Source organism: Glandiceps talaboti, chromosome 14 (genome assembly GCF_964340395.1).
Source record: "Glandiceps talaboti chromosome 14, keGlaTala1.1, whole genome shotgun sequence".
Taxonomy (NCBI): Eukaryota; Metazoa; Hemichordata; class Enteropneusta; family Spengelidae; genus Glandiceps; species Glandiceps talaboti.
Window position 1 is genome coordinate 11,892,844 of NC_135562.1, and position 61,699 is coordinate 11,954,542.

Below are 61,699 nucleotides of genomic sequence, written 5' to 3' on the forward strand. Positions count from 1 at the left end.
CATTTCAGCCTATAACAGCGTAGTCTGCACAGTGCGTTTGTCTCACATAACCGTCTTCATTTACAACTCATCGACAGTTACGGCGACCAACGAATATCTTGTCTTTGAGTCGAAGTAATTAATAAACAGAAAATATAAAATGAAATAAAACCAGACCTAGCTATCGTATGTTCTGAAGTCAGGTTATCAAAATCAAACATTTTGTTTCTTTTTGCCTTATAATACTATATACTTTGCTGAGCAAATATTGACGAATGCCGAGTTTCTGTACACAATACTAATATAATGATGTACATAAATGACTCAAAAATTGATTTATTTATAGCGAAACATCTGTTACCTTGTTCCTTTCTTTGCCAGAGTCTTGCACAGCGGTTCTAAGGCGATATTGTCTCAAGGCTATAGGGTGATTTTAAATCCATTTAATGTGATAGTTTGCACGTAAATTGATGAGATATTGCATTTGATAAGATTCAAGGCTCTTAATTATAACGTTATATTTAGCACTTGCATTAACTTCATTTAATGTGCAATAATTCATGTAATTTCGGAATATTAAATTCTGTCTTTATCTTGTCCAAAAACCTCTGATCCACCGCCTGTCACCATATTTCCAATCTCCAAACCGCCATTACCACCCAGGTGGACACCAATGTTATACAGGTCTCATAATCCATTTTCAGGTGACCAGAAAATGATTCATGAGGTTTTTTTTCACGAATCTGACGACAACACATGTTATGAGCTAGATAATGCCCCCTTCTCTTTCAAGGATTTATAGAAAGAGTACTCACTCAACGAATGTTGTCTTTACTTCAGAGGTATCGAATATTGATTTCTTAAATGTTGCCATGGAGATAACCTTAATATGATTTTTCTTAACACAACTGCCAGTATATCAAAACCTGTGTATTTTATAGTAACGTGAAGTAGTGTTATGGTCTATTTATTTATTACCTCCATTAAAAGTAACGATCCCCAGTGAGAAATAAGGGTAACAGATGCAGCTCACTTTTAGCCCTTAACTAATAAGAGAAAGGTAATAATATACATTTGGCGGAAACCGTCAAAACAACGAAGCCTGTGTGTCTGTTTCTAGTTGCAGTCTGTTGAAATGATTTATTAGACAAAATATAACAAGAAACTGTGAGCTTGCTATCTTAAGTGTAGAATATGCAAGTTGCTATTGGTTTCTGCATGTTGTATCAAACAGAGACGGTGATGCGTAACCTGAAACGGTTGTACCATTCTTTTCAGAACGACAAACTTGTTGAATGTTTAATTAGGCCAAATACAAAATAATGTGTTTCCGCTAACCCGACCTACCCTACTTATATATTTTTTTTACAAGCAAAAGGTAAATTGTGACAATTCGTACTTCTATTTCCCTTTATGTGTTCATGCCAAAGTATTTTTTTAAATAACATTTCAAAAGAAACGATATCATTTCAGCCTGTAACAGCATAGTCTGTACACTGTGTTTGTCTACATTGTAAATCACATATAATTGTCTTCATTTACCATTTTTACAACTCATCAATTGTTACGGCGACCAACGAATATCCTGTCTTTTGGTTGTACATGTAGTAATTAATAAACAGAAAATGTAAACTGAAATAAAACTAGGCCTAACTATACTATTTTCAGAAGTCACGTTATCGAAAACGAACATTTTGTTTATTTTTGCCTCATAACGCTATATACCTCGCTAAGCAAATATTGCCGAATGCTGGGAAAACTACCACCTGTCACGTTATTATTTTTTTAGAGAGTTTCTTTCTTTGCCAAAGAATTGCATTGCGGTTCTAAGGCGATTGTGTCTTCCGACTAGAGGGTGATTTTAAAACAATTTAATATAATAGTTTGCACGTAAATTGATGAGATATTGCATTTGATAAGATTCAAGGCTCTTAATTATAACATTATATTTAGCACATACTTTAACTTCATGTAACGTGCAATAATTCAGGTAATTTCGGAATAATGCATACACCAAATGTGTATTTGTTTTTAACTGTAATGAAGGGATGGGGTGAGGTTGGGATAGTATTTTGCCATATTAAACAAAACAATTACTCAGAAGTTGATTATTTGACCAATAAGAGAACACCACATCTACTATATTTATGAATAGTTTAAATACGGTTATTTGAGCTAGCCTACATATTTACATTGATACTATGATATTTTATTACATTTCACCTGTAGGTTCCAGGTAGTCTCTCACATGTCTGCTATTGTTGGTTCTACCAGCCACACCTGAATGCATAGAGGAATGGCTACTGCTAGTTGTCAAAATGTGATACTAGGACTATTACTGTATTGGTTGGCGATGAGTGCTCTGGTTATTTCATTTGTTCTCCAATTTGACAATCTTCAAGAAGGTAATTAATTAATCTATTGAAGTAAATATAACTATAATTTGCAGGTATTTACGCACGCACGCCCCCATGCAAGCTAGTACGCATACATACATACATACATACATACATACATACATACATACATACATACATACATACATACATAAGTATGTATGTATGTACGTACGTACGTACGTACGTAGGTGTGTGTGTGTGTGTGTGTTTTATTTAGTGTTACTTTCTTTCTCTTAAAGGTCAATGTAAATGTAATGGCAATGGACGAATTGCGCAAAAATTTATGGCACAAAGTCCTTCTAGTGATGATGATTATAAACCATCATCTGTAGGAGTTAAAACCATGGTTGACGTAACCAGCAAGTATGACTTATCTGCTAGTACTCCTGTGAGAGTTTTTACCACGGATGACCTAAGAGTTGCTACCATGAACGACGTAAGCGGAGAATTGGATTCATCTCCCAGTACTCTATTGCCAGAGACAGATACTACAGATCGTTCAACCACAGTGGCTACGACAGTAGACCTAAGAGTTGCTACCATGGACGACGTTAGCGGAGAATTGGATTCATCACCCAGTACTCTATTGCCAGAGACAGATACTACAGATGGTTCAACCACATTGGATTCGGCAATACACACAACTATCGACCTACTTCACAACCATGTTGTGTTGGCAACACGTTTGAGTGAGACTACCACAAATATAGGTAAGGCATACCCCATCCCACCCAACCACTACCCCACCTTTTACACACATTTTCCTTCTTTTTGGCAATTTATTGAGTTAACTTGATGTATTTTATTTCACATTGTGAAAGTAGAAAAACAAAGTGGTAAATTCAAAGTAAATGTCTTTTTCTCATCCATATGGCCACTTTGATTTAGTGGTTAGTATACAATATGAGAAGGCGAAATGTAAAGCAAGTCAGATACTTGTCAAAGTTATTTTATAGTTATTCCAAAGTCATTTTATAGTTATTCTAAGTCATTGGTCACTTTAAAGTCATTTTATACTTATTCTAAAGTCACTTCATCCTTATTCTAAATCACTGTTCATTTTAAAGTCATTTGATAGTTATTCTTAAGTTTATAGTTATTCTTAAGTTTATAGTTATTCTAAGTCATTTTATAGCTATTCTAAAGTTATTTTATAGTAGGTATTCTGAGACATTTTAAAGATTTGTTATTAGTTTCAATTGACGACAGAGAGCGGAGGAAAATAATAGATGTTACTATAAGTTACGAGAAGGAGAATAATGCTACGATAGAGCAAGAGAGGCAGTTCAGCAATTCATCAATTCAGCAATTCATCAGTTCAGCAATTCATAAAGAAAAATGTTAGTGATGTCAATAATTTTGACACTTCTGTGTTTCCAATTACCTTACTCGACCATTCATAGGACCTGGATTACAGTGGCAGAGTTTCAGTGGACATTTCTATTACATCAACCAAGATAGCGGATATACGTATTCGGATGCAAAACTATTCTGTGAAGATGCACTGAGTCACCTCGTTATTATCAACGATGAGATAGAAAATGAATTCTTGAAAGGTAAGAGTCACAGAAAGAGGCAGACAAATGATACAGGAAGAAAGACGGGAAGAAGGACAGACAGGCAGACATATATAGGCAGTCAGGCACGCAGGTATGAAGACTGTCTGTCTGTCTGTCTGTCTGTCTGTCTGGCTGGCTGGCTGGCTGGCACTATGAGTCGCTAGACTAGTAGTGACAAAACCTGAATAATACAATTACACCTCCTCAACCATAATACATGATATATTGTGAACAATAATCATGGCAATTTGGAACGTTTTGAGTCATGTTTTAGCACCCCAGAATGAGTGACATAGACACAGGTTGATGACGTAGAACAACCATAGTTATAATTTATACATCTGTTCAAAGACAACATCTTGGCTTGTGTATGGAATAAATACTGTTATTCTTTCTTATCAATGAAAGGTTTCGCTGTGAATTCTGGGATACACCTGTGGATTGGACTGGACGACAGAGACTCGGAAGGAGATATGAAATGGGTAGATGGTTCACAGGTAATACAAATACATCTGTTTAGCAATGACTCGCACCGATCAACAACCGCGTCCACGTTTGTTTCTATCAAGGTAGCTAGTTATGAATTGTAGCGCTTTTCATGAACTAGACATACTTGAACACAGATTTATAAATTGTCAAAGAGGTAATTAAAGCTGTACCACGGCACATTGATGCTTGTATGATCAATACATCCATGAACAACCAGTCAATGTATTTGATTTCAATGCCAGTGATCAAATGAAGGTACCGAAAAGTTTACTTATTTTCTGATTGTGATTGGTAAATGGACAATATAAAAGTATTGACAGATAAAGAAAAAAGAATTTTAATTAGTGGTATACACACATATCCTATAAAGTCATAGCTTTTAGTTTTAATGATTAATTTGCATAGTTAATTATTTCGGTAACTAGGCTATATCTTATGAATGCATACTTCAAATTCAGTTTAATTGTATATACAATAAACATAACAAAACGCATATGTGTTATAAAGCTTGTTGATGTACCTTTAATGAGTAATTTTCATAATTAATTATCTTTAGTAATTAACTAATATCTAAAGAATGCACACTACAAATTCAGCAAACTTTGGTACATGCATCAACCATAGAAAGCACACATGTTCTATATATATGTTCAAAGTGTGTTGGCAAAGTATTTAGTTTTAATGAGTAATTTGCATAATTAATGGTTTTGGTAATTAAGCTATATCTTAATAAGAATGAATTCTAACAATGTGTGTATGAGCAAAAACATATGGTTTCCCTTACGGGTAGAGGGCATGCAGTTTAAATCTGGTATCGATTTGGTTTCAGTTGACGTATGAAAATTGGAGTGATGGGGAACCAAACAATTTTTCAGGTATTGAAGATTGTTGCCATTTGAGATATGAAGAAGGCAAATGGAATGATATACGGTGTTTAAAGACGTTTGGTTTTATCTGCGAAAAAGGTATGTTTCTACCAAACCATAAAGACTATAGAGTTTCAATTAGGTGGCATGATAATTTTACATCTCGTTCAATGATTTTGTTTTCATTTTTTTTACGAAATACACATCAAAATACAGGTACTGGTAACGCGCCCACGTGAAATGTTACATTTGTATGTCACTGTAAACACACATTGACAGTGTTGTTTTAGAATCTTCCTTGTTTCATCCCGACAGTGGTGTTAATTTGTGTTCAAGCTGAGATAAAATGTATCATTCTTTATGCTTGGACGCTTATAGTGTGTGATTGTGTGTGTGTGTGTGTGTGTGTGTGTGTGTGTGTGTGTGTGTGTGTGTGTGTGTGTATAGTTGGTATGAAACCTTCTTTAAGATGTAACAAACATTGTGCGGCCTATGCAAATCTATAGTCTGGTTTCGTAGTACCATTGATCAGAAAATAGTAGCAAAAGGGTTTTTATACCTGTTGATTTTATTATTGGATGAAGATAACAGCACAGAATCTGTCGAATTATCGAATCAGACATCCACGAGGTATGACAAGTCGGTACGACAAGTTTTTTGTCTCATTTATTTCAGTTGTCAGTTGCACCATTATGGAAGGAATGTCTTATACAGGAAGTGACATCAGTGCTCCTGATGGAAATGATTATTTTACAGCAAAGTCACAGTATTTGTGTTGTGCTTTATGTTCCGAAGAACCTCTCTGTGTAGCTTGGACATTTCATCTTTCTGACAACTATTACCAACGTTGCTACTTGAAGAGTATGATTGAGGAAGAGCAAACACGGCCAATCGGTTCTCAAGTTTGGTCAGGGCTTAAGGCTTCATAAACAGGTAGGAAAAACAGCAAAATAGATATGTAGTTTGAATTAAATAGAAATATATATATTTACAGAAAAAATATGATAATGGATACCAATTATTATATCATTATATTATCAAAATAATATTAATCTATAGCTAGTACCCATTAAGTATGAATATGTATGTACATTAATGTGTATTCCCAATGCAAACGTTTCAACTCATACTACCTGTTATTGGGCAAGCTATAGAAAATAAAATACCTTTCTTTATTCAAAATGTTTTTTTTATTGCTCTCACAGCTGTCGCTATCACTTGTACTGTATCACCTATGGAAAGCTTGAATTGCACATATGTACACTGGTAATATTATACTGGTTACAATGGATGCAAGCAATGCAACAGTAAAGCACTGAGTTGAGGTAGAAAGCACGAATTTCACTGAAAGTCAAGGTTCTTATACACTCTCCTAACGAAGTCTTGTGGAAGGCATGCTTCTGGGCCTTGCTTTCACCTGTATTGATTCCCAATAATGGCCTAGTGCTCATTATTCAGGGATAAGACGTTTGTTAATATAACAAACAAAACAACATATCAAAGCGGCACTTTTCGGCAACATCAATCAATATTACCCTAGGGCAGACAAATAAAATAGAACAAAGTTTCTGTTTTATCTGTCATGTATACTATATGATCCCAGATGTTACTACCGCTTATCTACAATACATATATTTATTAATTAAATGTAGAGTGTTTGCCTAGGTTGTACAGTGCTCATTATTCATTTTATTTTACCATTAAAAGGTGTGTTTAAGCATGGAATTATCGAGCCTTTAGGCTAAACATCAGGGTCTGGCTCATTAACTATTTATGTGGGAAAATAACTGCTACCCAAACATTATGATCGATGAATTATGAAATGTACTCACGAAAACTTCACAAGTTATTTCGATAAATGTAGTGAACAGTGCAGAAGAGAAAAAGACAGTTGAAAATGTATGTGAATGGGGAATGAAGGACTTGCTCTAGTTACTCAGTATATTGTCTTAGACTTCAGTTTGCCGAGCCTTTTACTGTTCTACGCTAATATAATGTTGAGTTATTATTCACTAAGCTGGTGGAGTTCGGTTTTAGAATGCTAGCAGGACAATTCTACCCACATTTGGTGATTCTACATCTTTCTCTAGACCTTCTGACCGTTTATCAAACCAATGTAATGGGGATTTCTTTATCGAGTACGCCCAATGCTTTTCAGGAGACCGTTGACAGATACTCAAGGCTTGTCATCATTACCAGAAGAGACATGGAGAATGCTAATAGCAGATTACTACATATGAACCCAGCGATCCTCTGACCCCATCACATAGCAACGGGAGAGGCGCCTAAATCAATCATTAGTTTTATAACAATATGTATCAATTGAGAATTTATCTATTCCTAACTTTATATCACATTATTAACTTTGGGCATAAGGTTTATTTAATATTATTTATTTCAATATACCAATCCATGACTGTTGATTTTTTTTCTATTTGTATATGTTGTCAATTTTCAATATCAAATCATCTGTTTTGAAGATAAGGCGACTTTTCTCAATGTGAACTCTGCCCTCATGCTAATGAGCTGATTTCAATATCTGAGTTAAAAGTTACACTCTGCTTTAAAACACAGCCTTTGCAGTGAAACATTGTTCACTTTTGGAAATAAAGACATTTTCTGCTATTAAATGATTGTCACAGAGTGATTTTATTACTTTATTTCATTTATGTTACACACGATAGTATGAAGTCAAAACGTGTTCAGTTTTATAGCATAGTTAACTTCTACCAAATACGTAGTTATATTCATAATTAAACACTTGGTAAGGAATGTCTGTATGTCTATGTGTCTGTCTGTATGTATGTATGTATGTATGTATGTATGTATGTATGTATGTATGTATGTATATGTGTGTGTATGTATGTATGTATGTATGTATGTATGTATGTATGTAGCCTTGGTAAGTAGGTATGTGCGTGCGTGGGTGCGCGTGCGTGTGTGTTTTTGTGCATGTCTGTGTCACCTTTTGTAAATAAAAAGCCTCCTTCCCATGAGTAAATAATTTTCCGCTTCGAGGGAAACTTTGAAAGTACAATCTCGTGGTTATTATGGAGTTATGTTGTCCATTTAATAAAGCCTACTCTGCAAAGCTGAAATATATAATTTTTGAAATTGTAATAAAATGTTTGAACAAATCACTATATATTTGGAATCTCTTGGTTTTTCATCATTATCAAAATTAGTTGAAAATAAGACATTTTCCACTTTTTTCGCGTAGAGCCAACCTTACTCTAGCTACTTCAATGTTTATAACATTTTATAGCTTTTCCGAAGACCCATATCCTTTTAACATGTTTAAGAAGTTTATCCAATATTTGTGGTGTACATTATAGACTTTACAAGTTCCATATTCACATCAACGGGTTACGTTAATATTATGAAGTAATGAGAAATGAAACTTAAATAACTACGCATCGTTGAGGGCGTGTATTCGGGTTATCTCTTTATTTTGTCACGTGGTAGTCATTTGCATGGTTGCCACCATCAACGACCATCTACAGCTGGGGATTGTTGTTGTTTGGCTGTAGTTGTGGTTGTGGTAGGGGTTCGTACATATATGGTACAAAACAGGCATCCCCCACTACCACATCTTCTTCGTTATCACTAGTACTGCATGTATTGTTTTTATTTTCAATTTCGATCTCTGAATATTCGAACATGGTTCCACTGCAATCGCTATCGCTTGTTGCATAATCGGACATATTTGAAGTTCGTTCCGGTTGTGATGTCATGAAATACATAAACAACTTCGGCAATTTCCGGAATTTTTCCAAAAAATCAATTTGTCGTTATTAATATGGTACTTTTGTCAAAAATGTCATACAAATCATTAATCACCTATAAAAACTTCGTCATTTGCAGGCAAAAGTTGGAAACTTTGGAAAGCTATTTACATACACTTTAACATATATTCTACATCACGGTAGTAGTACTTTTACTTCAACCAGTACTGTACTAATAATCAAGATATAAACATTAGTTTCCGAGTAAAACACTTTAAATCTTCCGCATTCAGAAGAATATTGTCACCATATACAATTAGTGTACCTTAAATAGAAAGTAGTGTTGATAAAAATCTTAATACCTTGCTATGTGTTATCATCTGACTCGACACAAATTTAGTAACGTTTCTACATATTAATTATTCAACGATGTGGATCATGTAAAGATGGCTGTGGAGTCACACGATGTTCTGGATTATCAAGTATAGCTACTACTGTACAGTGTTAATGTTATTTCCCGCTACTTTGCATATTTTACATCGTAACTGAATTCGATGGTGGAAATGTTTCAAGTTGTCCATACAGCGATGGAGATCGATTTTGCAGTACTGCCTTTTTGGTGGTATCTGCGCCGTCAAGTGATTCATGGACTGTTTGAGATTTCAAGTGGTGTTTTCCAAAATGACCCCCCCCCCCCACTTCAAGTGGTGTTTATCTAAATGACCCCCCCCCCACTAAATACACCCCCTCCACACCGATTCAATTAAGTCAGGTGTATACTGGTATGTGTTGAATTCACTGTTGTCTCTGAAATAAATAAGACACAAAATTGGTATTTAAATATACAATGTCGCAACTTTAATTGTTCGTGTACAATACAAGCTAGTATGCTCGGAGCGTGCAGACATGAAACATTTAAAAATAGCTGTGTAATTGATAAAATGTATGGTCTAGAAAAGTATACCTGTATGAATTCCTTGATTTGAAGTTCAATTAAATACTGCTGTATTAGTCATAGGCGTCCTCATATAAGTTCTGTTCATGAAAATCCTACTTCACCTAACGTATTATTACTGTTGAGGGATCCATACTATGCTGTAATGGACTTATGACAACAAATTATACCACAATATCTTCACGCATTCATGCTTTAGAAATACCTTCACATCATCAGAATAAAGGGAATTGACTGGTTGATTGTGATATCTATTTTGGGAAGTACCCCTTCCTTGTGGAGACTATGTAACTAACACGACAGGGAAAGAAGGACATTGATCACCTTGGCATTGAGGTAATGCTAACCAATGACCATCTTCGTTACATCTGACACTGTCTGCACCGCATCGTTGATTGACGGTTATTGTATTTCCTTCGAACTATACGCCCAGCCTTTGATTTGGATTGAAATATTCTGCTATTTGTTACGAATTACACTTTGCAACACTTTTTTAGACAGTTTCTGTGCACAATACTATTTGACTATGTACATAAATGACTCAAAATACGTACGTACGTATGTATGTATGTATGTATGTATGTATGTATGTATGTATGTATGTATGCATGCATGTATGTATATATGTGTGTATGTATGTATGTATGTATGTATGTATGTATGTATGTATGTATGTATGGATGGATGGATGGATGGATGTATGTATGTATGTATGTATGTATGTATGTATGTATGTATGTATGTATGCATGCATGCATGCATGCATGCATGTATGTATGTATGTATGCATGCATGCGTATGTATGTATGTATGTATGTATGTATGTATGTATGTATGTATGTATGTTATTCAGTGTTACTTTCTTTCTTTCTTTCTTTCTCTTAAAAGGTCAATGTAAGTGCAATGGTAATGGACGAACTGCGCAAACATTTATGACACAAAGTCGTCCGTCTAGTGATGATGATTATAAACCATCATCTGTAGTAGTTTTTACCACGGATGACCTAAGAGTTGCTACCATGGACGACGTAAGCAGAGAATTGCATTCATCACCCAGTACTCTATTGCCAGAGACAGATACTACAGATCGTTCAACCACAGTGGCTACGACAGTAGACTTAAGAGTTGCTACCATGGACGACGTAAGCGGAGAATTGGATTCATCACCCAGTACTCTATTGCCAGAGACAGATACTACAGATGGTTCAACCACATTGGATTCGGCAATACACACAACTATCGACCTACTTCACAACCATGTTGTGTTGTCAACACGTTTGAGTGAGATCGAGACTACCACAAATATAAGTAAGACATACAAACATATCTACCCTACCTCCCCCTCTCTCCAAGCCCTCTCTCTCCTTAATGTTTTTTTTAGATAACTTGGTGTATTTTATTTCATATCGTGTAAGTACAAAGAAAACATCAAAGTGGTAAATTCAAGTAAAATGCCATTTGTCATCCATATGGCCACGTTGAATCATTGACCATGAGTAGTATACAATAGGTAAAGGCGAAATGTAAAGCAAGTCAGACACTATTAACTTGTCAAAGTCATTTTATAGTCATTCTAAAGTCATTTTTATATTGATTCTAAGTCATTTCATAGTTATTCTAAAGTCATGTTATGGTTACTCTAAAGTCAATCTATAAACGTTACTCTAAGTCATTTTTATAGTTATTTAAAACTTATTTTAGTTATTTTACAAATATTTTATAGTCATGCTAAAGTCATTTTACAGTTATTCTAAGTCCTTTTAAGGAAATTCTATGAAGTCATTTGATAATCATTCTAAAGCCATTTGATAGTTATTCTAAAGTCATGTTAAAGTCGTTTTATATTTACTTGTGTCTGAATTGAAAATACTCTGCTATTCTACACTACTACTATATTCATTGAGACAATAATGGAATTGGGGTATTTTTAAATAGCTTTGCAACACTCATTTGACAATAGTCAGGATTCTTCAATTTACAGAAAATATTAAACTTATTAGAAATTGCCATGTATATATGTGTTGATTTAACCAGTGGAATAGTAACATTAAACTGGTGGAAAAGGCTCACTATCACGTGGAAGAATTCTTATATATTATTATATTATAGTATCCATTTACTAGTCTTCAAAGGAAACAAAGTTTACAGCGTATAACAGAATAAATAAAAACAACACACACACACACACACACACACACACACACACACACACACACACACACACACAAACTGTAAAAGGCAAGCAAAGACAAGCTACACAAATACACGTTAGCATCGATTTAAAGGCATAACTCCCTGATGCCTGGCACCCTATTTTGCATATGACTGACTGTATGTTTTGGAGGTGGAGAACTTGTGGTGACTCACTGGCAAGTAATCACCAAAATATAAACATTTCCTATCTGGGTTGTTCACATGCAAATGTCGCATATTTGAATAATCCTGAGTGACATACAATCTAAACAGCTGTTTGCAGGAGAATTTGTTTCATTTTGAAAGTTGTTTTCCTTCCGTAAGGAAGGACATGTAAGAGGGTTTGAAAAGTCTGTAAGTTTTGTGTGTGTGTGTGTGTCTGTATCACCATTTCCGAACAAACGGCTGCATCAATTCGAACAAAATGTTTCGTAGGGCAAGAACTGATTAGGTTTTGGTAATAATCCAATGAAATTTTTACTAGTTTGCTTCGATTGACGACAGCGAGCAGAGGGAAATAGCAGACGGTAGTGTATATAAAGAGATATTCAACAATGCTACGATAGAGTAAGAGAAACAATTCAACAGTTCAGCAATTCATAAAGAAAAATGTTAGTGATGTCAATAAGTTTGACACTTCTGTGTTTTCAATTACCTTACTCGACCATTCATAGGACCTGGATTACAGTGGCAGAGTTTCAGTGGACATTTCTATTACATCAACCAAGATAGCGGATATACGTATTATGATGCAAAACTATTCTGTGAAGATGCACTGAGTCACCTCGTTATTATCAACGATGAGATAGAAAATGAATTCTTGAAAGGTAAGAGTCACAGAAAGAGGCAGATAAATAATAATAATAATAATAATAATAATGTTGGTTTCTTATATAGCGCTTTCCCACTCCGTGCTCAAAGCTTTACAATTATTACCCCTGGCTCGGATCAGTCTTCCTCAACTCCCCGGGGAGCATACAATCCATTGCAGCCATTAAAGCGCATAGGATTAAAGCCTTCACATTGCAACCTACATCCTACCAGGTCCCCAGTTATACAGCTGGGTTGACTGGAGGCACAGTCGTGGTTCAAATCTTGCCCAAGGACTTTAGCCACTCAGAAACAAACAGCAGGCAGCGACGGGGCTCGAACCTGCAACCTGTAGATTCCAAGCCGGTCACGCTAGCCATTCACCCATCATGACTCCAAATGATACAGGAAGAAAGACAGGAAGAAGGACAGACAGGCAGACATATAGGCAGTCAGGCACGCAGGTATGAAGACTGTCTGTCTGCCTGTCTGTCTGTCTGTCTGGCTGGCTGGCTGGCACTACGAGTCACTAGACTAGAAGTGACAAACCCTAGGTCACGAGTATTTTCCGGCTGAATTAATTATAATATTGGGGAATAATACAATTACACCTCCTCAAGCATAATACATGATATATTGTGAGCAATAATCATGGCGATTTGGAACGTTTTGAGTCATGTTTTAGCACCCCAGAATGAGTCACATAGACACGGGTTGTTGTGACGTAGAACAACCATAGTATATAATTTATACATCTGTTCAAAGACAACATCTTGGCTTGTGTATGGAATAAATACTGTTATTCTTTCAGGAGATATGAAATGGGTAGATGGTTCACAGGTAATACAAATACATCTGTTTTAGCAATGACTCGCACCGATCAACAACCGCGCCCACGTTTGTTTCTATCAAGGTAGCTAGTTATGAATTGTAGCGCTTTTCATGAACTAGACATACTTGAACACAGATTTATAAATTGTCAAAGAGGTAATTAAAGCTGTACCACGGCACATTGATACTTGTATGATCAATACATCCATGAGCAACCAGTCAATGTATCTGATTTCAATGCCAGTGATCAAATGAAGGTACCGAAAAGTTTACTTATTTTCTGATTGTGATTGGTAAATGGACAATATAAAAGTATTGACAGATAAAGAAAAAACATTTCAATTGGTGGTATACTGAGATAGGAACTGATGCAGAGATCAAAGTCCATCTGATTAAAATCCTCGGCTATTCGTTCATTTCTTATATTACCTCGCTATTTTTGCTTGAATTGACCTTCGTGAGACATGTTTACGTTTTCATCTTGATGGCCGCCAAGAGATCAAGGTATAATTTTTTATCATTAAAATGATACATATAAATTTCCTATGAATACTATCATGAAGCCATACTACACAACTAATAGCCAACAGGATGCATCTATTTTAAGCTTTTCTTTTCTGTTTGTTAGAATTGTCAATAAAAGATAATAAGATACATTATTGTATCGAATTAATGGTAAAAAAAGGTTAATTTTTTTGTTAATTGTTTTCTAATTCTCAACAATCCTGTCACTCAGTCTACTATTATGGTATTTTACTGTTACTATTTACTGTTCATTTTATTTAGTACTTCAGAGCAAGTGGGTATATGGGGCAGATGTCATTTGCTTGTTCATGATTGGCTTTGCAGTTGTCTTCACACAAAAAAGACCGACAAAGAGGTATTTAAGTGATGCACGCGGTGAACAGACACAACTTTTCTGCTATTTTATGGTGATACTATTTCTAAACTAGTATTTGAAAGCAAGATCAGTCTAAACAGTTAAAAAGCATCTTGAGTATAGCAGATTTTGTTCATTATCTCTAATAATTATTAAGACATCGCGTAGTGTTTAAGATTATTTGATTCCTTGAAGAGACTGACAAATGTAACATTAGAATTTTCAGCACCTTGTATGTGCGGTACAACAACCAAATGATGTCAGTATTATTTTTCAAATATTGTGCAAAATAATCAAATTAATCTTATCAGCTTTATTTATGTAATATTTCAAAACAAAATAACGGCTAGATAAATGAAGATACATCCAAATTACGACATTCAATTTATCACACACACATTTCTATATAGTCTGTATTTAGTTTTAATGAGTAATTTGCATAATTAATGATTTTGGTAATTAGGCCACATCTTAATAAGAATGAATTCCAACAATGCATTATGTACGAGCAAAAAAACCATGGTTTCCCTTACGGGAGGCATTCGGTTTAAATCTGGTATCAATTCGGTTTCAGGTGACGTATGAAGATTAGAATGACGGGGAACCAAACAATGAATATTATAATGAAGATTGTTGCCATTTAAGATATTATGAAGGCAAATGGAATGATATCAGGTGTTCAATGATGTTCGGTTTTATTTGCGAACAAGGTAAGTTATTACCAAACAACAAAGACATTAGAGTTTCAATTAGGTGTCATGATGTTCTATTTACATCTCATATTTTTTGTTTTACAAAATACACATTAAAACATAGGTACAGGTAGCAGGCAAGCACATAAACGGTTTCATTTGATACATTATGAACACAACACAACGGCAGTTCTGTGTTAGGATTTTCCTTGTTCCATCCGTCAGTGATGTTAATTTGTGTTCCCGGTGAGATAAAATGTATCATTTGATGATTGGGCGCTCATATTGTCTGTATTTGTTCATGTAATTGCTAAGAAACACTGTGTAAAATGTAACAAACATTCAAATTCAAAATTCTAATTCAAAATCTACAGTCACTCTGGTTTGGTAGTACCATTGATCAGAAAATAGTAGTAATTTACGCAAGCAATTGTGTGTGTTTTAAATACCTACTTATGATATTATTGGATGAAGGTAGCAGCACTAATTAGAATATGTTGAATTATCGAATCAGATATCCACGAGGTATGACAAGTCACAATAAATATCTTCACTTTGTCCCATTATTTCAGCTTTCAGTTGCGACATTACAGAAGGATTGTCTTATATGGGAAGTGACATCAGTGCTCCAAATGGAAATGGTTACTTTATAGCAAAGTCACAGTATTTGTGCTGTGCTTTATGTTCCGATGAACCTCTCTGTGTAGCTTGGACATTTCATCTTTTTGACAACTATTACAAACGTTGCTACTGGAAGAGTATGATTGGGGAAGAGCAAACATGGCCAATCGCTTCTCAAGTTTGGTCAGGGCTTAAGGCTTCATAAACAGGTAGGAAAAACAGCAACATAGATATGTAGTTATAAAACTAAAAAGAAATCTTTATATTTTTAGAGAAAAAATACGATCATGAGTACAAACTGTTATATTGTTATGTTATTACAATCTATTGCTGGTACCCACTCAGCATAAATCTGTGTGTACATTCATGTGTTAGCATGCACACAATGCAAACGTTTCAATTCATACTATCTGTTATTGGTCAAGCTATAGAAAATATAGTGATTTTCTTTATTCCAAATGTTTCTTTTCATCTCTCTCACCTCTATCGCACAGATGTACACTGGTAATATTATCCTGGTTACAATGGCTCCAAGCAATGCAACAGTAAAGCAGTTGAAGTAGAAAACACGAATTTCGCTGAAAGTGAAAGTTCTTATAAACCTTCCTATCTAAGCCTTATTAAAGCCTCTGGCCCTTGCTTTATCTGTATTGATTCCCACAATGAAGTTTAATGAGATTGTACACAAACAATAATAACATCACAAAATTATATTTTATACTCTCTATAAATAATATATGTAATTTATATTTACTAAATGTTGATGTTTTTCTGATATCCAGTAGATGTTTGTTAACGAAACAACAGATCAAAGCAGCACTCTTCGGCAACATCAATCAATATTACCCTAGGGTAGACAACTAAAATAGAACAAAGTTTTCTTGTTTTATCTGCCATGTGTACTATATGATCCCAGATGTCAATGCCGCTTTAACTACTGTGTAATGAGGTCCTTTTCAATACCAATACTTATTTATTAAATGTAGTGTGTTAGCCTAGGTTCTACAATGCTCATTATTCATTTCATTTTTCCTTTAAAAGGGACGTTTAGGCATGGACTTATCGTGCTTTTAGGCTAAAACTCAAAGTCTGGCTTATGGACTATTTTAGTGTGAAAATAACTGCTACAGAAACATTCTACCCACATTTGGTGATTCCACATCTTTTTCTGGACCTGCCAAACTTTCATCAAACCAATGTAATGGGGATTTCTTTATCGAGTACGTCAAAGCAGACAATGCTTTTCAAGAGACCATTTGACAGATACTCAGGGCTTGTCACCATTACCAGAAGAGACGTGGAGAATGCTTATAGCTGATTACTACACACGAACCCAGCGATCCTCTGACCCCGTCAAATGGCAACAAAGGGGACAGTTGGCAAAGAAACCCTTAGTTTTATAATAATATGTATCCATTGAGAATTTATCTATTCCAAACTTTATATCACACTATTAACTTTGGGCCTAAGGTTTATTTAATTAATATTTTTTTCCTTTCAGTATACAAATCCATGACAGTTGAATTTTATCTCTTGTGCGTTGTCACTTTTCAATATTAAATCATCTGTTTTGTAGATAAGGCGACTTTTCCAAATGTGAACTCTGGCCTCATGCTAATGAGCTGATTTCAATATCTTGGGTGAACTAAAACTTTCAGTCTGTTTTTAAACATAGCCTTTGCAGTGAACCATTGTTCACTTTTGGAAATAAAAGACATTTTCTGCTATTAAATGAGTGTCACAGGGTGATTTTATTACTTTATTTCATTTATGTTACACACGATAGTATGAAGTCAAAACGTGTTCAGTTTTATAGCATAGTTAACGTCTACCAAAATGTTAGTTATATTCATAATTAAACAATTAAACATAAGGAATGTCTGTCTGTATGTATGTATGTATGTATGTATGTATGTATGTATGTATGTATGTATGTCTGTGTGTATGTATGTATGTATGTATGTATGTATGTATGTATGTATGTATGTAACCTTGGTAAGTAGGTATGTGCGTGCGTGGGTGCGCGTGCGTGCGCGCGCGCGCGCGCGCGTGTGTGTGTGTGTGTACGTGTGTTTGTGCACCATTTGTAAAAAAATAACCACCTTACTAGGAATAAATAATTTTCCGCTTCGAGGGAAACTTTGAAAGTACAATCTCGTGGTTATTATGGAGTTATGCTGTCCATTTAGTAAAGCCTACTCTGCCAAGTTGAAATATATAATTTTTGAAATTGTGATAAAATGTTTGAACAAATCACTATATATTTGGTTTTTCATGTTCAAAATCAAAATCCACTTTTTTCGCCGAGAGCCATCCTAACTCCAGCTACTTCAATGTCTATAACATTTTATAGCTTTTCCGAAGACCCATATCCTTTTAACATATTTAACAAGTTTATCCAATATTTGAGGTGTACATTATATACTTTACAAGTTCCATATTCACACCAATGGCTTATGTTAATATTACGAAGTAATGAGAAATGAAACTTAAATAACTACGCATCGTTGAGGGCGTGTATTCAGATTATCTCTTTATTTTATCACGTGATAGTCATTTGCATAGATAGAGAGCAATTGGATTGTCGCAATGTGATTAACATCACATCAAATGAGATATCCTGCAGCATGTGACAACATTGATTAGCTCTTACACAAGTTTAATGTTTATTATACGGTGGCTCTTAAGTGACAAGTCAAAAAAATATTTCGTCGTTGTTGCTGTAAATTTTGTATCTTTTGCTGAAATTTGTGTTTTGTCTTGTCAGTCAACCGAAGTATAATGTCAATTTTGTACACTCAGCTTTAATCGAAATTGGGGTATCAGTCACAAACTGTTTCACTTTAGCCTAAAATGGTCTGGTCTTTAACATATATTCTACATCACGGTAGTAGTACTTTTCCTTCAATCAGTACTAATAATCCAGATATAAGCATTAGTGAGTAAAACACTTTAAATCTTCCGCATTCTGAAGAATATCGTCACCGGAAATAATATACAATCGATAGCAGTGATAAAAATCTTAATACCTTGCTATGTGTTATCGTCTGACTCGACAAAAATTTGACTAAAATTTCTACATATTAATTATTCAAGGATGTGGATCACGTAAAGATGGCTCAAGCAAAGAAAATGTAACACCGTTGTTACTTTTTGTGTCTTCGTTCTTGCGTTCGTTGTTGTTGTTGTTGTTGTTGTTGTTGTTGTTGTTTTGTTTGTGTTTTTTTGTTTCCTAGATTATGAAATGTAGCAGTGTTTAATAGTATGATTGTTATCCAGCCAGGGGATATGATGTAGCAAAATGGATGTTAGTAAGTTACTTTTTGTGGACTCAGGTGATGTTCTGGATTACTTATAGCAAAAACTGCACAAATGTCAATGTTATTTCCCGACTTTTTCACTACTTTGCATATATTACATCGTAGACCGGTGCTGAATTCGATGGCTGACGTTTTTCAAGTTCTTCGTATGGCGATGGAGATCGTTTTTGCAGTGCTGCGTAAGATTCCACATTGGTGGTATCTGCTGCGTCCTGTGATTCATGGATTGTGTAATATTGCGGTGGTGCATCCATCCCATCATTCCACTGTTCTTCTTCCGTTGATGCTAACTTATTTGTTTCGTCATCTTTCGTTTGTTTTGTCTCAGACTTTAGATCTTCCTCTATAATATCAATATAATCTGGTTGTATTTCTATGTATGGTGGGTTTGCCGCGTATTCTCCGGATGTTATACCCTTTATATGGTTCATGGCTGTGTTGTCCACGTAATCGTAAGTATGCAAATCGTTGAATGCCGGATTATCACGACTATCCCTGGCAGAAACATGACTCATCTCGCTTGTTAGACGATTTCCAACGTGATGATCCTCGTTGGTCTTCCTCTTTTTCAGCTTCCTAAGAATGAAAGAAGTAACATTTCATCAAAAACAAACAAATCACATTGTACAAAACACGGTTCTAGAAAATACGATTAGTGTACGAATAACCAATTAATGTATTCAACAATACAAGTTGGAAAGAGTCTCAAGATCTCTGTAAAGTTTATGAAATACGTTGTACCACACAACAAATTCTATAACTTATTTCAGTGGTGCATTGACTAAAAGGACAGAATACACGTAGGTATATTCTCTCTCTCTCTCTCTCTCTCTCTCTCTCTCTCTCTCTCTCTCTCTCTCTCTCTCTCTCTCTCTCTCTCTCTCTCTCTCTCTCTCTCTCTCTCTCTCTCTCAGATTGTTTTGATAAATGTCTCACCTCATCCTGACATACAAAATAACAACCAGGATTGTTGCTACTGTGATAATAACAATAATAATGGTAACACTAATTGTGATAATTGTTCTGCTAGATCCTGAAATTAAAAAAAAAACAGTGGAAAAAGTTATATGATTAGTTTAAAATGAATTAGGTACTAGAAAGTTGAGGTAATATAATACAAATACAATTGATGATAACAGATATGATTACATATACTCATCTGTACTTATTTACTTATGTACATACATACCTATATACGTACGTACGTACGTACGTGCGTGCGTGCGTGCGCGCATACACACATAATACATACATACATACATACATACATACTTACATACATACATACATACATACATACATACATACATGCGTATGCATGCATGCATGCATGCATGCATGCATGCATACATACATACATACATACATACATACATACATACATACATACATACATACATACATTGTTAGTTGTAACAAAACTTCACTGTGTGCTTTTGTCGTTGTTCATGTGAGACTAACCTGTGGATACGGGTGCAGACTGGTATGTTAAATTCACTGTTGACTCTGAAAGAAATGAGACAAATAATTATGCAAATTAATTATTCACTAAATCGTTAAGCGAAATCAATTTGCATAATCAATTATTTTCGGTAATTAGGCTATATCTTAAGACTGCATACTTCAATTTCAATATAATTTACTTTAACAAACTTTATATGCCCTATAAAGTTGTTGATGTACCTTACAGTGTTAATAACTAATTTGCATGATGAATGATTTTCGGTAATTAAGAAATATCATAAGAATGCATACTTGAATTGCAATATCATTTAGTACATACGTTAAACCATAACGAAGTTTAAATCTGGTTTCTTTCTTTTTTTGGCCTAAGTTCTGAAAATCCTTCTTCGCCTAACGTATTATTACCGTTGAGGGCTCCATACTATGCTGTAATGGACTTAACTTTTGACAACAAATTACACTACAGGAGTTGTATCCGTTCTCACGTATACGTACTTACCTGTCGCAATACCCGCCCTCTGTGTCGTGGACGCCAGTGAAGTTGTCAAATCTAAAATGCAATAACGAATAAAAGAAATTAAACACAATTTTAACATGACTTCTGTGATATCTGTACGTTCTATCTATTCTTAATATCAGTTCTTTATCAATGATTTGCCTATAATATGAACTTGAAAATAATTCACTCTCTAGTCTGTCTTTGCGAGTTGTGCCCTTATAATGCCAAGAATTGTAATGATAATCTTATCTTTTCCTTTTGAATTTCAACGTTATTGGAGTGAATTTCTAGATTTGTGTATAGTGTCCTTGTTGAGGTATTTGTTGTTTTTAATAATAATAAATATTCTTTTTTGAGTTTTAAACAAAACAATTTGACCTCAAACATGGTTTACCGTGTACAAGATATAACTACAAACTTATGAACTGTGCCTAAGGGGTTACTCCCATGGAAAGGTATTGTATCTGTCACCGTCAAATGGGTCACTTTTTTCAAGAAAATCCCTAACGTTGGTCGACTTTATATCCGTTAACTTGGGAAATATCTTAACTCCTTCATGCTTTAGAAATATCTTCTTATCATCATAATAAAGGGAATATAGACTGGTTGATTGTGATATCTAAAAATGGGGTTATTTTTGTATTATACATTGATTGATCTCAGTAAACAGGTTCACAGGGTTGGAACTTCTGATAATATAGTAATATTCTTCGATGCACAACGAATTCAAGTTAATAATAATCTTTATTACACTGGATATCGTTCTTTAAGTATATAAATACTTATCTCCCAAGAAGTCCAGTGAGGGCCACCCCTCATGGGTTCAGTTATAATGCAGGGGGAAACCGGACTACCCGGGGAAAACCTGCGCTGTTCGGTAGAGTTAAACTGAACATGGATCTAATAAATCCATGAACTGAACTTACTTCTAATTTACTAATTGGTAAATTTAATCAAACCCTGAATGGGCTCGAACTTCAAACCCTGACCGCAGTGGTAAGAGGAAAGTGGTTTAACCACTCGGCCACCGACAACCCTATCACCTTGACATTGAGGTAATGCTGGCCAATGACCATCTTCGTTGAGTTTGGGAGTACCCCTTCCCTCGGGGACCATGTAACTAAGTTTCTTCTGTTCATGTCCTGGGGAAGGTAGCAGTCATGTTGCCAAAACGTAGACATGAATGAAAGTAACTTGGTTGTGTATCAAAGAACATTACAACTATTATTACAATGGTTGATGTTTTGAACTCAAGAGTCGCTAACACCCTTCTGAAAATTTGGGAAGTACCCCTTCCTTGTGGAGACTATGTAACTAACACAACAGGGAAAGAAAGACATTGATCACCTTGGCATTGAGGTAATGCTGACCAGTGACCATCTTCGTTACATCTGATACTGCCTGCACCGCATCGTTGATTGACGGTTATTGTATTTCCTTCGAAATATACTCCCAGCCTTTGATTCGGATTGAGATATTCCTCTACTTGAGATGCATTACACTTTGCAACACCTTGAATGGAATAGACACACAAATAAGAGTCAAACCACAATAAAGTAAACAAATGACATTTAAAAGGGTAAGGGTTACTGGGTGTAAACCTTAAAAGCTGCACTAGCTGTAACTAGGGTATACAGTATTAAGATTCTGTGTTACACAAATATGTTTAACCCTTTAATGACTTACTTTCTGTAACTCTATGTAATTACACCCTATATATAAGGTGTCACTTGGTTTCTGTAACGCTGTGTAATTACATCCTTCGGGTCGCCATCTAGTGGTGAACTTAGCAACAGTGCAGAGTTACAAAAACAACATTGTGTAGAGGACTTCTAACACGAGATTGGTGTGCTATCACAGAACTTAATTATTTCTAATCATTAAGAGTGAGGGCTGCAGTTGGGTAAAACCTAAACAATGTGTGTTTCAAACCTGACTTAATCGAATGGTATCTAAAAGAGTTTTTTAAAATGACCCCGTTACATCTAATACAGCTTTATGACGGAATTATTGTTAAATGGGTAAATGTCTCCATCGAGGACTGATATGTGATGACATTTAGAACCACTGATGCGGTGGAAAGTAGCTATATAAATGTAACGAAATGTCCGAGAGAGGATGTGTATATAATTCTGTTTATTATAACTCACCGGCATATTTGACCACAAACATGAACATATACGGAGAACGAACAATCCTCGACGGTCCGAGTGTTGCTGGCAATATCGCCGTAGTTGGACGAGGAGGAACTCTTGTCAAACTTACAGTGAGTTGGTTTGTGTCCCAATCTCTATGTCTGTTCTCCAACGTTTCGTCCACAACAAATATATTGCCATCATCGATATCTTTAATAATTTGAATTTCATCTTCTTGACGGAGGTCCAGTCTCAGGAATGATAATCTAACTCCTTTATTCGGATTTGTTGGAATCTTAATCTGCCATTTTCCATCAATATTCGACGGATAACTTCCTGGAAAGTATGGCGACACCACAAAACCTTCTCTCTCCCAATATAGTTGTCCCGTCGATGCACCCAGAGTGGCTGTTCGGGAAGAAATTATAGAGAAGGGAAGTTTGCCTGTACACGTGGGATTTTATATTACTTCCATGCATTGAATCTCAAGATATCAACTGTATTATTTCGTGTTTGACTGCCTTTTTTGGGGCTGTCATCGTAATTTCCTTGTACGAGACTATATGAGGCTGAATATGAGACTATCTGGTTATGAATCCAACTTTCTGTACGTCAATACCCTACTATACTTACTTTCATATACACTGGCGGCGTTGCCCTGTCCACCACAGATCGTTTGGTTCTCTCGATCACCTGGACAGAGGAGGTCACAGCGTTCTGTTGAAAGTTCTTCCAAATCTTGAAACAATCTTGGATAGCTTTTAGTGCTTTCCCAGCAGAAACATTGCCTTGCTTCATTAATAATTGCGTATCGGATGTGTCGGCAAAACTGGAGACAGTCTTGAATAGTTACGATACAATCCGCACTACACTGACTGTTTAAAGATCCCATTATTGCCGTTGGTAGACCGAAACAACCCACGTACCCTGGAACTATAGTGAAGAATTAAAGTCAGGCTTGATCATGTAGGCAATGTCAGGTAACACACACAGAGACACGCGCACACACGCACACACACACACACACACACACACACACACACACACACACACACACACACACACACTTTGCGTAAATTGTTTGCCATTTGGTTAATTTGCTAAAGTCACTGTTAAAATATACAGAGTGGAAGCAATGACATGGCAATTATTCACGCATACACACAATATGTATGTATGTATGTATGTATGTATGTATGTATGTATGTATAGATAGATAGATAGATAGATAGATAGATAGATAGATAGATAGATAGATAGATAGATAGATAGATAGATAGATAGATAGATAGATAGATAGATATTGAATACCATGATATGTTTCGCTATGTACTAGAGAAAATGGTATACGTTCTTGGTTACACGTTTTTCATAATAAAATGGAGGGACTGTGAGGTAGAAACTTTAAAGGGAATATTGTATCTTATCACCCTAACTGTTTACGAAATGTAGCAGTATTAAGAGTGTTCTGAAAGTGTCAATTAATCGGCTACATTAGTACGAAAAGAAATCACCCGAGTATAAATAACTAAATACATTCGGTTTAAATACCTCCAATTTAATGTTGACGTCTATACTAACTAGTAACCAAGTATTCTAATCGTCTAGAGATAAGGAAAAAAAACTTACAGTTACACCTGACTTTGACCTCTCCAGTTTGACAAGTATTGCTTGTGCGACTGAATGATTGGCAGCCAAGGAGATTCATTTCATCACCTTCACACTTAAAGTTTTTCTCAATAAACTGTTGCTGAGAAGGGCGTTCTTGTTGTTGTTGTTGTTGTTGTTGTTGCTGCTGCTGTTGCTGTTGTTGTTGTTGTTGTTGTTGTTGTTGTGATGTTGAAGATGAAGTCAAATAACTTTGCACAAACATGGCACCATTACTGTATCCTTGCAACATCGAAAAAAACCCAGAAAAATTCAGATTTAATTTGCTTGTAGTCTGAAGAGAGAAAACGGACAGACAGACAGACAGACAGACAGACAGACAGACAGACAGACACACACACACAGACTGATTGACAAACAGACAGACAGACAGACAGACAGACAGACAGACAGACAGACAGACAGACAGACAGACAGACAGACTGACTGACTGACTGACAAACAGACGGACGGACGGACGGACGGACGGACGGACGGACGGACAGACAGACAGACAGACAGACAGACAGACAGACAGACAGACAGACAGACAGACAGACAGACAGACAGACAGACAGACAGACAGACAGACAGACAGACAGACAGACAGACAGACAGACAGACAGAATGTAGGGACATCGTAATATTTGTTTATGAATTGAAATGAATGAAGTATTTTGTTGAATGTCTTGTCCATAACATTTCGATAACATAAATAAAACCTGTGTGACATAAGAATGACACAAACATATATCAAAAGAAATCGAAAATAATACCATCATTTATATAACTGTGTATAGGCCAATACAGGTACGTGTCTCTATCTATTGCTGTATGCATTCTTACCAAGTTCTCCGCAAACAACTTCAGCATTCGCCAGACTCCATTCATCGTTGCAAACGACATACCACTGGTCTTCGTTCAAAACTTCAAGCTTTCCAGTAAACGGATTTCCACCGTCGACCAATCGAACACTGCTTTCTAACAATCAACAAATAAAATGATAACATCATCGTAAACCACAGCCTCTTTTACGGCACCATCCAAGACTCACAGAGGACATATACGGGGGGGGGGGGTCAGCAGGAATAGGAGCTCTGTCTTGCGAGCATGAATGATAACTGAGATAGAAGAATTAGAACAAATTAAAACGAGGTTATAAAACCACTAAGGGACAATTAAACTGCAATTTGGATACACACATTTCTGCTAATTTAATTGACATGTAGTAAACTAAGGCTTTCTCATCTCTTCTCGCAGGCGAAACACCAAGGTCGACAAGCAGCAACGTCACTATAACTGGGAACCTACGACGTCGTTGCCATGCCGACCATAAGAGTAAACATTCGACAGTTTTAAAAGCACTTTGAAACCTTACCTTTTTAGGTCGTTTTGTCATTAGACATTTGATATTTTTCACCCTAATGCATGTGTACCTTTTTACTAGTTTTTTCCTTATATTTTGACATTTGAAAGATTTTTTCAAATATTGTATTTTTGTTATTTTTTATGTTTTGGTTTTTCAATCAGTTGTACAGCACATTGTGATTTTTTTTAAAGTAATGCACTTTAAAAGAATTAAAGAATAAGATTAAGAGTAAACATTCTAGTCACCGCTTCCAGACGATACACGTCATCATTTTCCAATAATTCTCCTTTTTGTTTCTCAGTATATTTTAAGCACGAAATACTCGCACATTGAGTCCAGGACCGGAACCGTGTTATAAACAAACACAAATAAACATACACGTTTATTCAATACATAGAGACATATAGTAACATCGTCTAGTTTAAAAGTCCGTGTATACAGAAGCCAGGTAGTCACTCATGTGGGAAAGAACATAATTTACAGCGGGTGAGGGGGCTGAGGAGAAAATGAGGGCGCGAAAAAAAATTGGATGTGAAGGGGAGGGGGAGGTCTAGAAAACTGATGGTCTGAAACTATGGGTCACGAAATATTTTGTTTATGATTTGAACTAAATTTAATCATAGGAGCCGTCGTTTATCAAGTACATTTGCAGAATTTCTTGCAGCTTCACCGCAAATTACCTCTTAAACACCCCATATTGAATTATCATGAGGCGGGTGACTACCAGCTATTGTGTTGGTGTGTGCCTTTGAAGGGTATTAACGACAATACTCAAGTATTCTATTGCTTTCAATAATTTGTATGGTTAGAAATTTTACTCCTCTAAATGGCCATGGCCTCCTACATGTCTTCAAAAAATTACCCACTGTGAGAGGGAGACACCTCCCACGCCCTCAGTAGCAATATGGTGATGCTGAAATGGAACTGGGTTTCACACGCCAACTATTAAGCTTACCAGTGTGCTTCCTTCGGTCTGGTGAGAATTTGGAAGTCATGTATAGGTACAAATCCATAACATTGTTTGCTAAGTACTTGTCAGCTCACTTTATTGTGACCATTTTCACAGAGTACAATGTGATGAATGTCACCTTTACAACATTTCAATACCAACGAACCCTCAATGATTTGTTTGAAACGGTAACGAGCACGCAGTCTAAAGAACCATACAGTAAGAGTATTGTCCGGTATGAATAATATTTTCAGTTAGACAATGTTTGACAGTCTAAATCTAGAAAATTATGATAAACGGGAGTTATGGGAAATTATGGTATCTAGAGAGTAGTCTAGAATGAATACAATGAATCTCAAAGTCACAGGCGAAAACTCAGTCCCTCGCCATGTTTCTAAATCTGGCCGAGGACACTGTAAGGACTTAGCCGTTCATTTGTTCTCGATTGTTCCACTGTCTGTAATTTGTTTTGGTAACAATACAACTCATGCATATATATGTAAACATGCTTTATATTAAGTTTAAAGCTAATTACTAAGTCGTTATTATTAAGATATACCAACCTGAATTCACCATGGCAACTGTGGAAAATAACAACGTTAATAGTACGTAGATTAGGGCACCGCCACTGAAATGAGTCGTCTGCGAAGGTTCCATGCCGATCTTTATGAACCTGTTCTCTTCAACTAAAATGGGAACTCACTTATTCTTGTTCTTGAAACTGAGGATTCGAATACCAGCGCAGAGCAACCACGAAGCTGCCTTTTCATATGTAAAATTGAACCATTCAAGAGTTCAATCACACTGCATACTACTACAGTTACATATGTACACACCGACTCCTCCGACACTCCCATATATTTCAAGTCTAAAAGGACAATCTTGCCATCGGCAAATGCAATTCACTGGTCGTACTCGCACTTTATGGGCGTGTGACCTTCCTTAGACTTACCTACACGTAGACTGCTTGTAGACCAATAAACTGTACTTGATTCTGATTGTATCCGGACTCTGAAACTGATGAGATATAACAATTCGAATCGAGCACCATATTCGAAATAGTCTACAAGCACTGAGATGACCTCAATTCAACGTGTGGTTAATATATTGTGTATCTAGATAACCTCGATGGTAGGGTCTGAGAGAAAAAATATCGTTGGTTCAGGTTACCCGACCCCACCTAGTTTTTCACTGCCGACTCTAAACTTTGTTTACGTATTCGAGAAAGAAATAGTACATTCGCGAAAATTGTTAAGTCTCGCAAGAAAAAGTGGAAGTGCAAACTGACATCAACTTAAAAAGACAATATAAAACTGTTCTTCCAATCTGTAATGGCTGTACATCTGATAGGAAGAAATAAGCAACACAGAGACCATTTGGAAAACAATGGAAAACCTGAACTACCGGTAGACACCCGCACATGAAAAATATATATGTATATTTAAAAAATCTACCATGCAACCCCACCTATTCTAAATTTGAGCGTAATCGGAACGACACAATGTTTTGGGTCTAAGCTTGTATTATATTGGCTTGTTTTTTTGTTTTGTTTTGTTTTTTTGTTTTTTTGGGGGGGAGGTGCGTTTTGGGGGATTTGTTTAAAAATCAGATCATAGTTGCGTTTTAATTTCGATTGGTATTTAATTTTATCGAAGTTGTCGTAAACAATCATTTTCAAAATGTTCAAATAGCTAGAGTATACGAAAAGTTACTGTACTAAAAATAGGAGGGCCCGAGATACGCACCTTTATGCCTGCCAATCATGTGGTTTGTGCAAGCTTAATTGGTATAAGTTCATATACACCATATTACAATAGCAAGCAAATGAGTATTGTAATAGACAATTATTCAGTACGTTATTTTGACAAAACAACCATACGAAAGTAACTGAAAATGGGCAAAATATATCGTGGCAACTTTCTAGTTTTGTTTTTGTTTTTTTGTTTTGTTTTGTTTTGTTTTGTTTTGTTTTTGTATATGTAGTGCAATTACGAACAATAGCCACTACTTCAGGAATAAATGACAGTAGGTAGTTACCTTTAGACAAAATAAACAGCATAATAAAAAATCAACAACTATGTGTGATTGATATATCCACCAGACCATGATACAGTGAAGAATTACATGTTTTCATTAATCTCACTAAATCATGGACGCCATTCTTTTAAACTTTAAACTTTCTCTCACTGGCAGTGTTTCCACCCATGCTCCCGATTTTGTAGTTCCGTTTGTACACAGTATAAGCAAGGACTCGATTTTGAATTTTACAAGATACAAGAAAAATTTATTATCTCTGTCCAGAGAAATTAATTAGTTGTGGTCGCAAAAGAATACAAAACTACAATAATACACATAACAGTAGTACACCTGACATAAACCACCTAATGTACAGAATACACATACAGTAATACACCTGGCATAAACTACCTAATGCATATGTACATAATATACATACAGTAATACACCTGACATAAACCACCTAATGTACATAATACACATACAGTAATACACCTGACATAAACCACCTAATGTACAGCAGAAATTAACATACGTACACAACGTTTTCCTCTCTTTTGTTTTTCCATTATTGTCCTTGATATTATCATGATAATCGTAATCGGGTTTCACTTCAACAGGAAAGTTTATAGCGAAACATAACGCACTTATGTCTGTACTTGATCATGAGCGAAAGTTCAAAATCAACTTAGGACTGTAGTTCGTGGAACCACTGTACCAATTACTGCCACGTTAGTCGGGTAGAGCGAACACACCATATTAAAAAAAACAACGAAAAATGTCTCTGTTACGGCCGCATACATTTGCAGAAACTTCACAGGTAACATAGCAGACATCAAAGCAGAACACAGGGAACAAATACCAATATCAAAACTGGTAACTATGCTGTATAATATACGAAGTTTCCAGTGAAATAAAACAGGACACTAGAAAAACCACGTCTGGTCGCCGCTAGTGCAGCGCCCTTAGTAACCAATTAATATCTGACCATTTTTGAAGTGAATGACTGATATTGTGAGAAAAATGTAAATGAACTTGAACCTACCTCTCATAGACACAAACATGTTTCATACAGAGGTGCAAACGAACTTCGCCGAAGACCATTCGGAAACCATTGGGGCGCCCTCTAAGGTAATTCTGAAAGTAGGTCACTTATCAGGTCATTTATGAAAGAAAGATGGCAGCGTCCATAAGACAACTTGTGTGTGCGAGACAATACTACAAAAACCTACCGTTTGTGGCATTTCTACAGGTTTCACCACTTAGAAGGCTACATGAACCTATCAAACCGATAACCTTGCCTGCAGAACATCTTAGATGTGGAAAATACAAACCATTGCAAGGTGTATTTAGACATAATGTTGGACAGGGTACCAAAGCCAGTAACTTTTACATTTCGACGGGACACGTCGGTCTGAGTGTGAGAACATTATATCATTGTACCTCTGACTTGAACTCTAGGAATGGCTTAATGGTACGCACAGGATTGCCTTGTATATTTCCTTACAGATATTACAGTGACGATGCAGAGAACAAACCACCAGCTCGAGTGAAACAAGTTTTCGTTGGATTACCAAACCCCTTTACACTTCTCAGAAATGGCGTGTTCTTTTTCCTTATTCGTTTTATATTTGATCCAGAATTCACACAAGCAAGTTTTATAGAGGGTGCAAAGAAGGTAGGATGTTCACATTAACGAATGAATGTGTGTTCATATTAATGAGTGACCGTGTTCACATCAACGAGTGACTGTGTTCACATTAACAAGTGACTGTGTGTTCACATTAACGAGTGACCGTGTTCACATTTATGAGTGGCTGTGTGTTCACATTAATAAGTGACTGTGTATGACATAGTCTAGTTCCTGACAACATGTTCCGATTAACATTATTGTTACCTTAACGTAGTGCACATGTAAATCGGATCATTGTCGTCAGGAACTAGATGTGAAGAGACCCATCGATGCCCTTCTACCTTGATACTCTTAGCCTGGATGTCTATGTGAAATCTCACTTAACCATGGCTGGTCAAAGTTCTTCAATCAGTACAAAAAGTGTTCATCTGTCAGTGATCACCAACTGTTATAGTGACGTAAACAGTACTGCCCCAATAAACACTAACTTTATGAGGGACTGTGTTGTTGGTTAGAATATTGATATTGATTAACCTTTTAAAGGTTAACAAAGACATGATGTTAATGACTGTGTGGGTGGCTGTAGATGAATTTTATATTGCATCTCGTGCATCTCAGGACTTGTAGAGTAACAACTTTGACTGTACTGTTAGTGGAAGTGTAAATGGTAATGATGCTATATAGGAACTAGACAGTGAGCGGTGGTGTAAATGGTGACAATATTGTATAGGAACTAGACTACAATACACTGACCAACCTAGTCCATCTTCCAGATGGAGTAAGTTGGGACTCGATTCTTGCAATGTCCTTTCCCTTCTCCGAATCGAGTCTCGTACTTCGTCGGCAAGCAGGACAATAACAAACCCAAAACTTACTTAGAACTGTATCTGTATCTGTAATCATTGGCATACAAACACCATTACTGGTGTCATGACTTTGATACCTGCCAGTGATTCATTCAGCCTTTACTCATTTCATGATTTTACTTCATTTGAAGGTTACACAAAAATTGAAAATATGAAATTAGGATTGTGCATGTTGTGTGGGTAGAGACCAGAAATACAGTAAGACCTCCAATCGGAAATTCAGACATACCTTTCCTCATCTTTGCACCATATAGGTGACCCCATAAATGTTTACTTTCGAACAATTTCTTAGATTTTACACACCTTTTCTGATCAGTGTATAACACATACATTGTGAGAGAAACTACATGTATACTTTAAATTGCTGTTTTTAATTGAAAGTGGCCGCATGGATGAGGAGTGGGTATTTATTTTGGATTTTTAATTTAGAAAATAATTTTATTATAGCTTCCAACTTGAGAAATCAATGTGATACAACATAGGCGGATTCTAGCAAACCAGAGCTGTTATTTCTTCTGCGGCACTGAGAAATAAAGCTCTGGTTTCTTAGGACTGTGCAAGCGTTATTTCACTGTCAGCTTAGTAATGACATAGTGACGATCCATACATTCTGTAGTCAAGCATGTTCACTGTAAGTGTGTATTTTTATGCTGATGGGCAACTACATGTACATGTATGTATAACTTAGTCTCATATCATTCCAAGTTTGTCTGTAGGATGACAAAATTAAATTTGGCGACAAGAACTCAGCTTATCCAAGTCAGGTTTTAATGTGGTGTACTATCATATAGCATTGTACATATCACGTGGTACTGTATGCATGAGGCAATCTGATTGGTTGTAGTGTTGATGTACAAAATGACAACAGGAATAACCAATTTGTGTGTGAATGGAACCACAGGCTTTTGGCGATGTGTCTTGGATGGTGCCGTAAAAGAGTCTGTGGTTTACGACGGTGCATATTCCAAATCCTTGCCTGTACCTCAATAAATTGCAACAGATTAATAAATGTGTAAAAATTTTGTCATTGTACGTACTATAACAAACTTTTTGCACATTTTTTTTCTTCACTTTTTGGAATGTATTGAGTTACATGTTGTACAAACAGACTTGGCATATGTTGTATCACATTGATTTTCAAGTAGGAAACCACGATAAAATTGTTTTACACAAATTGAAAATCTAAAATAAATACCAAATCCTCATCTATATAGCCTCTTCATACTGACATTATAGAATGTAGAACTAAAAAGTACTGAGGATAAATGTGTTCACTATTCATAAATGATTATTATTATTATTATTATTTTGTACACAGGCATTAGTTCTTGTATCAAATGAAATTTCCAATGGCAATATTGATGAGCTTGAGGGGCTTCTTACAGAAGAGGTAAGCTTTTCATTGGTTGTTGTAATATTGATAAGCTTAAGGAGCTTCTTACAGAAGTCGTAAGCTTTTCATTGGTTGTAATATTAATAAGCTTAAGGGGCTTCTTACAGAAGAGGTAAGCTTTTCATTGGTTGTTGTAATATTGATAAGCTTGAGGGGCTTCTTACAGAAGAGGTAAGCTTTTCATTGGTTGTTGTAATATTGATAAGCTTAAGGGGCTTCTTACAGAAGAGGTAAGCTTTTCATTGGTTTTTGTAATATTGATAAGCTTGAGGGGCTTCTTACAGAAGAGGTAAGCTTTTCATTGGTTGTTGTAATATTGATAAGCTTGAGGGGCTTCTTACAGAAGAGGTAAGCTTGTAGGTGTGTTCAAGATAACCTAACGTATTGAAAAGGCTAGCGAAATGACAAAGGGTGTATAATGAACGATTGAATAGGTTGTCCCACGAAATACCAAAATGGTGGTTTATTGGAATCCGGCAACCATCTTGCTTTTTCATACGACGAGTCATATCCAAGTATGCATGCCACCGTTAGCTTACATTATTTTAAAACTGGAACCATTTGCCAGTTTCACAGAAAACGCTACATAACGGAAGGTATCTAGAACTTGCCCTTTCATTAGTTGTAATAATATTGATAAACCTGAGGGGCTTCTTACAGAAGAGGTAAGCTTTTCATTTGTTGTAATAATAGTAATAGCTTTTTTTTTGGGGGGGGGGGAGTTGTACAAAAGGGATAAGCAATTCACTATTTGCTGTAATATTATCTACTATATTACCATTGAATTATTTTCAGGCTATGAATGAGGTGAAAGAAAGATACAAAAAATTAAGTGTACAGGAAAGACAAAGCATAGCATTGAAAGATGAAGACATTTTGTATTCATTTCCATACCAGCTTGGAGTCAACTATGATACTACAGGTGAGCTTACAACCTTCCACATTTATTATTGACTTTGACATTGAGAGCCAAAATACGGACACTGAATAGTTGTTTCTATAATATATACCACACAGGGCTTGGAATATTAACAACTATTTTCTTGCCCATTGGACAGCTTAAGATTGCAATATGCCATAATTTTGAAATGTGTATTTAATCATAGACAGAGGAGGGGAGACCTTCTCCCCTCCACTGTCTATGATTTAATCAGCAAGTCCATATTGATACTGCTAATTTTGACTAGTTGCTATTATTCTGTCATAACAGGTAGTCCATGGATCTACATTTTGATGAGATTCTGGTGTCATTCCTTGACGGCACCATCTGATATGCCCTCAGAAATTAAAGCTATCCGTGTTGGAAAAATGCCCGAAGAAGGAACGCAGAATTTTGGAACTGTCATAAGATGTACATATGAGTATGTATGACTTCTTAAAATCTTTTAAACTCAATATAGGACTCTTGAATCAGTACATCTAAGCAAGGGACGATCGCACAATGGCACACAATCTCAAGAAACAAAGTTCCTTCATTTAATGGGGGAGGGGGCTTCCTGGCATCAATGCGATTTGCTGAACATCATTTTCACACTTGAAACCAAATTTTGAAAACTTTCACTCCTTCAGTGATGACAGGTTCTGTATTTACTATTGAGATGTTGATATTTAAAGTTGATTACACTTTGTAAATTTTACTTTACATTGATATAGACGTACAGTGCTGGGTTTCTCTCCAATGCAACATCTATGGTTTCCGGTAGTATTTTACATGTAATGTTTTTACCATCATGTTTTAAATTGCATTGATTGATTGCAGTGATGTGACCACTTCAAATTTTCATCATGGTTCACATCATATATAAAGGTGTCAATGTCGCACTTGTGAGCACTCGTTTAGGGAAGGGGGCTTTGTTTTAAGTTCGTTTGTTGAGCTTGTACAACAATGTGTGATTGTCCCTAAGGGCAACCAATGTTAAAACCATGCTAGTAGGAAAGGCTGATTTATATCATATACATTGTACTGCTTTTGTTCAGGGCAGTAAAAATGTTCAAATCAACATTGTTCCCAGTGTTTTTACTGGGGTCCCCCCCCCCCCCCCAAAAAAAAAAAAAAAAAAAAAAAAAAATTATGGTACAAGACATGGGGAAACTATGCCAGCTAACAAGAATTCCCATTTATGTTAACATTGTTCCCAAACTGCAGCAAAAACACTATTACAAAACAATTGTCATCAATTTTACTGTGATGTAATTTTTTTATTTTGTGACATTGACGCTCTACCAATAATGACAGTGAAATCTCTCATTTGTTATCTCTGATGTTGTCAGGTCAAAGAGTGACCCCAAGGTAATAGCATGCATCCATTTCTGTGTAGATGTAATAAAGGAAAACTTTTGATTTCATATTTCTGCATAATTGCACCTAACGTAAGTGATGGAATTACACTTTTAATATTCTCTGTTTATGACCGACTTTATTTTCTACGTTAAGTTTTACAGAAATACAGATTTGGGTTGTGTATTTTGTAAAGTCAGTAACAATACTGCTTATATACATAACTAATTGGATGATTCGCTGATTTGTTTACAGATTTAAACGCAATTTTGCCATTGGGGTGAAACCAGACTGGACTATCAGTTTTGTTCAGCATGGCAGCGTTCTCTAAATCAACCTACACACCCCTTGTGTGATTAGTATTTGGTATGACCCAGATGCCATATATGGTATGATTGAGACCCACAAGAAGCCAATAGGATGACGAACATCAGAAATAAGAATGTTTCTAGTTAAGATCTTTCACAAAGGGTTCCCTTCAGAATAGCCTTTCAATTTCTGTGTCGTTATTTCCATTAAAGTGGCCATAATGTGAATGAGGATTGGGTATTTATTTTGGATTTTAAATTCATGAAATAATTTTATCATAGCTTCCTACAATGAAAAGTCAATGTGAAAGAACATATGCCAAGTCCTTGTTTGTGACTCAATAAATTGCTAAAGATTGATAAGTGAGTAAACTCTTTGTTATTGTATGTACAATAACAAACTTTTTACACATTTTTTAGCCTTTTGCAATGTATTGAGTTACAAACAGACTTAGTCAATGTTGTTTCACGTTGACTTTTCAAGTAGGAAGCTATGATAATATTGTTTTATGAATAAAAAATCCAAAATAAATACCCACTCCTCATTCATATGGCCACTTTAAGTGACAAATCTTAAATTCAGTAGATTTGATAAAATATTGTAGAAATCCTGGATTGTATTGACAGAATGTTTAGTTGTAATACTACATTTGTTGTGATATGGAACACATTTTTTATGTTCAAATATAATATAGTGCTTCCAACAAACATCTGTGTAAGATTTCTTGTCTGGGATGTCATGTGATTTTATGTTGTGTCTTACATGAAATAGATGTTACAGTGGTGACAAGGACAGCATGGCATTTGCTCTGTTGATGTAGACCAAACTACAATGCTGGCAATAAGTGTAGTGTTTGCATTGTTGATGTAGAAACATTTCAGCTGCACACACACACACACACACACACACACACACACACCTCACCATGCCTATAGCACTACTTAGCCTTTTTCAGTTCAGTTGTACTAAAAAAAGAGAGCACCAAAATCTACATGTGTGTTACGTCCTGAATTACGACATGAACTTTCCAGCATTATATTACAAAGAGTTTGGTACTATAGTTTATTTTCTGGTTACAAGATACATTGCATAAGTCAATGTCAACTCTGTTGTTACCATTTGGTCTGTTTTGTCGTTACTAGATTTGAAGTAATCATTAATAAATGATAGAAAAATATGTATCAGATTCATTTCATTTTAGCACAACTGAACTGGTTTAGTAATGTTATAGGTATGGTGATCACCATAAGTAAGTGTGTGTGTGTGTGTGTGTGTAAAAGACTTAAAGTCATAAACTAGACCGATTGCCATGGTATTTGGTGAGACCGTTATTTCGAGTTTTTAGCTGGAAATGTTTTCAAATGAAAATGGTCATACCACAGATTAGGTCAATATATGTGGGTTTTTTTTAAATCTTTAATTCGAAAACTACCATGCAGATTGGGCTGAACTTTAATGGGGTGGTGTGGTGGAGGGGGGATCGATGAACAAGCATTGACATTATTATCGCATCAGTTGATAGGCATAAACCTTGTAGCTCAAAAACATCCAACTGGATGGGGCAGAAATTTTGGTGGCAACACAACTGTCCTTAGCAATCGTGACCATGCCCTTGGCAACAGCCCAATGCCAACAGCCCAATGCGAGTATATATTGCAAAGATAACAACATTGTTGGGTGGGCAAGTGAATGAACATTCAAAAGTGCAAAAATGGCATAGGGTTGGTTATTAGCATTTACCAACTATCAGTAAGGAAGAGAACTAGTTTATGCATGATCGAATGTTTGTCCAGTGTGATAATCTCCCAGCAGATGAGAGATAAAGCAAACTGTTAATGTAAGTGATCTCTCGCCAATTATAAGATTAGGAGTGTTTTAATTTAGATAACAGGAGAAGAATGGACAAGGCGTCTTTATTTAGTCAAGAAAAGAGAGAATTACATACAGCCTCAGACATTTAGTGGTCTGAGATATAGCTGAGAGCAAAGTAACCAGGGAAAGAAAAAGAGATAGTTTTAAAATTCAATGAGTGATTTAATCGATATCACAGACAAAATAAGTTATATTACACCACAAAAATTGATCATTCAATCGATCAATCATTCAACCAAATAATAAACCAATCAATAAATCAACCGATTGATCGATCGATCAATCAATTACATACTCGCTTCCCCCTGTGATAAGACAGTGATAACGGTAGGAAGTAGACAGCCAGAGGAAATTATAGTTATGGTAATATTTAAAACTTTATTTGAAATGTAGAGAAAAACAGGAAAATAGTATTAGGAAATCATTAAAACACTGTTTATTGTTACTTGACCCTGTTAAAAAGCCTGCTAGGGTGCGAAAATAGTCAAAGATTTTGTACTAATTTACTTGTTGTAAATTTGTTGGATTTTTTGTTTGGTTATGAATGTGTCCTGTTTGATGAACAATTCAGAAGATTAGACAACAAAACTAGGGTTGTCACTGACTGCCCAATAATGTGTGATATGTGAGTAGTATACATTATGGGGACTCCATGACATTACTGTCTATCAGAATTTGAGAGAAATTCATGTCAGGTAATGAAAAAATAAAGATAATTAAGATTGTAATAATGGTATCTTTGATATTCGCAACACTGTTTTTTTCTTGTGTAAATAATTTTACCAAAATCACAAGAAACGGTGTACTTCACAAAAACGAAAAGACAGAAACAAAATAACATTAAGTATTTATTTAATACTTAAAAACAACCGTTGACAAGGTTGTGCTCACATCTAATTTTTAGTGACAAATACACCATCAGGAATGCTAAGGAGGTCATTATCTCCCATACTACATTACCTAGACAGAGCTCTTCGTTTCAACTATCGCACTGTCTGCAAAATCTGAAAAACTGTCCTCTGTGGTAACTGTGAAATAGTACAAGGCATGTATTTATCAATGAAAGTGTCGATGTCTTATTTAAATGACGTCAAGATAAATATTTACATATATTTACATAAGCTAAACACATTATATGTCAATTTACTGTTGTATGAAATGCACGGTATTCAATACCCACAATCAGTAGCTTTTCATAAGTATCTGCTTCTTCTAAAAAAGCTATCTGTAAACAGGATCAAACCTCTATTGCTTTATATTACAAAAATATTCTCCATATTGCTATATGTAAATTAATGTTTTGTCTTTTACTAGAATATATAAAATGGTATTAATGATAGAAATCACACACACACACACACACACACACAGCCATACATATGCCTAATTGCTGTGCAATATCAGAGCTTGAGTCATGAATTTCATTTCATTGCTGTGCAATATCAGAGCTTGAGTCATGAATTTCATTTCATGAAGTTAAGTACCGACAAAATACAAAGATCACAATGGATTTCTGTCCAGAAGTTTCTGTCTGTGACAGAAGTTTACGTGTGTTCTTGGTAAACCGTAAATCTGCATATGAGCAGTGAGAAAAGTTTCTGTATGTTCTCGGTTGTCTTTTTATATGACCAGAAAGAGGTATCTGTGTGTTCCTCTACTCAAAACATGATCAGAGAGAAGTCTCTGGAAGCATACCGACACTTGTGGCGGTGTTTTCCAATAACCTTACTTTCTGTGTGCGGTATATGTATTAGTATAGTTTTAGGCAGTTCTGTCCAGAAGACTGTGTGACCACGTTACAGTAGAGTACATATTCTTGGCATTTTTGTAAATCTCTTTGATTAAACCCGAACGCAGGTCAGTATTAGCATATGCTCTAAGTTTGAAATTTATACAAAATATGATTCCAAAGCAAGAATATGACGTTTTTAATTATGTAAATATTTTGTTTTAATATCAGGTGCAATGACGTCACAAGCTCCTTAAAAGGATTAACTTTGTTGTCTGTCAACAGAAACTAATCTTTTGGTCAATTTCAGTGTTCGTTTTAACTGTTTGAATATTTACATCAACGTAATACATTCGTGACTAATTTCCTGACCACTGGATATTTTTCATGAAATAATTATGATAACAATAATGTATCAATAATCCCACTTTAACATGCAGAATTATGCATTAAAAGTAATGTTTTTTATTACCATGGCATTCCAACTGGTTAGTCCACCTGTCGATAGCTAAATGGTTTTGTATTTAAATTAATGTGCAAAGCAGTTATGTTAAGCAATATGAAGGTTTTCAAATATTAAAATATATTTAGTGGTATGGCAGTGTAAACACAACATTTTTTTATTTTGCAATCTGGCGATGTTTTTTGATTTTTTGATTTTTTGATTTTTTTTTTGCGATATCGCAAATTCGAGGTTTGCATACTCCTTTGAGTTTATGTTAAAGTGTTGTATATCACCATGCATTATTATAACCAACTGTGGCTTTGTTCACGCAGTTATATCTCTACAGTATACATATCCCTTTTAAATTTGTATACACTAACATACGCTTAATCAATGTTTGTACATGAATACATACGAAAAGCATAATTCTGTAGATTTTTCACGAGGAGAGAGTACATTATTTCCTGACGTGTTCGTACATTTTTTTCCTTTGATTGCCAACGTCTTATGAATTAATTAGTCAAATGATGAATACATCTTACGAACAGTAAGGGTTGATGGTGAGAGAAAGTCACTATTGATTGATTTTCATCGAGTTCATGGCATCTTCTAACCTTGCTGATCACATATCGCGTAAAGTCAACTCCTGAAGGTCCAACTATGTTGTTTCACTCGCCAGATACAACATGCAAATGTGGTACAACTGAGATATTTAGGGTCTTTTCGTCTTATTTTCACTTTAGAGTCCATCTCAAAATCTTCTTTTATGTTTCCAGTCACTTTAACACATTGTTACCATTTCATTATTTACTTCGTTTCCTTCCTGCCATTTTCATCATATAAATTTGCACGATAAAAAAGTCAAAAATTTCAAGAAACGTGACCATACTGGCTCCAAAGAATAATCCAAGAGATCCACCTATGTCACCTGGAAATACAACATAAAAATAATTATGTGGGCAGATATGCGATTATGTGATTTGTGTATACCCATATATACAACGCACAAATAACCGAAGCGTTTCAGTTACTTGCCCCATGCATTCAGTTAGAACGTTTATATCAGGTGTACATTTAGAGTGACCACTACTGAGTTGATAATTACAGCTAAAATGATGTAGGCTTGATGTTGCACTCATGTGACATTACATTTATTACACACAGTCAGACAACTTCTAATGCAAAAGAAACAATTACATAGGAGCCACACACAGTGGGGATGTAGAAGTAGTCATTTGTTGATTATCAGTTAGAAAATAAACAATTGCAGCCATTAAAATCATTAAGTCCATATGTAATGTTTTCATTAGAAGCCTGTTTTACTACACTGTGAAACAATAGTAATGTTATCAGTGTTCAATGTGATTAGGCAAAGGATCCTGCTGTGTTTATTGTGTCTCTGTTATTGTTAGTCTGGAGTTAAAATATGTCTATCTTTGTGTCAAAAATGTAATGTCCATTGAGTGAAACCCCAAGCCTACATCATTTTAACTATAAAGCAGTCAATACATTGCTATTTTACATCTGATATGAACTTCTAAGTGTATGGAGCATGTGGCTGAAATGCTTTAGTTATCCGTTACACGTTGTATTTTTAGTTTATGTGTACAAAGGTACAGGTATATTGACAATATATTTCGTTTGAGTTTACTATTTGAAATTGACTAATTACTAAATTAGTAAATATCCATAATCAAAATCTACACTACAAATGTCCATATTATCAAAGTCTAGATTACCAAATATCCATATTATCAAAATGTAGACAACATATCCATATTATCGAAGTATATACTGCCAAATATCCATATTATCAAAGTGTAGATTACCAAATATCCATATTATCAAAATGTAGACTACAACATGTCCATATTATCGAAGTATAGACGACCAAATATCCATATGATCAAAATCTAGACTACTACGTATCCATATTACCGGAGTCTAGACAATCCAATCCTCATATTAGTGAAGTCTAGACTACCATAATATCCATATTATCAGTCTAGATTACTACATACCCATATTATCGATGTCTATACTACCAAATATTCATATTATCAAAGCTAAATATTCCGTATTATCGAATACTCACAGACAAGATTGAATGATTCATATCCCGGATGTTGTATGATACTTTCAACTTTTAAATCTTCAAAATAAATGTTGACTTTAGCTAAGTTTTCCCTGAATAAAAGCAAAAAAATGATCATGGGGAGCAAGATGTAAATTTTGACTTGAAATAACTTATTTTGATAATTAGTTCAAAATTTGATTACGTAAAAAGAAATGCTCCAGTTGTTACCAGTGTAGGTTTAAATATGTACGGAGACTCAAAGAGGTAAGCCTCGCCAGAATGCCAAGTTCTAGGGCTTTCCTTGATTTTACTTCTACCAGTATCGATAAATGTAATTATGGTTTGAGCTTCCCCGGAATGTAGTGTGTGGCAGCGGACTTAAATCGGTGGGGTAGGTAGATTTTTTTAATTTTATTTTATTACATTTTTTTCTGTGTGAGTGTCTAGTTCAGGTTTTCCGTAGTTTTCCACATGGTTTCTGTCTCTTTATTTCTTCCTATCAGATGTACAGATATTACATATTGGAAGAATAGTTTTAGAATGTCTTTTTAAGTTGATGGCAGTTTGCGCACCCATGCACTATTTCTCATGAGACTTCACAATTTTTGCGATTTTATGATTTTTTTTTTCTCGAATACGTAAAAAAAAAAGTTTAAGGTCGGCAGTGGAAAGCTAGGTGGAACCAAACAATTATTTGTTTATATTCTGTATATCATAACTTAATATTTGATATCACAGTATTGCAGCAGTACATTACAATCATGTAACTCGGATCATGGTCAGTAAATATTTCTTGGTCAATATCAAGGTCAAATACATTTCATCAAATTCTTGCCTCTAAGCCTAGCTCTTCCGCATTCACAGGAAAACTTATTTCTTTGAAACGACATACTTTAGTTCGGCTGTATCTGCAGTGTAATTATAAATCAGTCACTGTGGTGTGGTATTCATTGACTAATGTATAGAGACACACCTTTGTATCTTAGCTAGCTAGTGAGCCTAAGTTAAAGTAAGGTTAGAGATGGTAATATATTTAGGCAGCTTATAACTCTTGCATGATTGAGTTATATAATTGGCCGTGAGTAGCCACTGTTCTGCATATGCCTGCTAGTAAGGGGACTGACTGTATGAAATAGCTCTTGGTAAGCTTAAGGAGATGTTATGTAAAACATGATGGACATAAAGTGGCACAAACTGAGTTGATAAACATTTTTTATTAAACTGAAAATACATAAAACCTTGATTAAACTATTCTTATATAATGTGAAGGTCGATACATATAACTTCTACGACATAACAACTGGTATTGTTAGAAAAGTTTATTGCGAAGTAGGGATTTCCATGATAGTATGTTTAGGTCATATAATGAATATATAACAGACTTACCTCATAAAGTCTATACAAACGTTGTCAAAACTTTCATATTGAGTAACATCATCTGCCAATTCATCTCGTGCATCCCGTAGTGACGTGAATATCATAGGAAAGGCTTCATCGAAGAGGGGTACGTAATATCCTGTAACTAGTGTATCCACTATGTCATCGATATCATCAGAACTTACATTCCCATAGCTTACAAATATTCTCACTGTAGCATTAATTACATCCCACGGCGTTTCATGAATATTCATTTTAGCGTCATGTGATGTCATATACAGATAATAATAAAAATCTGAACCAACATCATCGTAGTCACGGTTCATGTAATTCCAGAATATACCAAGTATACTCAATGCAGTATCTCGATATATTAAGCCGTACAACGTTTCCATTATGCCTTGGTTAAAGGGCTTGAGCTCGGACGGCATAAACTCAGAAATGTTCTGTCCATTGTAAGTAATAGAGTCGAGGGCGCTTGTCATGTCGTTCCATGCCAATGAATCTAACTGAGTTGTACCAGCATAAAATGGTGAACGCTTCCTGCAAAGGTAATAACCATATTAGAAAACTACAATGTAATACAAACTGTCATGGTTGGCTTTGCTCAACTGTCGACATTTTACATATACTGTGAAATAGCTAGGAAATGTTCTCACAAAGCCCCATCCTTGGTGCGCCCGGAGCACAGTCACTTGCGAACTCTAATGTTCCATTCCACCCAGTCCAGGATGGTGTTATTCTAGTCTAGGATAGTCATAATACAAAATAATGACGTTATTATAGGTTTTTACGATATTCAAATATTACACAACAGTCACCGTAACGGTAATTTTCTAATATCGTAAATACCTATAATAACGTCATTATTTTGTATTATGATCATCCTCGACTAGAATATCACCATCCAGGAATGGAATATGAGTTCACAAGTGACTGTGGCCCGGATGTTTACGTAGTGACGGGGTTAATTAATTAATTAATTAATTAATTAATTAGTTAGTTAGTTAGTTAGTTAGTCAGTCAGTCAGTCAGTCAGTCAGTCAGTCAGTCAGTCAGTCAGTCAGTCAGTCAGTCAGTTAGTTAGTTAATAGTTAGTTAGTTAGTTAGTTAGTTAGTTAGTTAGTATAGTTAGCTAGCTAGTTGGTTGGTTGGTTGGTTGGTTGGTGAGTTAGTCGAAATAAACAAAATTATTGTATAGAACTTTAATCTAGAGCGTATCAATTGGGTCACAAATATTTATACTGTTTGTATTTTGAAAGTCTTGTGTACGTATTTCTTCCCATTAAAGTGTAGAAGTCGACGTCATCTCGTTGTCTGGCTCACATACACGTCCCTTTGGGGTCTCACAGTACGAAACCTAATAAGCAACTAGGGATGCTAGAACAAAATTCTGTTTCTGAGCAAAAAAAATACAGAATTAACGAATTATTTTCTACCAATGTGAATATTTGAGTTGTGCAAATAAGCTATATTTGTCGTGGTGGTTGAATTGGAACTTTGGATGGTTACGAGTACTGAGTGATTGCGATGAAACTCGTCGTTGTCAAGGCAAAGCACTGCCACCAAGTTGATCTACGCATGCGCAATAGACATTTCCTGACTATGAAATCAACTTACTGTAGATAGAATCCAATGGCATCGGGACAAGGCCATCGATTTGCATAGTACAAAGTCGACCCATACTGTTGAGAGGGATAGACACCATACGATAATTTCATATTATATTTGATTTGATCGCAGGGTTCTCTACAGCTGCTACATGCATCCGTCTCCTGTGCAAGATCGTCTAGAAGACAAAAAAAGTAAAATTAGGCTGTGCAAAAAGGGTATAGTTTGAAAACTTAAAATTTTATTGACTGCTTTTAATAGTTCTAAAATGATGGTGAATATGTGATGAGTATGAAGACTTTAGTTGAAATGGCGATGTAATTTTATTTCGATAAATGAGAAAACGTCAACTAAAGGTGTCATTGACAAGTACACGATTGTCTAAAATAAGAAGTCGGTTTTAACATTCAAACATTTCGGGAAAATCACTCATAAAAACGAGAGCAATTTGTGATTAATGAGTGTAAATTTAAATGAGAAAGAACAAAATCATAGAAAATGTTTGGTTCCGATTACGGTCAATTTTAGAATAAGTGGGGTAGGTAGGTGGTTTATTATTATTTGTATATATATATATATATTAAAATGAATTGAAAGAGTTAATATATACAGACGGGTAATTTTACTTAATTTTGTATTTCTTTATGTTTATTGTATTTTCCTCATTGTGTAAAGGTAATGTGTAATTGTTATTGTGATGTATGGTACACGTTTTGTTCAATCATTTATTGTATTTTATCAAGGTCGTCCTGTTATTGGGCTAAGCCTGTTGGATGATGAATGAATGAATAAATATATATATATATATATATATATATATATATATATATATATATATATATATATATATATATATATATATATATATATATATATAATATGTAGTAGGTAGTTAAGTGTTTCATTGGTTTCCATATGGCCTCTGTATTATTGTTTTTTCTCATCAGATGTACAGCCATTACAGATTGGAAGAACAGAGCTATATTGTCTTTTGTTAAAGTTGATGTCAGTTTCCGCATCCATTATTTCTTGCGAGACTTCACAATTTTTGAAGAAGGTTATCATTTTTTCTCGAATACGTCAATCCAGCCCATGCAGGGCCTAATAAAAAATAGAACTAGTAGTAGTATGTTATACCAGTGTCTTTTCTGTTTAGAATCCCTGGTCAAAATTAAGTATACTGTTAATCTCCTCTGTACATCGTCGCAAACCACGGCCTCTTTTACGGCACAGTCTATAAACGCGCGCCAAGCAATGTCGCGGAAGATATAACAGCTCTGATGTGCGAGAATGCCTCTGTACGTTGCATGGCTACAGGCAAATAAATGATGACTTACCGATAGCGTCAAAATAGCAATATCGTAAATCATTTGGAGTACAGTATGTCATGTTACCTGAAAATTAAGCAAAGGAGGCTCATTAAAGAGAAATCATGGGGTAAGAGTACTTGAAAACACAAAAAATAATGACGCAACTTCTAAACTTACAGGAGTTATGATAACACTGGTAAAACAATTAATAATGTTTTGGTTGAAAAAATTTCTGTATGTTGAACAAAGCCAGTAAAGATTTTACTTCGAATGAATTAATTTAAAAAGAATATCTTAACTTATAGGTTAAAGGGGACATGAGGTCACCTTGCTTTTGCCCAGTAGATGAAATATACTCACAAACCATTAAAATATTACCTGTGGAGTTATTCACATTCAGGGCCTACTATGGTGGATATATTATACACGTTGCCAGGTCATGAAGGTGCTTATTTACGTCTAACTCGAGAACTGTTATGTAGCAACCATTTCCGAAGGATACTTAGATTCTACATAACAACATTCGTAACAGTATTATGACGTATACTGGTTCCCAAAATAAGACAAGGCAACACGTGTTTTATAACACATCACACTCTCAGGCACATATTCTTTCTATAGTCAAATCAAATCACAAAACGACTCCCATACTACATTTATATTACCAAGTGAACATTATGGTGACCCCTATATGCAAATTGAGGTCACTATGGGTTAATACTCCATATCACGTGACATTGTCTAAGCCAATCACTGAAAGCTATCTGAACATGATGTGATTTAATGGAAATTATCATATGTTCGCAGTTTAATACGGTTACCTGCTGACATCCCTCCCGTAGTAGACCAAAAAATGTGCCTTATCCACTGAGGTTTACTTCTTTAAGATAGTCATCTTGGCATTTTAAGAAAATATGTGATTTTATGATATATTTCTGCAATGATCCTAATGAATACTAAAAAGTTTCAATAATTATGTAAATTGGGTGAATACTTGTACTTTACCTGGCATGTAGTAATATCTACACCCACACTTATCTATTGCATAGTCCGTTTCACATTCTGTCCAACACTTGGATAACGAGTAGCTACCATTAAAATATTTCAAGGTGTTTTCCACATTATCAACACAGTCTCCATAGGGAGACCCTAAGTTAGAAATCTGTTGTTTTCAAAAGAAATGAAACCAAATATTTCAACAGGTTACTATATTAACTTTGATGGAGTTATACGCTTTAGCTAATTGTTTGGTGTTTTCTGAGATTTTGGGTGAGTGGATGGGGGTATCTAGGGTTCATCCATTACTCCAAATGAAGTGAGAACTTATTGAAAAAGTGCAACTAATTTTGCACCCGCCCGTTCATTCTCCGCCTTTTTTTTTATCAGTGTAGCCTTTTGGTCGACGAATTGAATCCATGATTATTAAATTGCGGCCAGTCAGTAGCTTCTCAGTCATGAATCAACAGAAATGCAATTTATTGTCCGTTTATCCAAGGTAAGGATTTATCATTTGCTATAGATATACAAAATTCTGTCCTTTCGACGTTCAGAATCAGGGCTATTTCGTAATGTTCGTACGTGATACACTCAATTTTAAACAGCCTGATTTGGCCGTTATTGGTCACGGACCGATATATACGGCTTCTAATTGTGTACAATGACTTATGCAGATTAATTTGTCTTATTACAATATTTACTCTCAGACCACAAAATGAAGGTTTACTGTACTCATTCACAGGATTCAGCCTTGCGAGCGTTGTAATAGTTGTAATAAATATTGAACGGAAAACCAATCACACATCAAACCTATACATTAAAACATGAATACACAGAAGTAAACTATTGTGATTGTGTACATTCAATTAAAAACACTATTGCCCATACATATTGGCCAAACAGTCATTTAATAAAACTCTTACGAGTGGACACTCACTCTAACCTGACAGCAGTCCGAGAATGTATGCAGTCCTCTACTTAACTGCTCGTGCTCCTAAGGCGATTTATTCAGTAAAATATGCCTTTTTTTACAAAACAGTCTACAAAGCAAAGCTCATAACAAATTGTAGTTTTTAATTACATCATTTCCACCACACGATTAGAAGAAGACCTGTATGTGGTAGCCATGATGTGTCTACTGAAGAGAAGCAAACTTTCACGTTACTAATATATAACTAAATATTCTCACCATAGTTTTTGTTAATCCGATAGTAGTCTCTACCCCTGGTGAAATTGACACACCTTGACCAGCTACATCTGGGATCTCATCTTGATCATGTACCATAACACGAAAACCAACCACTGTTCTGGGTCCCACGTATTCATTCTGATTAGCATATAACTGTAACTGTAGGCCGTAACGTTGTCCTTGAAAGAAAATTAATTAAAAGTTACATTTGTATTGACACATACATACATACATTCATACATACATAAATACATACATACATACATATATATATACATACATACATACATACATACATACATACATGCATACATGCATACATGCATGCATGCATACATACTTACATACATACATACATACATACATACATACATACATACATACATACATACATACATACATACATACATATGCATAAATATAATTACGTTAACTAGGATATTGCAACATTACTTTCATGAATCTCGTCATCAAATCATATTTACCTGCATTGCGGACCTTTAAAGTTTCATCCATCTGTGCAGAATTGAATGTATAACAAATACCATAGTTTGTTACTGATGTTGTGAAGTTCTCAGGACCACACGGTATACCGCTGAATGAACAACTTCATTAAAAAAGAGAAGAGGAAACGTGTTTTTAATGAATATTGATAAAATTTACATATAAATATATACTTCACGAAATATTTATGTTCCATCAACTTAATTTTTTTGTAAGCTCTCGCAACGAATTGCTCACGTACCGAAATGCCTCATTCATGGATGACCTGTTGCCGGTTCCAAGATGCATTACTCGTCTCTCCATACAATGCCATGTATTTTGTACTCGCTGAGCCTGGAGGGGTTTGCACGCGATAAACTCAGGGGATCATGGTTGTCACCTGACCATACCTTGGGTTCACCCGTAAAATCCCTCTCTGTCATTGATGGCGTTTAGTCTTTGTTCTATAAAGCAACTCGTATTCAAAGAGGTCAACATGTATTTTCAATATTTCGCAATAAAAATGTTGTTCAAAGTTAATAAATACAAAACAAGGCTAAATGTAACAACATAAGCGATAGCCTCTCGCGCAATGCATCTTGGAACCGGAATATCGACCATTGCTACTAACTGATGAAATCGTACCCACCTTTTGACTAAGTTATCAATGGAATGGGCACTTGTTGTCATAAAGCCAAGAAGGTCTGTATTTCCATAATTGTTATATTCTTCGGCAGTAATAAAATCCGACTCTGAGTAAAAAGTATTACCGTCCAAGGGAAAGATGATATTTAAATATGGAATCATGGATTGCACAGCCGATGCGGATCCGTCAAATAACGTCAGAAGGCCTGAATACCTGAAAGTGAAGTTACAACGAGTAATAACACTAAAGTAAAGAATTACACTCGTTAACTCGTTTATATCACTCATATCGAGTGTAAAAATATACTATTGCAAATGGTTTATTTACAAGCCTAGCATGTGGCCTTTGTAATGTGATCAATTAGCAAATGAAACAGTGAGATGTAAACCATGAGCGCCACCAACGGTAAGATTGCTAGTAACAGCCTATTTCCACAGCTTATTTCCACAGCACATTCTAGCGTCCGCTGCATCATGCTAATAGATATGATATGATATGATATGATATGATATGATATATATTTTATTACCCGATCAAAAATAAGTACAATACAAACGTAAATACAGGAAAAGCAAACTAGATCGGATAACAGGAGTCAGAAAATAGCTATGCTAATCGTGTCTGACCCCTGGCCAAAGTAAATAATGGTACAAGTTTAGAGTGCAAATAAATATACAAAAAGTAGCTCTACCCTTAACCCCCTCCCCTCACCATCCCCCCCCCCCCCTATATATATACGAGTGCCATAATGAAAAGAAATCATATATTACATTATAACAGTACAATGTTATATTACATACTCTTTTAGTAAATCTTTACATAGTGATGACTTGACTCGCTGCCTTCGTGGTTCATTTCTTGTGCTGTGTTGTATTGAATTCCATGTAACTGCACCTGTGTATGTCATTGACTGTTTACCATAGACTGTTTTCACAGTAGGTACGCATAAATTATTTTGTTCTTTTTGCCGTGTACTCATAGTTTAACACATTGCAGTATTCATCAACAGAGTTTGGTAAGTTATTGTGCAGCAAATCATAAACAAAGGTACTGACCAAAAACCTGTGCAGTTTGGACATCAAGAATTTCTTGAGTGTTGAAAAGTGGTGAAGAATGGGTCGTGGACTGGCTATGTGTGATTGCTCGCACAGCCATTTTTGAGCTAGTAAAATACAATTCAAATTGGAGGAAAAAGTGCTTCCCCAGACTTCAATACCGTACGTTATATGTGGTTGGACGAAAGTTTTATATAGTAAAATAAGTATATTTTTGGGTACAAGTCCCTAAGTTTTTAAATGATTCCTATTTTTTTCCTAATAGTCTTATTGACAGCGTCAATGTGCATATTCCATAAAAGATGGTTATCGAAGACGATGCCAACAAAAGATGCAGAGATAATGTCAACATGCTGTAGACTTTTTTTTTAAAAACTTACCTAAACAAATTGTTATTACAGATTGTTATGGCGGGAAAATCCGGTTTCTCAGTTGGATGGGTATACTTTATATTAACGTTGATGGGCATATCTAAGAATGAATTGATCAATCGTGAAATCTGATAAAGTAGTCCTCCCAGTGCCCCCAGTACTATAAGTAACCATAGCAATCTGAAATGAAAACGTGAATTAACACATACTGAAAAACATAAAAAGGAAACGATCAACGATCTGATTTCAACATGGACGACGGGAATCGTTGTCAACATTTACATCTGGGATTCCATTCTTTTGTCACATGATTCGAACGATGAGTCATGTGACCAACCACAGGTGCGAACGAAAGCTTGTTGTATACCTTGCTAGGGGTCTTCACTTCCAAAATTCGTCCACCAGGGACTATAACTGGAGGGCTCTAACAAGAGTGGTGGTGGTGGGCGTTTAGATGGACTATGTAGGGGTGCTGCTTTCTTATGTTGGTTTTGCTTTCACAAAATACCAATTGCGTGTAGTTTCCCAAAAGTGTAAATGTTTATGTTGATAACAAATGTACAGAATGTCATCTTGACAGCTTAAGTTAAGGGGGAAGTATGTCTGTAACTTTGTGGTTCTTGGTTTTACGGTTTGTCTTATACAGATCAAGGATTATACTCTTCAAAAACTGATTCAAGACCTGATTTGTATTTTGGTTGGTACCGCTATGGGTATTTTAAATATTAAAAAGAAAAATTACACAAAATAGTTTTGTACCAACAAATTTCAGCTTAATACGTCATAGTTACGATTATTACACTTCTTTTGTATTCCAGACTCCTAAACTTACACCACACTATCGGTGTAACGCTATGCCACGGACTGTGTCTGTGGCTTTACCAACGCCAAATGTGCTTCAACATATCGATTTGAACCGAAAAATAGCCCCAATTGCAGTCTCACTTAATGAAACAATTCAATGATCCGACACGTGCTTTTGATGACTATGTATCACATTAAGCGTGCCCGTGTGAAAATTATGTTTTACCGTACCTTGGCATATAAGGCGTAAACAAAAAATAATTATTTGGTTCCGGTTACCCAACCCCACTTAGCTTTTCACTGCCGACCCTAAACTTCTTTTTATGTATTCCAGAAAAAAATAATAAAATCGCAAAAATTTTTTAAGTCTCACGAGAAATAATGGGTGCGGAAACAGCCATCAACTGAAAAGGACACTGTTAAACTGTTCTTCCAATCTGTAATGGCTGTACATCTGATAGAGAGGACTAAACAACATAGACCATTTGGCAAACAATGGAAAACCTAAAATAGACACTCACACAGAAAAAATAATAAATGAAATGAAATAAAAAATCTACCTACCGAACCTACTAGTATTCTAAAATTGAATGTAACCGGAACCACACAGTTTTTTTATTACGCCTAACATGACTTTTCCATTAATATCTAGATATATCTGGAATGAATGAATGATAGATCGTCTTGTATTGACGAAATGAATAATATGATTTCCATGACTTTTCATTGATACGTGTGTGTGTACTCGATTGCCATGTTACAGTGACTAGCTACATACTACTACCATCCCGACAATGACAATTTCTGTGCTACTGTCTGAAAGAAAAAGGGATGTCATGTACGCGAGTACTCGATCACAACGTTCTATACTTAGAGACACAAATGTAGTACGTTGACTCGAAAAATGGCGACTAAATGATGATTGAAATTCTAAATGTGTCTATCGACTACAATGTACAGACAATGCCATAATACAGCTTTTATCATGACCTACTCAGTTTACAGTCAGAGGTCATCACGTGACGTAATCAAATAGGCATATTGACAAAGACGGACTTACTTGCCTCTACGCAATTTGATACACAGGCTCACAGACAAACTCAAACATCTCTAGAGTGACGAGAAATGACTTTTCATTGATATGTGTGCTCGATTGCAATTTTATATTGACAAAGTAAATAGTTCGACGTCGACCATCTCGAAAATGGTAAACATATTTTCCATTATCTAAAATAAAGGTTACATGTATATGTGTGTATTCGATCAGGCCTACAAAAAATGTATGTTTGTTTGTTTGCGGTTACACACCCCACCTAGTTTTTCACACCTAACCTAAACTGTTTCTTACGTATTCGAGAAAAACCGATGAAATTGCGAAAATTGTGACGTCGCGCAAGAAATAGTAGATACGGAAACTGACATCAACATGTGAAAGACAATTTATATAAAAACTGTACTTCCAATCTGTAATGGCTGTACATCTGATGCGAAGAAACCAATTAACACAGAGACCATATGGAAAACAACAGAAAACATAATTACCTGAAGTAGACACTCACATATGACGGGGGGAAAAAATAACATAAAATGAAATATCTACCTACCCCACCTATACTAAAATTGAACGTAATCGGAACCACACATTTGTTTCTCGTATACCTTATGAATCATAACTTTCTACTGAGAAAATAATATTTTAAATTCAGTACAATTACAAATCCCACGTTGTTGATGCTTGAATTTCTAAATGACATGAAGTACATAAAAGGTAAATAACAGAATTTGATCAGATTGGTACAGAAAGACATTGGTAAGTGTGCGACATGGGATGTTTTGCCATGCCTAAAGTAAAGTTAACGCGTTCGATACTAATAGCCTAAAGAAACTATACGTAACAATTGTATTTTGTTGGCTTTGAATTTGTTCAAATTTTGAATTTGCTAAAAAGCTTTTCAGTATTAAGATCAAATCCTCAATTATTTCTAGTAATTTTTAATCTATAAATTACTAGCTAAATTATGACATTCGATAATTTATATATGTCAAGTCTTATGATGTTGCACGACAAAAGATTTATTAACAAGTGTTGCCAGAGAATCAACTTTGTTAGTCGACGAGAGTTCAACCTCAGTCAGGACAAGAAGAAGAGAGATCATAGTAGATTAGATAGATCGTACTGATGTTTCTGTACATAACCTTCTACTGGGTTTATCTCTTAATGCAAGTCCGGAGGTCAATATTTGTTGAACATAAACAATAAGCCCAGTATACGTAAAAGAAATCAATCATATTTCTTAAAATGTTCAAAGGATCCATTCTTTTTCTTCGGGTGAGCCTAGGCTATATATATACTCATGCATACATACATACATACATACATACATACATACATACATACATACATACATACATACATACGCACATACATACGCACGCACGCACATACATACATACATACATACATACATACATACATACATACATACATACATACATACATACATACATACATGTATACATACATACATACATACATACATAACATACATACATACATACATACATACATACATACATACATACATACATACATACATACATGTATACATACATACATACATACATACATACATACATACATACATACATACATACATACATACATACATACATAACATACATACATACATACATACATACATACATACATACACACATACATACATACATACATACATACATACATACATACATACATACATACATACATACATACATACTAAAGTAGTACTACTGTTTCTGAGGATGTAGACAGTCGTGATTCATTCTGTTGACACATTAATAGCTGACAGGTTAAGTGATATAATCATTGTATTCAATTTGATATTCAAATTCAATATTTGAAAGTCATAAAAAGTTCCAAGTAATCGATTCAGCTATTGTACTAACCTCGTATTCTATTTTGAAATATCCTACTGGCAACAAAAGTGTAATATCATCTCAAATGAAATGTGAAACGCTTTCAACATTTACGACTGACAGCCATAACCTCCAACAGTATTGTAATTATCTGATATTTTATTGTACTGTCACTATGATTGATGAAAATTAACGTTTGGTTCAGGATTCTACAAAGTGATGAATGAACTTATTTGTCCTAGATATTAAACAAACTACGTAATTCATATTACGTGCATGTATGATACCACTTCTCATTTCATGCTTTGTGATTTTGGTATGCGGTGATAAGCAAATTTACTTTATCAGATTCATGATGATATGATATATATATATATATATATATATATATATATATATATATATATATATATATATATATATATATATATATATATATATATATATGTTAGTATAATAATGAAACTAAATAAATAAATAGATAAATAAATCGATCAATCAATCAATTATATATAAATTTATCAATTTATTTATTTTTTATTTATTTATTTATTTATTTATTTATTTATTTTATTATAATACTAATATTTATTTTTTTCATTTTATTTTATTTTATTTATTTATTTATTCATTTATTTTTCATTTTTATTTATTTATTTATTTTTTTTTTTGGGGGGGGGGTAATTGCAGTCCTTTGATTCAAAGCAGTAGCGTCACTATTTTAGTTTAAACACATTATATTGACTCCATGATTACGTATTCACACTGCTAGTGAGAGCCCCGTGCGTAAGCCAAGAGACTTGTCGCTGGTTGTCTAATCTAGCGATCATAATTGTAGAATCACACCGAATAAGAAAATCTACGACAAATACCTGGTTTAGGGCCTCATAGACATATGAAGCGAATGATGAATGTTCGAGATTAAGGTCTTACTCTCAGAGGAACGGTGACACAATAGATTCGGAGAGAGTGGACAATAGATTTCTATAGTCGTGAATTTGAGCCGGTTTTACAGGTCGCGACGTGGGTTCTAAAAACTTTGTTACGTAAATGTCACTTATGGTAATCCATCCCAGAATTCAATGGATACCCTTGACGATGTACTTATACAGTTAAAAACATCAATTTGATTTACGAATTCAATGTGATTGACGCAAAGATACACGAGATGAAACAGGGGACGTTATACGAAATGTTTAAAATAGGACCACTATAGTGGATCCGAGGTTTAAATTGGTTGTGTACCATTTTCTGACAGCTTTGGTTCATTCATAACACGGTTTAATCCCAAGGTGTTTGTTTAGCCTACTTCTTCTACTCCATAACAGTCAAGAAGGGAATGACACAGTGGCAAATTTGAAACAAAACCGGTGCTCTTAGCTAGAGCTACCGCAAGTCCAACTTCACAGCATTTGGACTATTTCTAACATATCCTTTCCAAAAGCGACGTGACATAAATTTAAGCAATGTTGCAACAGATATATGAAAAAATATTTACCTATGTAAATGTTACTAAGAGCAATTTTTGCTCATCTGACTATTCACTCGGTCGTTGATTAAATAACTTACGGGCTACTAGTACTTTGATACCGCACAGTCTTGATGTACACATTGTATAAAACGTTGGCGTCGAGAAGTGGAAATGTTTTTGCCAGACACTATTTCTCTATAGGGAAACAAACGTACAATGCCACCCCTCCATGATATGCGTATACGCATAATGTTTTCGGATTAACTTTTCAGTGTTAATCCACCATGTATCTTCTCCAAAAACAAGTATATCGAATTGGTTCTAACTCGACTGTGTTGTTTCTTTGCGTTGAACTTCTACATCGAAAAACACGTGGAATAACTTCCATATTCGGTAACTTGTTGTTTGAATAGCCACTGACGTCATTTACAAAGCTGTGGACAGTTTAAAATGGCCATGTTTAACAAGTTTTCTTCTGACCAAAGGCAACTAGATATTTTGCATGACAATTGTCAGAGGGTTTGCATTCTTTTATTGCCACATGTACAGCATAGCACCTCTGACCATTAGTTCATCAAAACCTACAGTAAAAGTTCAAACACCAACTTGACAATATACACGTACTGGGGACGTGAATACTTTGTAGTTACAAGAACGTAAAAGGAGCACAGTCTTGGGTGATTGCAATCTTGTACTTTAGAAGATCGTTTTACACCCTCTATTGTTGAGATAAAAAGTCCTGCATTGTCAATATCAAGTCAGCCGAACAATGCCGTATCGTACACGAATAGCAAGGTGCAAATACGGAGAACTGGCGGCATATATGCGAATATTTACTTAGACTACTTTTGTGTTCAATAAAGGTGAATACTCTAAATGTTGAAAGTGATTCATTCCCAAAGTTTGTCTTTAGTTGTTAACAGCTACTTCACTAACTGTACACATAAGGTGTTCCCAGCCACACGTCGCGCCCTTGTGTATATTCACCACTAAGCGTCTGCTAATTTAAATAACACCATTGAGGTCGATAACGGGAAAGCCTCATTGATTACACCATGGAAGTATCACACATGTGGGTAATGACACTTCAATAAATACTCCTCTACATTCATATAAATCTTTGTGGAAAATAAAAATACTGAAACACACATCTAAATCTTCGCGTGTATGCCTCCAGTTCCCATTGTATGTGGACGACTTTGACAGAATACGTCATCAGGCCTGAACCAACTGACAGTACAATGACTTAAACATGTCGGATGTCGCTGATCCTTTTGTAAGAACAATTTACTTGTAATTCAATTTGGCAACGTTCGTTCCCACGACTTTGTTGGAATGAAATGCTTTGATTACATTAAGTTTAGTCGGTATAAGAAAAAGAGCTGAGAATGCAAAACATGCATACATTTACTGTTTCCTTCCGGCTATCGATTTGATATTGAGCTATATACCTAGCCCAAGGGTTATGATCTGAAATATCAATATCAATATCTGTTCTGATAATACATACACCGATGAAAGTTACAAATTGTAAAATTTGATGAACTTACCTTCTAAATTTTAGAGATTTGCCGTCTCCGATAAACCTTACACCTGTAAGACCAGCAGTCTGTGTGAAGGCCAGCATCACTTCATGCCAAGATGTTTCCTTATTTTCACCATCTCTGTCGTTTTTAGACGCATCATTCCGATCTTGTGCGTCACTCGATATCCCATTTTCCAACCCCGCAAAATCAGTCAAAGGAAAAACCTTCGTGTTGTCATAGGAACTCATATTTTTGGCCGACGAGTGTTCACTTGTTCTTTACGACTGCCGTAGTCCGTCGGATCTGACAACAAGTCAGTGAGTCGAGTAAGTCTAATAACGAATTATGATGAGTTCAACCTTCCATACAAAGTGACCACGTGACAGACATCTCCAAGGTAGCCACTAAACAATGGACTTATATGATGGTCACGTGATGGAAAAGTAAATAAAGAAGAATAACAACCCGAAGTGATTCAACATAGCGTGACTAGGAACTTTCTAAATGCATAGTTGACCTAGATTGATTTGTAAACCCGTCTATGCGTGGTGTTCACATTGAATGGTGGAGTGCAAAACTAGACTGAAAACATTATTTGAAATATAGAGAAAAAAAACAAGAAAATATATTAGGAAATCGTGAAAAAATGTTTAGCCCTGTTTGACCTTATTAGAAAGCCTGGTATGGAACTATTGTAGATTTGTTGGGTTATTTGTTTGGTTTTGAATGTGTCCTGTTTGAACCAATCAGAAGATTATACAACAAAACTAGGGTTGTCACTGACTGTCCAATAATGTGTGATCTGTGAGTAGTATATATTATGGGGAATAGAGAAAAGACAGAAACAAAATAACATTAAGTATTTATAATTATTTAATGCTTAAACACAAGTGTTGACAAGATTGTCCTAACATCTCATTTTTAGTGACAAATACACTATCAGGAATGTTAAGGAGGTCATTATCTCCCATACTACATTACCAAGACAGAGCTCTTCGTTTCAACTATCGCACTGTCTGCAAACTCTGAAACACTGCCCTCTGTGTTAAAGTGTGAAATGATACAATGCACGTATTTATGAATGAAAGTGTCGATGTCTTATTTCAATGACATCAAGATAAATATTTGCATATATTTACATAAGCTAAATACATAATATATCAATTTACTGTTGTATCAAATACACGGTATTCAATACCCATAATCAGTAGTTTTTCATAAGTATCTACCGCTTCTAAAAATGCTTTATCTGTTTTATAAAATTGCAAACCGGATCAAAAATATTGTCCATATTGCTATATGTAAATTAATGTTTTTGCCATTCGACAAAAATATACAAAACGGAATTAATGACAGAAATCACACACACACACACACACACACACACACACACATACACACACACACGCGCGCGCGCGCACACACACACACACACAGCCACAGCCACATAGTTACCTAATTGCTGTGCAAATTGCAATGTAGAGAGCCGTGAATTTCATTTCATGAAGTTAAATAATACCGACAGAATGCAAAGTTCACAAAGGATTTCATTCCACAAGTTTCTGTCTGTGACAGAGAAGTTTACATGTAGTAAACCCTAAATCTGTGACCAGTGAGAAACGTTTCTGTGTGTCCTTGATTGCTTTTATATGTGACCGGAAAGAGGTATCTGTGTGTTCCTCTATTCAAAACGTGATCAGAGAGAAGTCTCCGGAAGCATACTGACATTTGCAGCTGTGTTTTCATATAACTTTCTGTGTGGTACATGATTTGTAGAGTTTAAACAGTTCTTTCTAGCAGTGTGTTACAAGACTGTGTTACCATGTTGCAGCAGAGTGCTCCTTTTAAATCTTTATAGATTCTTATTTTAATCTTTATACATGTAACTTTTTTCGTATTAGTTCCGAACATTAGGCCTAATAAAAAAATGTGTGGTTCCGGTTACATTCAATTTTAGAATAGGTGGGGTAGGGAGATTTTTATTTTATTTTATTATATATTTTTTCATGTGCGAGTGTCTAATTCAGGTTTTCCATTGTTTTCCAAATGGTCTCTGTGTTATGTCATTACAGATTGGAAGAACAGTTTTATATCATATTTTTAAGTTGATGTCAGTTTCCGCTTCCACTATTTCTCGAGACTTAATTATTGCGATTTTATTTTTTTTCTCGAATACGTAAAACAAAATTTAGGGTCGGCAGTGAAAAACCAGGTGGGGTCGGGTAACCAGAAGCAAACATTTATTTATTTATTTATTTATTTATTTTTTTATTTATTTATTTATTTATTTATTTATTTATTCATTTATTTACACCTTGTTGGTATATGCTATGAGTTTGGAACTAATACAAAATATGATTCCAGAGCGATGAAACAACGTTTTTTGGTTGTGTAATTTAATTTGTTACATTATCAGTGGCAATGACATCACAAGTGGCCATATGGAAGAGAATTTGGTATTGGATTTTTAATTTTACTTCGGATTTTGAATTTTTAAAACTTACAATTTATCATGACTTCCTACTTAAAAAACCAATATGAAACTATAGAGACTCAATACATTGCAAACAGATAATGAAAAACAACGTCGTAAAAATTGCTATTTTACGTACAATAACAAACATTTTACACATCTTTTGCAATTGAGTTACAGACACAGCCCTGGCATATGCCATTTCACATTGATTTTTCAAGTAGGACGCCATGATAAAATTGTTTTAATCCAAAATAGGTACCAAATCCTCATTGATATGGCCACTTTAAACATATTATCTAGCCTATTGTTATTAATGGAATTTGTCGTTCAACAAAAACTAGCTAATCTTGTGGTCGATTTTAGTGTTCCTTTTAACTGTTTGAATATTGACATCAACGTAATACATTCTTTAAAATTCCTGACCACTGGACACTTTTCATGAAATAACAATATTGTATTAATAATCCTTATTTTAACAGAATTATGCATCCACTTCAAAGTAATCTTTTAATTACCATGGTATTTCAATTGATAGTTATCCATCTGTCAATAGCTAAATGGTTTGGTATTTAAACTAAATGTGCAAAGGCAATTATGTTAAATCGATATTGCGCGCTTTCCAAACATTAAAATAGGCGGATGTTCAGTTGTATGGCAGTGTAAATACATCATTATTGATTTTGCAATCTTGATTTTTTTTTCCATCGACTTTGCAGCAGGGTGTCACAAATTTAGGTTTATACACTCCTTTGAGTTTCTTTTAAAAGTGTAAGTGTTGAATACCAGCATGCATTATTATAACCAATTGTGGATTTTGTTCACGCATGCGCAGTTACATCTCTCCAACACACCACCCCCCCCCTTTAAATACTAGTATATAATATATACACTAACATACATCAAGTTTGTACATGAATGCCTGCGAAGAGCATATGCGTTGTGTAGATTTTTCACGAGGTGAGAGTGTATTTCCTGACGGGCTTGTACATTTATTTTTTTCCGTTGATTGTCAGTGTCTTATAAATATTAAATAGTTGAGGATAAATACATCTTACGAACATAAAAAGTTGATGGTGAGAGAAAACCACTATTAGTTGATATGCATTGAGTTCACGACATCTTCAATCATAGCTAATCACACATCGCATAAAATCGACTCCTATGAGGTCCAACTGTGTTTTTTTCACTCGGGTGTAATATGTAAGTGTGGCATGACTGAGATATTTTGAGTCTTTTTCTTCTCACTTTAGAGTTCATCTCAAAATCTTCATTTATGTGTCCATTCTCCTTGCCACACCGTTCCATTTATTAACGTGAAAGCTACCGCCAATTCATTGAAGCGGCATTAAATTTCTTAGACGCAAAAATCGTTTATACAGATTAAGTTTACTTGTTATTTGAATTCCTGAACTTTGCTGTTTCACTACCCATTGTTTTGTACATCAAGTTACTGCTGAGGTGACTT

The 61,699-nt window shown here is 35.1% G+C and overlaps 3 protein-coding genes across 6 annotated transcripts; 1 reads left to right on the forward strand and 2 right to left on the reverse strand.

The window, feature by feature from the left end:
- Positions 1-19,204: 19,204 nt before the first annotated feature.
- On the reverse strand, positions 19,205-28,139 carry LOC144445266 (uncharacterized). Its single transcript, XM_078134809.1, has 10 exons — positions 27,946-28,139; positions 25,911-26,045; positions 25,047-25,307; positions 24,051-24,350; positions 23,433-23,825; positions 22,630-22,794; positions 21,283-21,333; positions 20,781-20,825; positions 20,256-20,352; positions 19,205-19,895 (listed from the first exon to the last, which is right to left on the reverse strand). Exons 1-10 carry the CDS (start codon positions 28,037-28,039, stop codon positions 19,400-19,402), a joined length of 2,037 nt encoding a protein of 678 aa, XP_077990935.1. The 5' UTR covers positions 28,040-28,139; the 3' UTR covers positions 19,205-19,399.
- A 2,436-nt stretch (positions 28,140-30,575) lies between these two features.
- LOC144445267 (m-AAA protease-interacting protein 1, mitochondrial-like) lies at positions 30,576-36,109 on the forward strand. Its single transcript, XM_078134810.1, has 5 exons — positions 30,576-31,076; positions 33,216-33,287; positions 34,086-34,212; positions 34,501-34,651; positions 35,824-36,109. The coding sequence occupies exons 1-5, from the start codon at positions 30,576-30,578 to the stop codon at positions 35,897-35,899; spliced, it is 927 nt and encodes a 308-aa protein (XP_077990936.1). The 3' UTR covers positions 35,900-36,109.
- Positions 36,110-38,188: 2,079 nt separating this feature from the next.
- Positions 38,189-58,109, reverse strand: LOC144445684 (acid-sensing ion channel 1A-like). Of its 4 annotated transcripts, XM_078135323.1 has the most exons (11): positions 57,783-58,109; positions 51,048-51,218; positions 49,616-49,825; positions 48,969-49,090; positions 48,484-48,662; positions 47,304-47,460; positions 46,326-46,382; positions 44,998-45,166; positions 43,387-43,920; positions 42,019-42,110; positions 38,189-40,851 (listed from the first exon to the last, which is right to left on the reverse strand). In XM_078135323.1, exons 1-11 carry the CDS (start codon positions 58,004-58,006, stop codon positions 40,727-40,729), a joined length of 2,040 nt encoding a protein of 679 aa, XP_077991449.1. In that variant the 5' UTR covers positions 58,007-58,109; the 3' UTR covers positions 38,189-40,726. The 4 variants fall into 4 exon arrangements, with proteins under 4 accessions (XP_077991449.1, XP_077991451.1, XP_077991452.1 ...); XM_078135325.1 differs by lacking the exons at positions 51,048-51,218; positions 57,783-58,109 and adding an exon at positions 50,413-50,628; XM_078135324.1 differs by lacking the exon at positions 42,019-42,110 and having other exon boundaries at positions 40,748-40,851.
- Between the last annotated feature and the right edge of the window lie 3,590 nt (positions 58,110-61,699).

Bases quoted from the DNA above. Each gene is read 5' to 3' on its own strand.
- LOC144445684 (XM_078135323.1), bottom strand. From the start codon at position 58,006: ATGAGTTCCTATGACAACACGAAGGTTTTTCCTTTGACTGATTTTGCG. The intron at 47,461-48,483 runs GTGAGAATATTT...TGAAAACAACAG, and splicing joins TCGGATTAACAAAAACTATG to ATTTCTAACTTAGGGTCTCC. The intron at 40,852-42,018 runs GTGAGTATTCGA...TTGTATTTCCAG, and splicing joins TGAATCATTCAATCTTGTCT to GTGACATAGGTGGATCTCTT.
- LOC144445266 (XM_078134809.1), bottom strand. From the start codon at position 28,039: ATGGAACCTTCGCAGACGACTCATTTCAGTGGCGGTGCCCTAATCTAC. The intron at 21,334-22,629 runs GTGATCAATGTC...ATTGCATTTTAG, and splicing joins AGCATTACCTCAATGCCAAG to ATTTGACAACTTCACTGGCG. The intron at 19,896-20,255 runs GTGAGACATTTA...TTTCATTCTTAG, and splicing joins ATTTTGTATGTCAGGATGAG to GAAGCTGAAAAAGAGGAAGA.
- LOC144445267 (XM_078134810.1), top strand. From the start codon at position 30,576: ATGGCAGCGTCCATAAGACAACTTGTGTGTGCGAGACAATACTACAAA. The intron at 31,077-33,215 runs GTAGGATGTTCA...TTTTGTACACAG, and splicing joins TTATAGAGGGTGCAAAGAAG to GCATTAGTTCTTGTATCAAA. The intron at 34,213-34,500 runs GTGAGCTTACAA...CTGTCATAACAG, and splicing joins AGTCAACTATGATACTACAG to GTAGTCCATGGATCTACATT.